Genomic DNA, 72,089 nt, shown 5'->3' on the forward strand with positions numbered 1-72,089 from the left:
GTGAAACTAGATTCTAGTTTAGTAGAAGGACTCTCAACAGATGTGGATTCAACGAATAATGAAGATTACCCGTCAAATGACAAAAAGGTCATTCCGTCGAAAGACAAAGAACCACATCCGTCGATTGATAGGAAGCCTGTTAGCAAAGCTAAGCTAGCTAAGTTAAATGAGAAATATGGATCAGTTTCAAAGAACTTTGTTACAGGAGAAACAAGTCAAATCTAGGGAAACAAGAGAGTAAATGTAGGACATATGTCAATCAAGCAATTGAATGATAGGTTGGAGAAAATGGAGGTTCAAGCAGAATCAAAAAGGAAGAATAATAGGAATGGGAAAGTAGGAATTAACAAGCATAACAACTACACACCTGACAATTATGCACCTAGAAAAATCTGTGTGAAATGTGGTAGTGTTAATCATTTGTCTGTTAATTGCAAACATGCTATGCTTGCACCCATGTCTGCACCTCCTTCATTTCCTAATATTCCTACAATGCCTGTGAATGTTATGTCTGCACCTAATCTGAATGCACAATTTTCTAATATGCCATTTGCACAAAATCCATATTATGATGCATTTAGTATGCCACAAATGCCATTTAGCATGCCATTATGGAATAAAATGTATACACCTTGTACGCCATATCATGTTAACCAATCTGTGCATGATAACACTGCAATGATGAATGGTTTCAAAGGTTCTACTCATATGACTAAGGATGAATCTCAGATACCTAAGTCAAATGAGGACAAGCCTAAGAAACCTAAGAAAAAGGCTAACAAGGAGGGACCCAAGGAAACTTTGGTATCAAAATCAACTTGATTTGATTTGGATGTGTGTAGGGAAACAAAAGGAATCTCTAGTATCTGGATAGTGGTTGCTCAAGGCACATGACTGGTGATTCCACCCTGCTCACTGAGTTCACGGAAAGAGCTGGCCCAAGTATTACTGTAATATCCGGGATAAATAATTATTATGTGATTATTATGTGATTTTTGGTGAATTATTTGACGATTGGTGTGGATATGTGGATGTTGATATGTGGTAAAGTCTAGGTATGTTAATTTTAATATGTCTAGAATCAAATATAGATAATTGTGGTATTTTTCTGGTAATTTTTGGATCGTTATATGATTTTATAATGATTTACAGATTTATTAATTATTTTCTGAATAATTACAAAATTATTTTATTATGCTGAGATTCGTCCAACTTCAACCGTTTTTACGTTTTTACAACCCGAAACTCTTCCGAAAACTCCTTCCTAACCTAATCTGGTAATTCCGGACATTTTCCGTGTTTTGACTTTTTCAATCCGGATTACGGTTTGACCCGTGCGCGGCCTGGTGCAAGATTTTCGATACGATACTCATTTCGATGAATCAACAAAACCCGTATTCCCAAAAGACGGGATAATATTACATTATTTTCGTATAAAGTGTTTTATAAGAAGTCCGGTTTGGATAATTATCCAATACGGGTACCAAATCAGATCGTTTTTGCAGTTACTTAGCGGCTAAGTAACTAATTTATCGTTCCAAAACGATCCAACACGTACCAATATTCCATAAATATATTGGTCACACAACACTATAGAGGGGGGTTGAATATAGTGTTTATACAATCAAATCGATTTTGAACACAAGTATGTAACAGTAATCAAGTTTATTCAATATAATAAACTTTGTTACAAAGTAGATTAAACTACTCTCTCAGTGATGAACAATATCAGTAAGAGCTGCTAGGTTACAATTAATAATGTTCTCGTGAATGATAACACTTATAGTGTAAACCCAAAGTTGTGTTTATATAGTACACAGTTACAAGATATCTTCTAGTTGATATGGAATATAATTATGTCTCCTAAAAATATATCAATCAGATATTATCTTCTATAAGTCTTCTAGTTGTCCAACTCTTCATGCATATCTTCTTTTGTTTTAGTTCATATCATCTCCTGTAAATCAGCTGCATTTCTTATCTGAAGTACCCGCATTTAAGTCCTGATATAAATCCTGACGGCCTTAAGTTCTGATATAAGTTCTGACTTCAGTAAGTCCTGATTTCCAATAAGTACTGATAAGTCCTGATATTAAGTTCTGAAACTAAAAACAAATCAGATTAGACATGACATCTCATATATATCTAACAATCTCCCCCAACTTGTAAATTATGAAAAATATACAAGTTATTAGATTTGATGATGTCAAAAACATTTAAGTATAAAGGCAATGAGAGTTTATTTAAACAATTAACTACAACTTATAGCCCTTGCAGCGTTTACCAATTTTACTGAGTCAATCTGAATCCAAAGTAATTCTTGACAAAGTTTGATATCAGCTTCTCTTCTGCATTTCTCAGGACTTGAGCTAATGTAGCCTTGACTTGCGTCATTTCTTTATCTTGACTTCCAATCTGGTAGATTGCAGTCCTAAGTGCTAAGATGAGATTTCTTTCTAATCCATCACCAAGTTTGATAACTCTTGGATGAGATGAGTCTTCATTATAGCACAGACATATCTCTTTCTGAATAACTTCAAGTTTAGCAGAATTATTCTTTATTGGAATTTCACTTCCATCTATCTTTGGAACAAATTCTGCAACCCTTGATCCAGAGATTCCGGCTTTATCCCTTATAGTCTTCAAGATGAAATTTGACCATCTTGTAGTAATCTCAGACTTTATCTCCAAAAGATAATGAAAGAATTGAAGTTCTTTCAGAGATTTGTTCAGCACATCTGATTCTGACATTCGGTATGTTCTTCCATCTTAAAGAAATAGAATCAACTTTTCTTTGATATTACTCTTATCATGAGCATCCAGTACCATTTGAACAGATATAACCTTGTTAAGGTGTTTCTGTGTAACTTCCTCAAGAGGTTTGTCAGTTACTAAGAATGGATCTCTGGTAATTACTTTAACTCCTGTTTTGATCTTGGCTTCTTCTGAACCTAATCCAGCTCTATGTCTTGCTTCTCTAGCTTTCAATCCAACAGTCATGAAATCAGATAGCAGTTGACTTTTCTTAGGATCTAATGGTTTAACATTTTTCCATAGGAGTTTCTTCTTATCATTAACTGTCATGTTGCCCAAATCAACTTGAGCTTTGTCAGAGGTTGATGTCTTGATGACTTATTCAGGATTTGCAGATTCTTCTGTAGCTTGTTATTCTTTACTCTGAACAACTTGAGCTATGTTAGAGGTTGTCTTAGATTCTTCTGTTATCTTCTTTCTTTTCATAGTTTGAGGAATCTTCATCTCATGTTTCTTTGTTGGTTCATCAATCTTTCCTTTACCTTATGCCTTGGGATCAATTTCAACTTGTGATCTTGTCTTGGGCTTTGAAGCCTCAGAAGTTGACCTTACCTTGATCACAATGCCTTTTGCCTTAGGCCTTGGAGGTTTCTTTGCATTAGAAGCTTTAGATTTAAGATTTGTCTTCTCAGCTGTAAATCTAGCTTCTTCCTCCTTTAGAGTCTCTAAATCCATTCCAGGATTATGCTTGAGAAATAATCTTCTAGCAATTTCTTCATCAAGTGTCTGAATCTTGGGATCTTTATAGTAGACAGTAGTTTCCCTTCCCTTAGCCCCTGTTGGGTTGGAAGAAAATAGAGGGGAGGGGAGGGGAGGGTTTCTACAATAAAAAATGTGTTTGGTTCATATTTTAAGAGGGGAGGGGAGGGAAATGAAGGGGTCCAAAATCCCTTATGAGTCTTATTTTGTTTCCTCCCAATTTGGGGTTTTTTGGAGGGGAGAAATTTTATTGACAAAAATGACCTTACACCTTCTTAACACTTACATATATTCTAAAGGACTTATGTGTAATTTTAATTATAAATCCCTCCCTTCCCCTCCTGTACCAAACATAAAAATGAATTAATTCCTCTCCTCTCCCTTCCTTCAACCAAATAGAATTAATATTATATCCCTCCCCTCCCCTCCCCTTCCCTCTATTAAAATTCCTCCCCTCCCCTCCCCTCCGTTGAACCAAACACAGCGTTAAGCTTCAGAGTTTGTAAAAACTTCTGAGAGTCTTGACTTCCAGACTGAATGTGAACATCATAACTTGATATTAGATTTTGATTATCAGAACATGCTATTAGAGTTTGAGCATTCACAGCTTCAGAACTTGTATTCCTCTGTGTAGAAGATTTGCTAGAATCATAAATTAGTTTTTGTGAAGAAACTTTGCTGCTTTGCCCTTGACCTTGACTTTGCCCTTGCTAGGGTTTCCCTGGTCATCTTCAGTATCATCCTTTTTCTTCAGAGTTTGGCTAGTTGAGCATTTGGACTTAACTACCTTCTCCCCCTTTTTGGCATCATCTGATAGGAGTAGAGAGAGAAGAAGTTCTACTGAAGATTGGATTTCATTCAGTTGAGTCTGTTGAGCAGCTTGATTTTGTAGGACCTCAGCCAGTTGGGCCTGCTGCTCTTCTTGAACTTTCTCAATAGCTTCAACTTTCTCTTGAATAGGTCTGATAAACCTCTTTTTGTCTAGCTTGATCTCCATATCCATCTTATCAGCTTTTTCCAGAAGTTTATCAACCTTTTCATGAGTAATGGAGTGTTGACCCTGAAGAGATTTAGTACTGAGAGTTGTGACTTTAAGTTGCGCTTTGAAGTCAGAATTTGTCAACAACTCATCAGCTTTTGCAATATGATATGTCAGAACATTTGAACTGGGAATGCAGTCACAATTATTCCACTTCTTGGTCCATTCAACTCCTCTGTGAGTGTCTTCCTATGGAACAGGAGCATCTTCTTCAACAAACTTTTTAAGCAGTGCCTCCTTTCCAAGAATTTGAGCTGGAGTGTTTACTGGAGCTGACTCTCCAGAACTTGCTAGAAGCTCATCATTTTCCGACAACACAAGAGTGTGTGTGGCTGTAGGAGATTATGGTACAGCTTCATCTGTTTCCATATCCAGAATTGGAGTAGTTGGTATTTCAGCATTTAATGGAGAAATAGGTGGAGTTGTCACTTGTCCTTGTGGTGCTTTCGGAAATAAGACAGATGGAATGTTCAGCCTGTGAATATCAATTTCAGGACTTAATCCTGAATCTTCAACTATAACAGTTTCATTGATTGGAGAGACGGGAGGTGTGATCACTGTATCTTAAACAGTGTCTTCAGCTTGAGGTTGAGGTGGCAAAGCTTCAATCACTATTGGTTCTGATGAAATCAGAGATTCCTGATCCCCTTAGCATCCTCAGATTGAGGTTGTGCCATATGCCTACCTGCTCTCATCTTCTTTGATCTTCTGGATGGTCGAGGAGTTGCTTGAGCAGCATCAGAACTTGAAGTTCTTTTCCTTTTTAAAATTCCAGAATCCTCAGTTTCAGTCTGTTTCTGAGGAGTTACCTCTTTCTGAAAATTTCTTTTTCAGCTTCTATTGTCACAGGTTCTGATGCATGAACCTGGACTTGCTCATCGTCATCTGATTCATCCCTCAGAATTATCTTTCTTCTTCTCCTTGGTGGAGATTGAGGAACAGATTTTGCTCTTGAAGATTTTACAACTGGCACCCTTTGGGAAGTACCAGAGGTTGGTTTGATAGTAGGTACTGATGGTTGTGGTTGAGAAGATTGTGCTGGTTGGAAATAGGTTCTGATGGTAGGCTGTGGTTGTGGTTGAGAGGATTGAGTTGGTTGAGCATTGGTAGGTTGTCTAGGTGGAGGTTGTGCTGGTGCTACATCAGGATATATGGTACTGTATGTGTGAGGATCAGAATTTACTAAGAACTGTTTTAAAGATTGAGGAATTTGGAGGGGTCTTAGTATATTCTTCTTATTATCAGCGGATAATAAGTGTGTGAAAGCCCTTTTAGCAAGTTTAGAAGGTTGAATTGACTCACTAAATTTTTGGGGCTTATCAGGACAACAAAAACTGTAAATAAGTTGACAAAATCTAGCAAAGTAAACAGTATTTGGGTCCTCATTCAGCCTATCCCCAATAAAACCCAAAATAGCAGTAGCATAATCAAAGTGAGTTTGATTTAGAAGTGCATACCCTATTTGCTGACTCAGAATGGGAATGGCATCAAAGTTGGAGCATTTGTTGGCAAAAGCTCTGGTGATGGAGTCAAAGAAAAAAACTCCACTCCCTTCTAATGTATGGCCTCTTCAGTTGTCGCAGCTTGGACAAACCTTTCTCATAGCCAAGATTGGCCATCATACTTTGTAGAAGTGGCTCCTCAATCTGAGCATTAAAAGTGCAATTTTCTGGCAGATTTAGAGCTTGTCGAACAGTAGACACAGTAACCAGATGCTCATCTTCCCCTATTATGAAAATAATACTTGGGGACCCAACTTCACCACCATCGTCGTAAACTCCAGTCCTCCGAAACTCCAGTATTTGTGTCCTGAGAGTGATTGTGGTTGGGTCAAAGCATACCCAATCTCACTGTTAGCCAGAAAATCTTGAATAAAATAAAGATCTGATGGAGCATCATTCTTGCTGAGAATAGCCATGTAATTATTGGGGAGGAACTTGGCTCCATTAAAGATGATGTCCTTGGGTGCCATTTCTGTAAGAAATTAAGTGAAAAGTTGTGTGTATAAAAGGTGTTTGATAAAATGCCTGTAAGAGATAGCTTTAGAGAATATTAGAGAGTGAGAGAGAATAAGAGAGATTAGAAAATAAGAATAATAGGTAAAATATTGTAAAATCTTTTAACTCTCTTATTTATACACTCCACGTGACAACGGCTATTTTTGTGAAGCAGAACAGACTTTTTACACCTGGAAGCATGGAAACAGTCAAAACAGTAATGAGTGGGCACGGTAAACGTGCAGTAATTATTGCTCACATGTTGTTACCAAAACAAACACGCAACCCATTAACCAAATGATTATCATTGTTTCTATCTCACTTAATTATTTTCTGACAAAATATAACCGTTACAGTAAATACTAAAAATAAGTCAAGTAATTAAATAATGCCACGCAAGCATCAGAGTTTCCATCAGAATTTGCATCAGAACTTGACTATTATCAGAATTTAACGGTCATCAGAACATGGATTCTGTACTAAAAAAGTGAATGACTATTTCTGTGATTCTTCACACATATACTGACTGGTTTCTTCAGAGTTTAATCATCAGAACTTGTCCTCAGAATTTATGCAAATAATACTTAATTGTTTATCTCAAACAACTTAATCACCACAGTAATTTTCATCATTCATATGGAGTGAAAGTGTGTGTATGTGCAAATGATGAGATAAAGATTAAAGTCTGATAAACTTCAGTATATCTAAGAAATAAGGCATAACTAAGAAAATTGCTTAAAATCTATCTTTAATTTTGAAGTCTACTGTAGAATAAATTAATGCAAGAGTCCACCTCAACTGTTTGTGCTCATTTTATGCATCTTTTGACATTCTTTTTACAGTGGCTTCTCAGTGTAAATGAGTCACAACTGCTATCAGAATTTATGTTGTTATCAGAGTATCTCTAGTAATCAGAGAATGTGAAAAGTCACCAAGAAAAATCAATTTGCTTTTCCAATGCATATAACTTAATACCAGCAATGCACTTGGATCTTCCCTTTCACATATTTAGTCTAGATCTCAAAGGAGTACCTGATTTCAATTTTTCTTTTCTTTTGCTTTCTTCAGATAAGTGAGACTTATCAAGCATGTAGTTCATCCTTAAGATTTACTGATATCAGAATTTGACAGATAAGAAACAATAATCTAGTTTGTGACTTAGTAATAAGATATAAGAAGTAAATTTGACTAAGATCAAAATCAGAGTTTGCTTGTGTTATGGATTTCCACATAAATAACTAATTAAAACATAGGATACATAGTTTGTTAAAGACTACTAAGTCAACATCTAGCAAAGTTATCCTCATTGTATTGAAGAGTCACATAACATTCAAAACACTATCATAGTATATAGAATCACATCAAATAATAATCAGTATTTAATATGATACATTTTAAGCACATATTACATTAAGATAAGACCATCTATAAACACTGATCAAAAAGTCTGATGCATGAGAACAAAAACTAAACAGATTTTGAGAAAGAACCTGAAACCATTCCAAGTTCATTTACCAGTCTTGTAAAAGTAGCTTCACATAGTGGTTTTGTGAATATATTTGCTAGTTGTTATTCTGTTGGGACAAAATGTAATTCCACTATACCTTCTATCACATGTTCCCTTATGAAATAGTACCTAATGCTGATATGCTTTGTCATTGGGTGTTGAACTGGATTACTTGTCATAGAAATAGCACTTTGATTATCATAATAAATGGGTATTTTAGAAAATTCTAACCCATAGTCCAGTAACTGATTCTTCATCCAAAGAATTTATGCACAACAGCTTCCTACAGCAATATATTCTGCTCCTGCAGTTGATGTGGAAATTGATTTTTGTTTCTTGCTAAACTAAGAAACCAATCTGCCTCCAAGAAATTGACAGCTTCCACTAGTGATTTTCCTGTCTATTTTGCATCCTGCAAAATCTGCATCCTGCAAAATCTGCATCTGAGTAACCTATTAGCTTAAAATCTGATTCCCTAGGATACCACAATCCTAGATCAGCTTTACCCTTGAGGTACTTGGAAATTCTTTTCACAGCTATTAGATGAGGTTCTCTTGGATCAGCCTGAAATCATGCACAAAGACATGTAGCATACATGATATAAGGTCTATTTGCAGTTAAATAGAGTAAAGATCCAATCATACCTCTATAGTTTGTAATATCTATTGATGCTCCAGTATCTTTATATAACTTGGTGGCAGTGGCCATGGAAGTGGATGTAGTTGAACTGTCTTGCATTCCAAATTTATTGAGTAAATTTCTGGTGTACTTGGATTGATTTATGAAAGTACCTTCTTCAGTTTGCTTGACTTGAAGTCCCAGAAAATAGCTAAGTTCTCCCATCATACTCATTTAATATCTTGACTGCATTAGCTTTGCAAACATTTCACAGAGTTTGGAATCATCCGACTTCAACCATTTTTGCGTTTTTACAACCCGAAACTCTTCCGAAAACTCCTTCCTAACCTAATCTGGTAATTCCGGACATTTTCCGTGTTTTGACGTTTTCGATCCGGATTACGGTTTGACCCGTGCGCGGCCCGGCGCAATATTTTTGATACGATAGTTATTTCGGTAATCAATAAAACCCGTATTATCGAGAGACGGGATATTTTTACGTTATTTTCGTATATAGTGTTTTATAAAAAGCCCGGTTTTGATAATTATCCAATTCTGGTATTGAATTGTATCGTTTTTATAGTTACTTAGCGGCTAAGCAACTAATTTAACGATCCAAAACGATCCAGAACGATCCAATATTCCATAAATATAAATAGCCTATTTCTTATTTCGTTTATTCCGTTTATTCATTTGCAACCAGTTAAAACACCGTAAATAAAGAGAAAACCCGAGAAACCGATACGTTCCCGAGAATCAAACACACGAACGAAGGCGTTATTGAACTCCGATTCGGGCGTGCAGCATATCCAAACGAAGCTCTCGAAATCCTCTTTCTGAATCAATCATCAGTTTCTTCCCAGAAATCATGGTAATTTTCTTATTTATTTATTTATATTCGAATTATTGTATAATTAAATTATGAAAATTTGTTCTTGATATTGTTTATGTGATTTGATGCTTCCATGTTGTAGAGCATGTTTTTCTGGTCGATTTGGTATATTATACTTCAAAAATAGGGTTCGGTATCATATAGAAATTGAGGTTTAATTTTCTGAAAATTTCTTGAATATGTGTTCTTGGTGTTCTTGAAAAATTCTGAAAATCAAAGTCAGTTTTGAAGGTGTTACTGAACACCAAATCACAAGTATGAATAACCAAAATGAATCACAGACCATTCCCTATAATTTTATATCATCAAATCGTACCAACAGTTGTTAAATTTTAAAATCGATTTTTGGGGTTAATATTCAAATTTTGGGGGTTTATGATTTAGTGGTTTTTGACTGTTTATGATGATTGAATGTTGTTCCTGAGGTCACGAGGATTATTTTGGTATGTAATTTGTTGATTTTGGTTGAGTATTTGCTGGGATCGTGTTTCGTCGGATTTTGTCACCGGTTTTAATGGTGAAAACGCCGGAACCGAGGCTATAATCCCCGTCGTCGCTGTTGTTACTGGGTTTGTTGATTCTGAGTCGAGTTTGTGCGATTATGTCAAAAGAAATGATCACAGTACTACTTGTTGTCTGAAATCGGGGCTTCGCCGGGAATTTCCCCTCGCCGGAATCTGCAGAATTCTTGGTGACCCGATTAACCCGGTTCTGACCCGTTTTCCAGAAATTCCCGACCCGGTTTTGATTCGAAATGCCCCTTCTCTGTTTTTCCAAACCTGTTTGTGCATTTTATGATTTATTAGTAATTCAAAATTCTATTTTAATTTCTGAAAAATTCATTTTTAATTCTAAAAATCATTATTTTAATTCTGAAAATTTATTTTAATTCAAAAATAAATCCAAATTATTTACTTAATTAATTTTAGTTGATAATTAATTATTTAATTGGTCAATTAATTTAAATATTAATTTATTAATTAATTTAATTAGTTATTAATTAATTTTAATTGATCTAATAATTAGATTTATTTATTTATTTTTGATTTAAAAATTCTGAAAAATAGTTTCGAGCTTTAAAATATTATTTTAAATTATTTTCCAGGCTCGATAATTCTTATAAAATTATTTTCGGGTGTTCGAGCCATATTATTTTATTATTAAATGATTCAGAGATTGTTTTTATTCCGAAAAATGTTCAAAAATTCATAATAAATCAATCGTTCGTTCGTTTAATACGAAACGAATGCGTATAGACTCGGAAAAATGTTCCGCTTTCAATAAAAATACTTTCGAGACCCAAATCCTTTTGTTTCGAAAGGTCGCTTGTTTTACGAATGATTCTGAGCGGTTTATTCATCGATAAATCATATTTTTGACCTAATTTCAGTTTTAAACGTATTGAGTTGAACCTTTTGGCGAACCAAGTCATATATGATATGAGTTATGCGATACGTGGCTTATATGATTATGTGTTTATATGTTATGTGAAATACGTGTGTATGTGGATCAAGAGTCCTGTGTTAGTCTGTTATATTTATGTGTGGGCTATCGTAAGGGTAGACGATATGCTTTTGACGCGCAGTTCGTCGAGTGATTATCGATTAGATAATTAAAGTTATATCTTTTAATTATAGATGCGGATCTCTCGAGTTGATCGGGACAAGACGTTGGATAAAGAATGAGATGGAATGGCATTTGGATATCTGGCTTCTAGAGATTGCAGGAGCAGCATATCAGTGAAGTGTTGAAAAGAAGGACGGTGATGTTTTGAGACAGAATATCAGAATAGATGTGTGTTTGCGAGTGTGGCTAACTGTTAAAACCCAAAGGCAAGTATCCCTGACTTCACTTATCGTTCAAGTGACGTTTATTTCAAATCATATTATGCAAGTATCCTTGACTTCACTTATCGTTCAAGTGACATTTATTTCAAATCATATTATGCAAGTATCCCTATCATCACTTATTGTTCAAGTGATATTTATATTAAATTTTTTGATGAAAGTATTGCTTTCCCTATTCTCAGTTTAGAATCGATAAATGTTTTACATATCGCTGAATTAAATAATTCTGTTATGCAAATACTCGTCTGTTGTTCTATGTTAAGAATAGTCAAGTGATTTTACTTATCCAATTATCGGATTTATAAATATTTTGGATTTTGAGAAAAGTGATTTGGTTACAAATATTCCTACCCAAGAATTGGGGGAATAAAATTATTTCGGGTGTCAATTATTATGACCCCATTTCAATAAAAGGTTTTAAGATTGGATCATAATTGCGTAAGTGACCGGGACGGACGGTCCAGCGGAGGACTATTTATAAGTGCCATATGAAATATTATGACACAAATTTTGCCACAGGCAGGTATATTGCCTTTTTGTTTAAGTACTCATGTTTTTGGGGTCACGTTTCTATGAATCATGACCTTGTGCTATCACACGGGCTTATCAGCATGTGATAGTACGGCCGTCAGAGGTGTTAGTGTATACTGAAAATATTTATTTGAAGTATGTACATTTATTTCTGGCCAATTTATTTGAGAATCATTTGAATGTTTACATGTTGTCTATTATTATATATTTTGAACAATCTAGTATCAAATGGGATACAGAATATTAGATTGTTAAATACGGTTATATAATATAATAAGGTTCACAGCACAGGTGGTGTTGGACAATCCACTGGTATGGCTGTAGTATTATTTAGATTAGTTTATATTGACTAATAAATAATGCTAGTATACTTTGTGTATATTGAACAGGATCAAATTTAGAATTGTTCCCTTAATACTGATTAAGAAGGAGAACTAAGATTCTATGTTATTATTAATGCTTAGGTTCTTAATCCAGAAATAGTAATTGACACGTGTATATTATTTACATGCTTTGATTTATATATGAAATAATTCTTTTGAATTATATCATTATATTTTGGGTGATGGAATTATATACATGGTGGATATTATTTATTGAAGGAATCCATGTCCTGATAATATTCGGGTTAATGATGTCCCCCTTGAAAGCTCAAAAAGATTTAATTATGTCAAACCCTGCAGGTGGAATTTATTCTGGCATAATTAAATAAAGGTTGAGTGGATGATCAAGGATAAAAGATATTAATTAAATAAATTATCAGTAATTTATTTAATTAATGGACATATGATATTTTAAACATGGGGAATTTAATAAGCAAATAATATTGGAACCGAATTAATTAAATTACGGTATTAGGAAAGGTAGTGCAAATATTAATTCTTTAGTGGATTGAATTAATATTTAATTACATTGGGCTAGGCTCAAGATGTAATTAGAAGGCCCAACCTAATTATCCATGGTCCCTATTGTAGCCTATATATATTCTTATTCTCTTCTTGTTTGGCAGTTGTGTGAAAACATATTGTAGCCACCAAGGAGCAAGAAGAGAGGATAACTTGAGAAGACGGAGGCCACACTTCGCTCAAGGGAATTTGGGAATACAATAGAAGAGCGTGGAATCAACCATTAACAAGGTAATCCTCTTTTCGTAATCTTTATCGTAAAACGTAGTAACACCCTAAGTCCGTGGTTCCCAACAATTGGTATCAGAGCCTGGTAATGGGTTCTACATTTTATGATATAATGTCCATGTCGTAATTATATATGCGTGTATATAGTGTTTTGCTTGTATTGGTTTTAATGCAGGTTGTTAATCCACTATTATGGCCATGTATATTTTAATTATGTGTTTGGATCCCACGTGGTTTAATCGTGGTTAATTTTTGTTTTGGTTTCCACGTGGTTTAATCGTGGTTGTAATTTACACGAGGGTTGATCGTGTTAGAATAGATTTTACAAAATTAGTTTTGTATTAGATCTATTTTTTTTGTAATTGTTCCGGATATTTTGTAATAGTTATGTGCGATCGGAAATCAATTCCGGTAGTTTTTTGTTCTGCTGTGCGATTAGAAGGGGCTGCCGCGGCAGTTGGGACTGCTGGGGCTGCTGCGGCAGCTGGGACTGTTGGGGCTACTGGGGCTGCCGGGGCTGCTGGGGCTGCTGCGGCTGCTGGGGCAGCTGGGGCTGCTGCGGCAGTCGGGGCTGCTGGAGCTGCTGGGGCTGCTTGGGGTAGATTTTTTTTGAGAGCTGGAATTTTTTTCAAGGGCCATAATTGTGAAAAATTTATTTTAATTTTTTCCATTAAATTTTAATTATTGCTTTAATTTATTGATTATGTGTGTTGTTAATTATGTGTGTAATTCTTTTAAAATTGCATGTTTAACTTAATTAGGACGACATGGACAAAAAATTTATTTATTGCTTTAATTAAATGTTATATGTTGCTAAAATTATGTGTGTATTTTGAATGCATGATTAGACATAATTATAACAACATAGGGCCCCATTTAATTTTAAAATTCCTCAATTTTAATAAAAAAAAATTCTAAGTGGGAGAGGGAATTAATATGAAATTAAATCTCATGGTCTCCATTATTGGTTGTAGGTAATTTAACATAAAGACGAATATAAATTATATATACGTCACCCATCGTGGCATGTAATTTGTGGTGTCTAGAATGTTATAGAAATTACTAGAACCAACTTATTAAATTATTAAATTTTGAAAGGAATAAATACGGATATTCTTTATTTCTGATTTGGGGCGATTTTGTCAAAAACGGGTTCATCGAACTTGTAAGGCTGTGGGTTTTAAGCGAGACCGATGTGACTCCTCCACTATCTGGAAATCAAACCATTGATGAATATTGAATTGAAGTATTCTATTCAAGGTAAAATTACGAATATTGGAAGGTATACACGCCACCCATCGTGGCGTACCAAGTTCCATAGATTTCAAATAATTTAAGATTTGATGATGGTATACACTTAGCTATGAAAAATAATATAGTCCACCCCAACATGGCATATTGTTTAGTAATAGGACCGAAGTAACATTTAAACAAAATTAGGTGGTATACATATCACACATCGTGGCGTACCAGAAACTTATGGTGTTTAGATGTTAGTGCATTTAATTTTAATAATTGTTAGAGGAATCAATAGCTTTTAATAATTAATGCACCCTTATGTGATGTTTTTATGCATGATTCTCAGGATAAAATGGGCTTTAATCCACTATTCACCATACTTAAGAATAACAAATTTACCGGACCTAACTATATTGAATGAAAACGAAATTTGGACATTGTGTTGACTGCTGAGGAGTACAAGTTTTGCACTTATGAACCCAAGCCTGAACAGCCTGCTGCTGATGCTCCTGAAGATGAGAAAGAGTATTATAAACGATGGATTAAGGCTGATGAGATGTCGCGATGTTATATTCTGGCAGCAATGTCGGGTGTTTTGCAGCATCAGTATCAGTCTATGGCCACTATTTCAGATATGCTCTTTAATCTCAAGGAACTTTTTGGAGATCAGAATAGGGCTGCTAGACAAGTAGCCATGAAGGCTTTAATGAACACTCAGATGGCTGAAGGCACATCTGTAAGGGATCATGTTCTCAAGATGATGTCGCATCTGAATGAGATAGAGATCCTTGGTGCTGAACTTGACGGGGAAACCCAGATTGACATTATCCTTATGAGCTTGTCCAAGAGTTTTGAGCAGTTCCGCTTGAATTACAACATGAACAAGAGGCAGTATAGTCTTGCAGAACTACTGACAGAACTTCAGGCAGCTGAAGGATTATTTCGGCAGAGTGTTCAAGTGAATGTGGCTGAGAAAGGTTCTTCCTCTAAGCCGAAAGGTATTAAGAAGAAGAAAAAGGCTCAGACACAGAAAGTTGTGAAGGCAGTGGGAGTTCAGGGTGGTGTGAAAAAGCCTAACGGAAAGTGCTTCAGATGCAAACAGTCAGGTCACTGGAAACAGGATTGTCCTCTTCCTAAGAAGACAAACAATACTGGTATGTCTCTTTCTCTAGTTACAGAAACATTTATAGCGGCTATATCTACGAGCACTTGGTGTGTAGATACAGGAGCCAGTGATCATGTTTGTAATTCTATGCAGGGGTTCCAACTATCCAGAATGCTTAGAGATGGTGAGATATACGTGTTCATGAGAGATGCTACGAAAGTAGCAGTAGTTGCAGTAGGAGTTATTCATTTATCTTTTGGTTCTGATAGGATTTTGGTTTTGAACAATTGTCTTTATGTACCTTCTTTTAGAAGGAATTTAATTTCGGTTTCTAAACTTGCTTTGGTTGGTTATAATGTTTGTTTGGATCGTAATATTTCTATTATGATGAATAAACGAATTATATGTTCTGGTACATTGCAAGACAATTTGTATATAATTAATCCTAGTCAACCTGCACTGCAACTGCAATTTAGGGAATTAAACAACACATCTTCTAACTCTACTAAAAGAAAGGAACCTTCTAGTTTGAACCAAACATATCTTTGGCACTTGAGATTAGGTCATATTAAGTTGAGGAGGATTCAAAGACTGGTAGTAGACGGGCCTTTAAGCTCATTGGCAGTGGAGTCATTTCCAGTTTGTGAATCCTGCTTGGAAGGTAAAATGACTAATATGCCTTTCAAGGCAAAAGGGAATAGAGCCAAACAACTGTTAGAATTGGTTCACTCTGATTTATGTGGACCCATGAATATCCAAGCAAGAGGTGGTTATGAATATTTCATCACTTTCATTGATGATTATTCTAGATATGGGTACGTTTATTTGTTGCACCGTAAGTCTGAGTGCTTTGATAAGTTCAAAGAGTACAAAGCTAAAACGGAGAAGCGACTTAATAAAAGTATCAAGTCACTACGATCAGATCGTGGTGGCGAATACTTGCTTGGAGAATTTAGGGAATATTTATCAGAAAATGGGATAGAATCCCAGTTAACTGCACCAGGCACACCCCAGCAGAACGGTGTAGCAGAAAGAAGGAACCGGACTCTTTTAGAGAGTGTTAGATCGATGATGAGTTATTCGGATTTACCCAAGTCATTTTGGGGACATGCCTTAGAGACAGCAGCTTATCTTCTGAACTTAGTACCTTCTAAGTCGGTTCCTAAAACCCCCTTAGAATTGTGGACCGGGGATAAACCGAGTCTAAGACATATTCGAATATGGGGTTGTCCAGCACATGTGCTGAACAAGAACGCGACTAAGTTAGAATCTCGTACAGAAGTAAGGTTGTTTGTAGGCTACCCCATGGGAACGAAAGGATATTTATTTTATAGTCCGAAGAATCAGGATGTCATTGTTAGCACCAATGCAAGATTTGTTACGACCGGCATTTTATGTAATATTATTTGTGAATTTGGTATAATAGTAAGTCAAATGAAAATATATTCAATGATTGTACGAGTGAAAATTTCTGCTTTATAAATTTGCTTTGGGTAGTATATGATTTTTCAAATCAAGAATTTATTTAATTTCTTTATTTTTGATTTATAAGGAATATTCTAAGCTTTGGAAAAATCTTCTTTTAAAAGGCATTTTGTTCACAAATTTTGAAAATGATTTTATAAAGTCTCTAAAAATCCAAGTTATTTTATGGTATAAATTTTATAATTTTTGAACTTGTATTTTATTATATAAAAATAAATCTTTGAAAATTAGTTGCTTAATAATTATCAAATTACATGATTACCCTTGCATGCAAACTCTCTTCTATTCAACCAAGGGGCAAGGAGGGCAATTCCAACCCCACTCACTTTCATTTTACTAGCCACATTACTATTTTGTCCTTGCATGCAAATCTACCTAACTATGATTGGAAGGTTAATATTGTAATTTCTCTCATCCACTCACTTATGGGCAAATAAAAACCAAGTAAACATGACAAACACACCACTTTCACTCCACCATTTCCACACTTCTCCTCCCTCCTCCCTCTCCTCTCGGCCCTCCCCCTCTCCTCTCGGGTTTTTAGCCGAAAACCTACCCCCTCCCCTTTTCTTCATTCCACATTCAAGTTTCCACCTTCCATACAAGTAAATATTACTTCCTATATCATGATCATTCATATTTCAAAGAGTTTTGAGTAGAAAGTTTAAGTTTAAGGGTTGCATGTAAAGGTTTTAGTGAAACTCAAAATACAATCTTGATTCTTATGGATTTAAGGTTGTTTTCGAGAGGACTACAATAAATGGATAAGTGCCAAGTCTTGAGAAGGAAACTCTTGATGATTTAATGGCCATTTCCATCCATTTCATTCGGCCATGACCATATGGGAGCCGAATGAATGGTCCTTGAAATCATTCTTGTTGTTTTGTTCAATTTTTGCATGTTTATGTGATAATGACTTGAATTTTGTGGTGAAAATTTGATAAAACTCCTTGCATGCTAAGTGATCATCTAGGTATACCTTATGCTAGACTTGCATGTCAATTTTAAGATGGAATATATGTAGAAAATATGTTGTTTTGGTTTGAAAAACCCGAAGGCATGCATGCATGTGGAATTCTCTTAGTTTGTTGTAAGATTTTGATCATTTGGAAAGATTTTGTTAGTGAGCCTTAATTTCAGTAGGAATAATGTGATAATATTGATTTATGCTTCTTGTTGCATGGTAATAATTTGTGGTTATCTTTTATAAAAATATATATCTTGTTGTTTCAAAAGCATGAAGATTTGCGATTTGTTAAGAGTAGTCTCTTTTGTTTTGCCATAGTTGCACCTTAGGTAAGGATGATCTCACCAAGGTTATTTTGAGAAAAAGGGAGTTAGTTCAGTAGAATACCAAGTATAGGCCTTGGTTTAAGTATTTAGTTGTTGTTAGTTGGGTTTGTCAAGTCAAAACCTTGGAAAATGAGAAGTTATAGTTTCTGCAGAAAAATCAGTTTAGTACCCTGAGGTTTAGAGTGAGTTTTGACCATGTCATTGATGTGCACTTTGAGGCCCAAGCCACCAGAAGTTAGTATGGGGAGTATATAATAGGTTTTAGGAGTTGGTTGGAGGTTTGCATGTCATTTGGTTAGGTGCACAAGTAGAATAACAAAATCTGTCCAGCAGGGGACAGTTTTGTTGCAACTTAGAAATAGGGAGATTTGGCCATGTCATGGGTAGGCCCTCATTAGGCCCAATTGAGCCTTAGTTAGAGGGTATGTCAGAGAAGTTTTTCCAACCATAGTTCATAGGATATGAGCTAGAACCATGTGTCACAAGTTAATTCAAGTCAGGGCATTTTCTGCCCAGAAAAACAAGGGAACCTTGGACTTTTAGCTTAGGCCCAAGAAGGCCCAAGCCAGGCCTATGAGCCACATCAAGCTTATGAGATGACCTTAGGTCAGGAGAGTCTTGTGTAAAAATTTTGAAGAAAAACTTGTAGTTTAAGAGTGTCTAATGCACTCAAGAAACCTTAGTTACCATTCTGAAATTTGCACCTGTGAGCACTTTCACTTATCACATAGTTTTAGAACACTTAGAAGTGAGTATTAGGTCGACCACCATAGTTGTAAGATAGTATAAGGTCAGTAGAGCAAAAGGCACAAGTGAGGGTCAATAGGTTTTGGATAATTTAGGAAAGGCACATTGAGTTAGGAAGCCCAAATTTGAAGACTTTGTTTAGTTAGCGACCAAGTAACTTAAGTGGTGAGTTGAGATCATCCAAGCCTAGTGTGGCATTATGGTGTATATGATGTTATTTGGTATTAATATACGATATGTGATTATGTGGCTACGTGTGTACATTTGAAAATATAAGGGTGGATATGAATTAAGTGCGTATAGGCCTAAGTGCCATCCATATTTAATTTCGGGTTGTAAATAGGTTAAGATGGTAAGAATATATTATAATGAGGATTATTATTATTTATGTAGGATCTCGAGACGAGGGAAAACTTGCCATAAAAGTCGAGTGAAGCTCCAGTTGTTGCTCCTACCAGTCAGACCAGACCAGTCTATCTCAAGGCAAGTGATTTAACTTGACCTTCGTATTTACTGTAAACAGTTCATATATATATCGATGCAATTATCCTGAGTCATTTTGATATATTTAAATCAAGCGTATCTTTTGTTTATCTTTGAGTTACATAGAGATGCCATGAACCCTCGAGTACGTATTGCAAGTAGTTCAAAAGTCTTTCATGATAGTTTAATGCCATGATAAAATAGAGATTTGTTATAATACCTTATTGATCCTTTTGATTATCATGCTATTGATCCCTGAGAAATCTTGATATTGCACCCTGATGCTTTGATTCAACTCTTGAAATAACCTCGATAGAAACTTTATCTTGATACCTAAAAGCCAATCATTTCTTAAATTCATTCATGATTGTTTGATAACCCTATCCTTACCCTAAAAGCTTGATACCCTGTTATATCTTGAGCTGATGATCACTTTCTTTATATTTTAACACCTCTATCCTATTGGAACCAGTGATGCTTATCTTCTTGATGTTCTAATACCTATACCTTGTCTACAACCATTGCTTTAAGCCTAGTTTGGCATTACTCTTTCATATTATCCAATAGCCTTGCTCAATTTCCTTGTCAAAGTTCTTGTTTTTGGAAACCTCTCAATTACCCTAATATAGTAAAGTCTAGTGGATCATGGCCCTGAGATTTAGTGTCATATTTCCAGTGTTTCAAGTTGATCTATAATCCCTTGATAAAAATGATTACAGTCGAAAGAGATTTTGTCATAAATCGGCATCAGTTTTTAAAATGATTAAAATGTGGATTTTTCAGTCCCAAAGGGGGATAAATGTTTTCTTTGAATGGTGGATCTGGACTGAGACGCGAGTCCTTTCCACACTTATATTAGGCTTAAAAGTTGCCTAGGGATTCCCAATAATGTTTTAGAACCCAGCGAGGTTCGGGATTACTTCGCGGCTGATCACCGGCTGTAATCCGTAGCGTCATAAAATGATTTTGATTAAGAATGATTTTTAAAATTTGTTTTGATGCAAGCAAAATGATGCCAACTCACATAAGTTTTATCTCTCGTTATCATTGATTATGTCTTTCCATTGTCAATCCTAAAGGTATATCTCGATTTATGTTTTGCGTTGTACTATTAGCACTTGTTGAGCTTTTGGCTCACTTCTTGCTTTACCCTGATATTACAGCTAGCAGCCATGGTTAGATTCAAGCAGACTGCCCGTAAGACCTGTGATGCTGATGCTTATGTTCGAGCTCAGGTAGAATAAGTAATAATAGTTGTGTGAGGACTCGGTATTTGTATTCAGATGTAATAGCTGGTAGTGTTGGGCTGTTCCAAACCCTAAACTGTAAGATCTTGGATTGGTTGTGTATCCTTCATTAAAAGATGTAATAACTATATTTATTTCACTATTTAAGTTGGGGGTGTGACAGGTTTTGGTATCAGAGCTCTGGTTTAGAGTCCCTGGACAGCCCAAATAGGTTATAGGACTTGTGTGTAGGTTATAGATATTATGCGAGAGAGTAGGTTAAGTAAATTATTATTAATACTCCTCTTATTGGTTGTCAGCAAAGGGCGCATTCCTCGTCATCCTCTGGGTCGGACGACACTATTGCTTTCTCTGTGTATGCTGAGTTGAGGCGCGAGTTCGACATGCTTCAGGGCAAGTACGACCGACTGATAGACCGACTGAAGAACGTGTATCCGGACAGCCGAAACTACGAAGGGAAGCCCAAGGAGCAGATGATTGCGAGACTTGAGACCTTGGTTGGGTACGTCAACACTAAGCTTGAGGAGATGCCAGCGCACCGGGACCGTACCAGCCAGTATGTCATTCAGATGGTGGCGGATGAGCTCCAGAGCATTGCGAAGACGCTTCGAGAGGAAAAGACTACCAAGCCCCGTTCAGATGGAGTGGAGCCTTAGTTCTTTTCATTTACCTTTCATGTTGTTGTACTATCAGACTCTATGAAATCCCCAGTTGTTTCCGTCTTTCCTTTAAATAAGCCTGTTATTCCTAGAATCAGACTATGTCCTAATCCTATGTACTGTGACCTTTAAAATTTCAATAATTATGTGCTATTGTTCCATTTGCTCTCAACTGTTATTTTATGTTTTTATCATCATATCTGCTTAATTTGGAAACTTGACCCCATATGTAAATGCGAATGCCATGCGATACCCTCGAATCATTTTATCATTCATATTTGTTATGACACAACTCTTATTTCAGGATCATGCCTCCCAAAAAGAAGAACCCAACAACCACCTTCACCACAGACCCAAACATTCTTCAACTACTGGAAACCTTGCAACAGCAAACCAATGCTATAGCTCAACAATAACTAACTCTTCAACAACGAATTGAAAACCAAGATGACCGTGAGCCACACCAACCACCTGAACCACCAGTACCACCTAGACAAATTGTCACTTTCAAAGCTTTTCAGAATGTGAATCCACCTGTATTTCATGATACCACTGATCCAGTGATAGCAAACACATGGATCAAGGAGATGGAAAGGGCTTTTGAGTTGGTACAGTTAGGAGACGATCAGAAGACGCTGTATGCCACTTACTTCTTGAAGGGAGAAGTCATTTATTGGTGGGAATCAGTAAAAGCCGTGGAAGTCACTCAGCAGGTTTCTTGGGAGAGATTTAAGAAGTTATTTCTGGACAAGTATTACCCTAAGTACATGCAGAATCAGATGGAGCTAAAATTTCTTGAGTTAAAGCAAGGGAACATGACTGTACTGGAATATGAGAAGAAGTTCACTGAGTTGTCAAGGTTTGTGACAAAGTATACCAGCACTGAGGAAGAAAAAGCAAAGAAATTTCAGCAAGGATTGGAGCCTTGGATCAGAGATAGGGTGGCTATGTTTGAGCTTGAAACTTATGCGGGAGTAGTACAGAAAGCTGCTCTGATTGAGAATAATGGGATGCAGTCAAGGAAAGAGAGGGATAACAAGAAGAGGAAGGTTCCATTTTATGGAGAAAAGTCTGAAGCTGGAAGTTCGCAAGAACGGAATGTAAAGAGGATTGGTTTCCAGAAGGGCGGAAATTTTCAAAGGAAGGGAAATTTGGGCAAAAGGCAAGAATCAAAAGGGAACAATCAGGCAAGCCAAGGGCAAGTTGGAGAAAACAGGTTCCAGAGGCCAGAATGCAAGCACTGTGGAAGAAGGCACCCCGGAGTATGCAATAAGCTGAGTATGACCTGTTATAGGTGCAATCAGAAGGGACATTTGGCAAACGAGTGCAAGATGCCGAAGCCAGGAGTTACGTGTTACAAGTGTGGGAAGACTGGACACATGGCTAGGGAGTGTAAGGCAACAGGACCAGTCAGAGCTCTGATGAACGTGGCAAGTACCAGTGCAAGCGTGCCAGCTGAGGTATTGGCATTACCTCCACCACCCGCACCAACCCCGCAAGCAACAGCAAGGACATTTGATCTAAAGATGAAAGATGCTGTTCAGAATTCTGAGGTGATAGCAGGTACACTTTTATTCAATAATGTCAAAGCTAGAGTATTGATTGATTCGGGAGCAACAGGATCTTTCATATCAGAATCTTTTGTTGATAAGCTCCAATGTGATAAAACGGTTATGAGTGAGGTAGTAAATGTGGTAATTGCGAACCAAGAGAAGATTCCTGTGAATCAATTTTGTCCAAAATGTGAGATTGATATTTCGGGATATAAGTTCTCAGCCGACTTGATACTCTTCAAGCTGGGAGAGTTTGATATAATTTTAGGAATGGATTGGTTAGGAGAGTATAGCGCTCAGATAAATTGTAAGACCAAGAGAGTGTATTTAAAGACGAAGAGTGGAGAGAAGGTAGTATTTAAGGGACAGAGGCAAGAGCGACTATTTCTTACAATTATTCAGGCTAAGAAGTTACTTAGAAAAGGTTGTGAGTCGTTCCTAGCATATGTAGTGGATTCAGAGAAAGGCAGCCCCAGCATGGAAGATATTCATGTAGTTAATGAGTTCCCCGATGTGTTTCCCGACGAACTACCAGGCTTACCACCAGATCGACAAATTGAGTTCGAGATCAACCTTGCTCCAGGCACGGAACCAGTTTCAAAGGCTCCGTATAGGATGGCACCAGCAGAAATGAAAGAGTTGGCGAGCCAGCTACAAGAATTATTGGATAAGGGAGTGATACGACCAAGTACGTCGCCATGGGGAGCACCTGTTCTCTTTGTGAAGAAGAAAGATGGGAGTATGTGTCTATGCATAGATTACCGGGAGTTGAATAAAGTAACGATCAAGAACCGCTACCCGCTACCAAGGATAGATGACCTTTTTGATCAGTTAAAGGGAGCAAAATGCTTTTCGAAGATTGATTTGAGATCGGGATACCATCAATTAAAGATCAAGGAAGAAGATATTCCCAAGACCGCATTTAGGACCAGATATGGGCATTATGAATTCCTAGTAATGCCGTTTGGATTGACCAACGCTCCGGCCGCATTTATGGATCTGATGAATCGAGTATTTAAGAAGTATTTGGATAAATTTGTCGTGGTATTTATCGATGACATCCTTATTTATTCTAAGTCGGAAGAAGAACATAAGCAGCACCTCTGGATAGCATTGGAGATACTCCGACAAGAGAAGTTGTATGCCAAGCTTACCAAATGTGAGTTTTGGTTAAAGGAAGTCCAATTTTTGGGGCATGTTATTGGAAATGAGGGAGTTAAAGTGGATCCGGCGAAGATTGAGGCAGTTATGAGTTGGGAGAGGCCAAAGACTCCTACGGAAGTGCGAAGTTTTCTAGGATTGGCCGGATACTATAGAAGATTCGTCAAGGATTTCTCGAAGATCGCCACACCATTGACCAAGTTAACCAGAAAGAATCAAAAGTTTGAATGGAGTGCAGAATGTGAAAGTAGCTTTCAAGAGTTAAAACAGAAGTTGGTAACAGCTCCGGTGTTAGTACTTCCAGATGATCAAGGGAATTTTGTAATATTCAGCGACGCTTCACATAAGGGTTTGGGTTGTGTGTTGATGCAACACAGTAAGGTAATAGCATATGCGTCAAGACAGTTGAAGCCGCACGAGTTAAAGTATCCGACGCATGACATGGAACTAGCCGCCATAGTGTTCGCACTCAAGATTTGGAGACACTATCTCTATGGAGAGAAGTGTGAAATCTACACGGATCACAAGAGCTTAAAGTACATTTTTACTCAGAAAGAGCTCAATATGAGGCAGAGGAGATGGCTAGAATTGATCAAGGACTATGACTGTTCGATAAATTACCATCCTGGAAAGGCGAACGTAGTGGCCGATGCGCTGAGTCGGAAGGAAAGATTGAATGTAATGATAACATCAAAAGAGTTATCTGAAGAAATCGGAAAATTTGAATTGGAACTTTGTGCTTATGGGAAAGTCAAAGAAGTTTGTCGTGCAATGACCTTTCAGCCAACACTAATGGAAAAGATAAAGAAGTGTCAAGAGGAAGTAATGGAAAAAGAGAAAAATCAGTTATCTGGAGAAGAGATTAATACTAAAAGGGATGAGCAAGGAATACTAAGGTTTTCATCCAGAATATGGATTCCTCATGTACCTGAATTAAAGAATAAGATCCTCCATGAAGCCCACCATTCGAAATTTTCAATCCACCCGGGAAGCACCAAGATGTATCAAGACTTAAATAAGAACTTTTGGTGGCCAAATATGAAGCGAGACGTGGTAGAATGGGTTGCGAAGTGCTATACTTGTCAGAAAGTAAAGGCAGAACATCAACGACCAAGCGGATTAATTCAGCCCCTGAAGATTCCAGAATGGAAATGGGAAAATATCGCTATGGACTTTATAGTAGGACTACCGCGAACAAAATCCGGACATGACGCAATATGGGTTATAATTGATCGTCTTACGAAGTCGGCGCATTTCCTTCCAATAAATGAGAAGTCGTCACTGGACAAGTTGGTTCATCTGTATGTGCACGAAATCGTATTAAGGCATGGGGTACCTGTATCAATAGTTTCAGACAGAGATCCCCGATTTAACTCAAGATTCTGGAAGCAATTCCAGGAATGTCTTGGCACGAAGTTGAATATGAGCACGGCGTATCACCCGCAGACTGATGGCCAGAGTGAAAGAACAATTCAAACAATTGAAGACATGTTGCGCAGTTGTGCAATCGATTTTGCTGGAAGTTGGGACGACCACCTGCCATTGATTGAATTCTCATATAACAACAGCTATCATTCCAGTATCGGCATGCCACCATATGAAGCTTTGTACGGCCGAAAATGTAGATCACCAACAAGTTGGGATGAAGTAGGAGAAGGAAGAATTCTCGGCTCAGAATTGGTACAACAGTTGCATAACTCAGTCAAGTTAATTCAGAAAAGGTTGCTTGCTGCTCAAGATAGACAGAGGAAGTATGCGGATCCAGCGCGTAAGGACGTTCAATTCCAAATTGGCGAAGCTGTGTTGCTAAAGGTGTCACCTAGGAAAGGGTTGATGAGATATGGCAAGAAAGGAAAGTTAGCACCTAGATACATAGGTCCTTTTGAGATTTTGAGTCAAGTAGGAAAGGTGGCCTACGAGTTGGCCTTACCACCTCAGTATCGGCATGTGCATAATGTGTTCCATGTGTCGTTACTTAAGAAATATAATCCTGACACTAGCCATGTGATAGAATATGAACCTGTAGAAATTCAGGCAGACCTGTCATTTGTGGAGCAACCGGTTAAAATACTCGACTGGCAAGTAAAGAGTCTTAGAAATAAATCAGTAAAGTTAGTAAAAGTACTTTGGAGGAACCCTAAGGTCGAAGAGTCGACTTGGGAGTTAGAGTCTGATATGCGTTCCCGGTATCCTCATCTGTTCTCTTAGATTCTGAGGACAGAATCCCTTAAGGGGGAGAGGATGTTACGACCGGCATTTTATGTAATATTATTTGTGAATTTGGTATAATAGTAAGTCAAATGAAAATATATTCAATGATTGTACGAGTGAAAATTTCTGCTTTATAAATTTGCTTTGGGTAGTATATGATTTTTCAAAGCAAGAATTTATTTAATTTCTTTATTTTTGATTTATAAGGAATATTCTAAGCTTTGGAAAAATCTTCTTTTAAAAGGCATTTTGTTCACAAATTTTGAAAATGATTTTATAAAGTCTCTAAAAATCCAAGTTATTTTATGGTATAAATTTTATAATTTTTGAACTTGTATTTTATTATATAAAAATAAATCTTTGAAAATTAGTTGCTTAATAATTATCAAATTACATGATTACCCTTGCATGCAAACTCTCTTCTATTCAACCAAGGGGCAAGGAGGGCAATTCCAACCCCACTCACTTTCATTTTACTAGCCACACTACTATTTTGTCCTTGCATGCAAATCTACCTAACTATGATTGGAAGGTTAATATTGTAATTTCTCTCATCCACTCACTTATGGGCAAATAAAAACCAAGTAAACATGACAAACACACCACTTTCACTCCACCATTTCCACACTTCTCCTCCCTCCTCCCTCTCCTCTCGGCCCTCCCCCTCTCCTCTCGGGTTTTTAGCCGAAAACCTACCCCCTCCCCTTTTCTTCATTCCACATTCAAGTTTCCACCTTCCATACAAGTAAATATTACTTCCTATATCATGATCATTCATATTTCAAAGAGTTTTGAGTAGAAAGTTTAAGTTTAAGGGTTGCATGTAAAGGTTTTAGTGAAACTCAAAATACAATCTTGATTCTTATGGATTTAAGGTTGTTTTCGAGAGGACTACAATAAATGGATAAGTGCCAAGTCTTGAGAAGGAAACTCTTGATGATTTAATGGCCATTTCATTCGGCCATGACCATATGGGAGCCGAATGAATGGTCCTTGAAATCATTCTTGTTGTTTTGTTCAATTTTTGCATGTTTATGTGATAATGACTTGAATTTTGTGGTGAAAATTTGATAAAACTCCTTGCATGCTAAGTGATCATCTAGGTATACCTTATGCTAGGCTTGCATGTCAATTTTAAGATGGAATATATGTAGAAAATATGTTGTTTTGGTTTGAAAAACCCGAAGGCATGCATGCATGTGGAATTCTCTTAGTTTGTTGTAAGATTTTGATCATTTTGAAAGATTTTGTTAGTGAGCCTTAATTTCAGTAGGAATAATGTGATAATATTGATTTATGCTTCTTGTTGCATGGTAATAATTTGTGGTTATCTTTTATAAAAATATATATCTTGTTGTTTCAAAAGCATGAAGATTTGCGATTTGTTAAGAGTAGTCTCTTTTGTTTTGTCATAGTTGCACCTTAGGTAAGGATGATCTCACCAAGGTTATTTTGAGAAAAAGGGAGTTAGTTCAGTAGAATACCAAGTATAGGCCTTGGTTTAAGTATTTAGTTGTTGTTAGTTGGGTTTGTCAAGTCAAAACCTTGGAAAATGAGAAGTTATAGTTTCTGCAGAAAAATCAGTTTAGTACCCTGAGGTTTAGAGTGAGTTTTGACCATGTCATTGATGTGCACTTTGAGGCCCAAGCCACCAGAAATTAGTATGGGGAGTATATAATAGGTTTTAGGAGTTGGTTGGAGGTTTGCATGTCATTTGGTTAGGTGCACAAGTAGAATAACAAAATCTGTCCAGCAGGGGACAGTTTTGTTGCAACTTAGAAATAGGGAGATTTGGCCATGTCATGGGTAGGCCCTCATTAGGCCCAATTGAGCCTTAGTTAGAGGGTATGTCAGAGAAGTTTTTCCAACCATAGTTCATAGGATATGAGCTAGAACCATGTGTCACAAGTTAATTCAAGTCAGGGCATTTTCTGCCCAGAAAAACAAGGGAACCTTGGACTTTTAGCTTAGGCCCAAGAAGGCCCAAGCCAGGCCTATGAGCCACATCAAGCTTATGAGATGCCCTTAGGTCAGGAGAGTCTTGTGTAAAAATTTTGAAGAAAAACTTGTAGTTTAAGAGTGTCTAATGCACTCAAGAAACCTTAGTTACCATTCTGAAATTTGCACCTGTGAGCACTTTCACTTATCACATAGTTTTAGAACACTTAGAAGTGAGTATTAGGTCGACCACCATAGTTGTAAGATAGTATAAGGTCAGTAGAGCAAAAGGCACAAGTGAGGGTCAATAGGTTTTGGATAATTTAGGAAAGGCACATTGAGTTAGGAAGCCCAAATTTGAAGACTTTGTTTAGTTAGCGACCAAGTAACTTAAGTGGTGAGTTGAGATCATCCAAGCCTAGTGTGGCATTATGGTGTATATGATGTTATTTGGTATTAATATACGATATGTGATTATGTGGCTATGTGTGTACATTTGAAAATATAAGGGTGGATATGAATTAAGTGCGTATAGGCCTAAGTGCCATCCATGTTTAATTTCGGGTTGTAAATAGGTTAAGATGGTAAGAATATATTATAATGAGGATTATTATTATTTATGTAGGATCTCGAGACGAGGGAAAACTTGCCATAAAAGTCGAGTGAAGCTCCAGTTGTTGCTCCTACCAGTCAGACCAGACCAGTCTATCTCAAGGCAAGTGATTTAACTTGACCTTCGTATTTACTGTAAACAGTTCATATATATATCGATGCAATTATCCTGAGTCATTTTGATATATTTAAATCAAGCGTATCTTTTGTTTATCTTTGAGTTACATAGAGATGCCATGAACCCTCGAGTACGTATTGCAAGTAGTTCAAAAGTCTTTCATGATAGTTTAATGCCATGATAAAATAGAGATTTGTTATAATACCTTATTGATCCTTTTGATTATCATGCTATTGATCCCTGAGAAATCTTGATATTGCACCCTGATGCTTTGATTCAACTCTTGAAATAACCTCGATAGAAACTTTATCTTGATACCTAAAAGCCAATCATTTCTTAAATTCATTCATGATTGTTTGATAACCCTATCCTTACCCTAAAAGCTTGATACCCTGTTATATCTTGAGCTGATGATCACTTTCTTTATATTTTAACACCTCTATCCTATTGGAACCAGTGATGCTTATCTTCTTGATGTTCTAATACCTATACCTTGTCTACAACCATTGCTTTAAGCCTAGTTTGGCATTACTCTTTCATATTATCCAATAGCCTTGCTCAATTTCCTTGTCAAAGTTCTTGTTTTTGGAAACCTCTCAATTACCCTAATATAGTAAAGTCTAGTGGATCATGGCCCTGAGATTTAGTGTCATATTTCCAGTGTTTCAAGTTGATCTATAATCCCTTGATAAAAATGATTACAGTCGAAAGAGATTTTGTCATAAATCGGCATCAGTTTTTAAAATGATTAAAATGTGGATTTTTCAGTCCCAAAGGGGGATAAATGTTTTCTTTGAATGGTGGATCTGGACTGAGACGCGAGTCCTTTCCACACTTATATTAGGCTTAAAAGTTGCCTAGGGATTCCCAATAATGTTTTAGAACCCAGCGAGGTTCGGGATTACTTCGCGGCTGATCACCGGCTGTAATCCGTAGCGTCATAAAATGATTTTGATTAAGAATGATTTTTAAAATTTGTTTTGATGCAAGCAAAATGATGCCAACTCACATAAGTTTTATCTCTCGTTATCATTGATTATGTCTTTCCATTGTCAATCCTAAAGGTATATCTCGATTTATGTTTTGCGTTGTACTATTAGCACTTGTTGAGCTTTTGGCTCACTTCTTGCTTTACCCTGATATTACAGCTAGCAGCCATGGTTAGATTCAAGCAGACTGCCCGTAAGACCTGTGATGCTGATGCTTATGTTCGAGCTCAGGTAGAATAAGTAATAATAGTTGTGTGAGGACTCGGTATTTGTATTCAGATGTAATAGCTGGTAGTGTTGGGCTGTTCCAAACCCTAAACTGTAAGATCTTGGATTGGTTGTGTATCCTTCATTAAAAGATGTAATAACTATATTTATTTCACTATTTAAGTTGGGGGTGTGACAAGATTCTTGGAGGAGGACTATATAATGAATCACAAACCCATGAGTAGTGTCATTTTAGAGGAACTAGTGGGAGGGACAAATAATACCCATGAAGCTGTAGTACAAGTAGAACAACCACAACATAATGTACAACCTGTCACTAATACCGCACCAGTGCCTCGTCGTAGTGGGAGGGTTGTTCAACAGCCTGATAGATTCATGTTTTTGGGAGAGTCTTCAGACTTGGTCACTGGTGAACATGATGATGATCCCCGTACATACGAAGAGGCAGTACAAGACAAAGATGCAGATCTTTGGCAAAAGGCGATGGAATATGAGATAGAATCAATGTATTCTAATCAGGTCTGGGAGCTCGTGGAACCACCCAAAGGTATAAAACCTATTGGATGTAAGTGGATCTACAAGAAAAAAAGGGGATTAGATAAAAAGGTGAAAGCCTGAAAAGCAAGACTTGTTGCGAAAGGGTATACTCAGAAAGAAGGTATCGATTATGAGGAAACCTTTTCACCGGTAGTGATGCTTAAGTCAATCCGTATTCTTTTATCTATAGCAGCTCATCTCGATTATGAGATTTGGTAAATGGATGTCAAGACAGCTTTTCTTAATGGAAGTCTTGAAAAAACCATCTATATGCAGCAACCAAAAGGATTCATTAAGGAAGGCCAAGAGCATCTGGTATGTAAGCTTAAGAGGTCTATTTATAGACTTAAACAAGCTTCTAGAGACTGGAATATTCGTTTTGATCAGGCAGTCCAGTCATATGGATTTGATCAAAGTCCAAGCGAATCGTGCGTGTATAAGAGAAGTGAAGGTAATGCAGTGGTTTTTCTAGTACTATATGTAGATGATATTTTACTCATTGGAAACAATGTTGAGATGTTGTCATCAGTAAAGGCATGGTTGTTCAAACAATTTGGCATGAAGGACTTAGGTGAAGCGGCATACATCCTTGGGATCAAAGTTATAAGGGATCGCAAGAAAAGGATGTTGGCTTTATCTCAAGAGCCCTACATTGATGAAGTATTAGCTCGTTTTAACATGCAGAACTCCAAGAAAGGTTTTTTTACCTTTTAAGCATGGAGTTGCTCTATCTAAGAAGCAGTGTCCTTCGACACCTAAGGATATAGAGAGCATGAAAGCAGTTCCTTATGCTTCAGCATGTGAAAGCTTAATGTATGCTATGTTATATACGAGGCCTGACATCTGTTTTACTGTAGGCATGGTTAGTAGATATCAGTCGAACCCAGGTCAGGAACATTGGAGTGCAGTAAAAACTATAATCAAGTACCTGAGAAGGACTAAGGAGTATATGTTAATTTACAAGGCCTCAGATCTATTTCCTTTGGGATATACTGATTCAGATTTCCAATCAGATAGGGATAAGAGGAAATCAACCTCGGGATATGTTTTTACTTTGGGAGGTGGAGCCGTTATATGGAGGAGTGTAAAGCAGAAATGCATTGCAGACTCCACGATGGAGGCCGAGTACGTGGCGGCCTCTGAGGCTGGCAAGGAGGCTGTATGGTTCAGGAACTTCCTTTTGGACTTAGATGTGGTACCTAATTTGCCTAGGAGCTTGACGGTGTATTGTGATAACACTGGTGCTGTGGCAAATTCAAAGGAACCGCGAGACCACAAAGCAGCTAAACATATTGAACGTAAGTATCATCTCATACGAGGAATCGTAAAGCGAGGGGATGTAGTTGTGGCTCACATATCATCAGAAGACAACCGAGCAGATCCTTTCACAAAGAGCTTGCCAACCAAGGTTTTTGACAAGCATGTGGAAGCGATAGGAGTCAGATGGATGGACACATAGATATTTATGTAATAGTGGATTAAATAAACACTAATGTACACATAGAATATTTTGAGTATAAGTGGGAGATTATTAGTGTATACTGAAAATATTTATTTGAAGTATGTACATTTATTTCTGGCCAGTTTATTTGAGAATCATTTAAATGTTTACATGTTGTCTAATATTATATATTTTGAACAATCTAGTATCAAATGGGATACAAAATATTAGATTGTTAAATACGGTTATATAATATAATAAGGTTCACAGCACAGGTGGTGTTGGACAATCCACTGGTATGGCTGTAGTATTATTTAGATTAGTTTATATTGACTAATAAATAATGCTAGTATACTTTGTGTATATTGAACAGGATCAAATTTAGAATTGTTCCCTTAATACTGATTAAGAAGGAGAACTAAGATTCTATGTTATTATTAATGCTTAGGTTCTTAATCCGGAAATAGTAATTGACACGTGTATATTATTTACATGCTTTGATTTATATATGAAATAATTCTTTTGAATTATATCATTATATTTTGGGTGATGGAATTATATACATGGTGGATATTATTTATTGAAGGAATCCATGTCCTGATAATATTCGGGTTAATGATGTCCCCTTGAAAGCTCAAAAAGATTTAATTATGTGAAACCCTGCAGGTGGAATTTATTCTGGCTTAATTAAATAAAGGTTGAGTGGATGATCAAGGATAAAAGATATTAATTAAATAAATTATCAGTAATTTATTTAATTAATGAACATATGATATTTTAAACATGGGGAATTTAATAAGCAAATAATATTGGAACCGAATTAATTAAATTACGGTATTAGGAAAGGTAGTGCAAATATTAATTCTTTAGTGGATTGAATTAATATTTAATTACATTGGGCTAGGCTCAAGATGTAATTAGAAGGCCCAACCTAATTATCCATGGTACCTATTGTAGCCTATATATATTCTTATTCTCTTCTTGCTTGGCAATTGTGTGAAAACATATTGTAGCCACCAAGGAGCAAGAAGAGAGGATAACTTGAGAAGACGGAGGCCACACTTCGCTCAAGGGAATTTGGGAATACAATAGAAGAGCTTGGAATCAACCATTAACAAGGTAATCCTCTTTTCGTAATCTTTATCGTAAAACGTAGTAACACCCTAAGTCTGTGGTTCCCAACAGGAGGATGATCCTAATCTAAATTATCATATCGTTTTTAATATTCATAGAATAAATGATTTATCAACTGTTTCTGTTTTCGAATAATGGTAAAATGCAGTTTTGATTCAAATTCTGATTTATGCTTATACTTACGTTGTTGTTAAATATCAAAGGTGGTATTAGTATAGATGATTGATGTTGACTTCAGTATGGGTGTTGTGAGCATCAAAGTTCGTATTGATATATAGTTTGATATGACAGCAAAGTAAGTATTAACTTGAAGAGTTCGGTTTTGAATGAGTTTATGATCCACTCTATAATCATTGTTTCATGTTATTGTTGTTTACGATATTTCCGTAAACACTGTTTTACGAGTTTGATTCTCGTCAAGATTCAAAGTATTGCTGAAGCATTTCGTTCAAAAATATCAAAATGGTTTTGAATACAATCAAGGAATCAATTCTAGGATTCCTCAACTAAAATTTTATGATTCAGCAATTATGATTTTATATGTTCTGCGCTGACGCAGATGTCGGTTTTATACCAAAACGACCCTATATATGTCATAATGATCTTACTGAGCATTTCTTTCGCTCATATTTGCCTGTTTTCAAATTTAACCTCCAGTGAGGATTAGCTTGTTGTTTAGCTTTGTAATTCGAGGAAGCAAAGAAGAAGCTTTTGGAAGGTGGTTGGTCCAGGGTTTACGAACTAGTGTAAGTTCTTTTATGTAAAGTTGTTTATATTATATCATATTATAATTGTATATTTTATTTGGGCCTAGTATACTTCATTTCGAAGTTATACTAGTGGGTTTAGTTTTGAGTTGGTATTTGTTGAAAAGAGTTTTAAAAGTAAAAGAAAGAGAAAAATTATTTGTGGAATTTGGATTTCTTGTTTCTAGAACTGTAACCTTAAAAGACCTTGGATTAGTTGGGGTCATTTATGCTAAATATCTTCCGCTGGCATTTGTTTATTGATTAAACAGGTTGATTTGGATTGAGGTTTTATAGTGACGACCAAATCCTCTGACCCCGGATTTGGGGGCGTTACAGGTTGGTATTAGAGCTGAGGTTATAGTAAACTAGAAACGAGAGTGTGTAGGAGTGTGTATAGCTATGTGAGGACGCTTGAGCTCATATCGAGTTCCTGTTGGACTATTGGATATAGTACCAATGAGTAAGTTAAGATAGGCGCATTCGTTTGAGATGGTTGTGCTGAGCTGGATGGAACTCCTGGCAGTTGCAAAACTTCTATTATGGAACCTTTCGAGGCTACTACGTTTTGACGACGATGAAGATTATCGATATCCTTGGAACATGAAGAAGTGTCTAGAATCAGATGGCGAGTCAACTGGAGAATTCAAATAGAAGATAAGTATTAAGACTTTGGCAATACCTTCTCTTTCTATAATTTCTTTTGACCTCTCTCAAAAGAGGTATCTGTTAGAGGATATATTCCCTAACACTTGTTTAATCATTTTGTTACAGAATCTTGTTTTCTGGATTTCATTTTTTTCTCCAGAAATATCAGCTTTGAAATCTTTTCAGTTTTATTCATTTGAGTTTGAAATCCTTTAATATTCTTTATTCTGACTGAGATGAACAACCCTAACTATAGGGGATACAAGATATACCTGTCTGTGTGATAGGAGTTGGATGGGACACCATCACTTGTGTGTATTGTGAATACATGAAGGTTAACAACCTTTAGTAGTGTCTTAATTTGGACACGCAATACCAAGTTCATTTGATCATATTGATCTCTCAGTTATTCTCCTATTTCAACAATACTTTTTCTCAAATTCAGATCTTGGTCCCGTTATGGTATCAAATTCATTTCTTTTTGAAATTCCATGATTTTGTCATCCCAAACATTCGAAGGTATGCCAAGCAAGTAAGCTGAGTTATCCTAGTCAAGTCAAAGTAAGGCGATATGATGAAATTACCAAGGACGACAGTGGACTGCAATGCGATTAAAATATCAGTGGCATATAGCGAAGTCAATCTGTACTTTTATTTCTCTCTCTATCTTTCTTTCTTTTCTTCTCTCTATCTTTCTCTCTATTCTTCTTTCTCGCGATCAGTAAAAGTGATTCTATTGAGGAATTGGTCAAAGGATGTAGATGGAACAGTGGTGCACAGCAAAGCTCCTGTAAAAGTTTTATTATACAAGGAATACAAGAGTTGTTTGAGATTATGGAAAATTGAGATTATTTGGAAACGGAAAGTTGGTTAGAAAACCCTTAGTGCTTTCTTCTGCTGATTCCGAGGACGGAATCCTTATAAGGAGGGTAGATTGTAATATCCCATATTTTCAAATATTATTATAATTATTTGAAATTATTTATGTGATTTTATGTGAATTTTGGTGAATTATCTGATAAGTGGAATTGATGTTTGGGTGTTTATATGCGATATTATTTGAGGATTTTAATTTTTATGTGCTCAAAATAAAATATAGATAATTGTGATATTTTTCTGGTAATTTTTGGACTGTTAGATGATTTTATATTGATTTATGAATTATTAATTATTTTCTGAATAATTACCAAAATTATTTTATAAAGCCGGGAATCACCCGACTTCAACCGTTTTTGCGTTTTTAAAACCCAAAACTCTTCTGAAAACTCCTTCCTAACCTAATCTGGTAATTCCGGACATTTTCCGTGTTTTGACTTTTTCGATCCGGATTACGGTTTGACCCGTGCGCGGCCCGGCGCAATATTTTTGATACGATAGTTATTTCAGTAATCAATAAAACCCGTATTCTCGAGAGACGGGATATTTTTACGTTATTTTCGTATATAGTGTTTTATAAAAAGCCCGGTTTTGATAATTATCCAATTCTGGTATTGAATTGTATCGTTTTCATAGTTACTTAGCGGCTAAACAACTAATTTAACGATCCAAAACAATCCAGAACGATCCAATATTCCATAAATATAAATAGCCTATTTCTTATTTCGTTTATTCCGTTTATTCATTTGCAACCAGTTAAAACACCGTAAATAAAAAGAAAACCCGAGAAACCGATACGTTCCCGAGAATCAAACAGACGAACGAAGGCGTTATCGAACTCCGATTCGGGCGTGCAGCATATCAAAACGAAGCTCTCGAAATCCTCTTTCTGAATCAAACATCAGTTTCTTCCCAGAAATCATGGTAATTTTCTTATTTATTTATTTATATTCGAATTATTTGATAATTAAATTATGAAAATTTGTTCTTGATATTGTTTATGTGATTTGATGCTTCCATGTTGTAGAGCATGTTTTTATGGTTGATTTGGTATATTATACTTCAAAAATAGGGTTCAGTATCATATAAAAATTGAGGTTTAATTTTCTGAAAATTTCTTGAATATGTGTTCTTGGTGTTCTTGAAAAATTCTGAAAATCAAAGTCAGTTTTGAAGGTGTTACTGAACACCAAATCACAAGTATGAATAACCAAAATGAATCACAGACCATTCTCTATCATTTTATATCATCAAATCGTACCAACAGTTGTTAAATTTTAAAATCGATTTTTGGGGTTAATATTCGAATTTTGGGGGTTTATGATTTAGTGGTTTTTGACTGTTTATGATGATTGAATGTTGTTCCTGAGGTCACGAGGATTATATTGGTATGTAATTTGTTGATTTTGGTTGAGTATTTGCTGGGATCGTGTTTCGCCGGATTTTGTCACCGGTTTTAATGATGAAAACGCCAGAACCGAAGCTATAATCCCCGTCGTCGTTGTTGTTACTGGGTTTGTTGATTCTGAGTCTAGTTTGTGCGATTATGTCAAAAGAAATGATCACAGTACTGCTTGTTGTCTGAAATCGGGGCTTCGCCGGGAATTTCCCCTCGCCGGAATCTGCAGAATTATCCGGCGGGTCGGGGTCATTCTTGGTGAACCGATTAACCCGGTTCTGACCCGTTTTCCAGAAATTCCCGACCCGGTTTTGATTCAAAATGCCCCTTCTCTGTTTTTCCAAACCTGTTTGTGCATTTTACGATTTATTAGTAATTCAAAATTCTATTTTATTTTCTGAAAAGTTCATTTTTAATTCTAAAAATCATTATTTTAATTCTGAAAATTTATTTTAATTCAAAAATAAATCCAAATTATTTACTTAATTAATTTTAGTTGATAATTAATTATTTAATTGGTCAATTAATTTAAATATTAATTGATTAATTAATTTAATTAGTTATTAATTAATTTTAATTGATCTAATAATTAGATTTAATTATTTATTTTTGATTTAAAAATTATGAAAAATAGTTTCGAGCTTTAAAATATTATTTTAAATTATTTTCCAGGCTCGATAATTCTTATAAAATTATTTTCGGGTGTTCGAGCCATATTATTTTATTATTAAATGATTCGGAGATTGTTTTTATTCTGAAAAATGTTCAAAAATTCATAATAAATCAATCGTTCGTTCGTTTAATACGAAACGAACGCGTATAGACTCAGAAAAATATTCTGCTTTCAATAAAAATACTTTCGAGACCCAAATCCTTTTGTTTCGAAAGGTCGCTTGTTTTACGAATGGTTCTGAGCCGTTTATTCATCGATAAATCATATTTTTGACCTAATTTCACTTTTAAACGTATTGAGTCAAACCTTTTGGCGAACCGAGTCATATGTGATATGAGTTATGCGATACGTGGCTTATATGATTATGTGTTTATATGTTATGTGAAATACGTGTGTATGTGGATCAAGAGTCCTGTGTTAGTCTGTTATATTTATGTGTGGGCTATCGTATGGGTAGACGATAGGCTTTTGACGCGCAGTTCGTCGAGTGATTATCGATTAGACAATTAAAGTTATATCTTTTAATTATAGATGCGGATCTCTCGAGTTGATCGGGACAAGACGTTGGATAAAGAATGAGATGGAATGACATTTGGATATCTGGCTTCTAGCGATTGCAGGAGCAGCATATCGGTGAAGTGTTGAAAAGAAGGACGGTGATGTTTTGAGACAGAATGTCAGAATAGATGCGTGTTTGCGAGTGTGACTAACTGCTAAAACCCAAAGGCAAGTATGCCTGACTTCACTTATCGTTCAAGTGACGTTTATTTCAAATCATATTATGCAAGTATCCCTGACTTCACTTATCGTTCAAGTGACGTTTATTTCAAATCATATTATGCAAGTATCCCTATCATTACTTATTGTTCAAGTGATATTTATTTTAAATCTTTTGATGAAAGTATTGCTTTCCCTATTCTCAGTTTAGAATCGATAAATGTTTTACATATCGCTGAATTAAATAATTCTGTTATGCAAATACTCGTCTGCTGTTCTATGTTAAGAATAGTCAAGTGATTTTACTTATCCAATTATCGGATTTATAAATATTTTGGATTTTGAGAAAAGTGATTTGGTTGCAAATATTCCTACCCAAGAATTGGGGGAATAAAATTATTTCGGGTGTCAATTATTATGACCCCATTTCAATAAAAGGTTTTAAGATTAGATCATAATTGCGTAAGTGACCGGGACGGACGGTCCTGCGGAGGGCTATTTATAAGTGCCATATGAAATATTATGACACAACTTTTGCCACAGGCAGGTATATTGCCTTTTTATTTGAGTACTCATGTTTTTGGGGTCACGTTTCTATGAATCATGACCTTGTACTATCACACGGACTGATCAGCATGTGTTAGTACGGCCGTCGGAGGATGATCCTAATCTAAATTATCATATCGTTTTTGATATTCATAGAATAAATGATTTATCAACTGTTTCTGTTTCGGAATAAGGGTAAAATGCAGTTTTGATTCAGATTCTGATTTATGCTTATACTTACGTTGTTGTTAAATATCAAAGGTGGTATTAGTATAGATGATTGATGTTGACTTCAGTATGGGTGTTGTGAGCATCAAAATTCGTATTGATATCTAGTTTGATATGGTAGCAAAGTAAGTATTAACTTGAAGAGTTCGGTTTTGAATGAGTTTATGATCCACTCTATAATCATTGTTTCATGTTATTGTTGTTTACAATATTTCCGTAAACACTGTTTTACGAGTTTGATTCTCGTCAAGATTCAAAGTATTGCTGAAGCATTTCACTCAAAAATATCAAAATGGTTTTGAATACAATCAAGGAATCAATTCTAGGATTCCTCAACTAAAATTTTATGATTCAGCAATTATGATTTTAAATGTTCTGCGCTGACGCAGATGTCGGTTTTATACCAAAACGACCCTATATATGTCATAATGATCTTGCTGAGCATTTTTTTCGCTCATACTTGCCTGTTTTCAAATTTAACCTCCAGTGAGGATTAGCTTGCTGTTTAGCTGCGTAATTCGAGGAAGCAAAGAAGAAGCTTTTGGAAGGTGGTTGGTCCAGGGTTTACGAACTAGTGTAAGTTCTTTTGTGTAAAGTTGTTTATATTATATCATATTATAATTGTATATTTTATTTGGGCCTAGTATACTTCATTTCGAAGTTATACTAGTGGGTTTAGTTTTGAGTTGGTATTTATTGAAAGGAGTTTTAAAAGTAAAAGAAAGAGAAAAATTATTTGTGGAATTTGGATTTCTTGTTTCTAGAACTGTAACCTTAAAAGATCTTGGATTAGTTGGGGTCATTTATGCTAAATATCTTCCGCTGGCATTTGTTGATTGATTAAACAGGTTGATTTGGATTGAGGTTTTATAGTGACGACCAAATCCTCTGACCCCGGATTTGGGGGCGTTACAACTTCCTTGCAGATGGAAGTTGATTTCTAGAACTGGATCGTCCCCCATGATCTATGTTGTCTCCATCAGCATTTTCTGATGCTCCCCCTGAAGTTCTGCTCTCTGAAATTTCAGAATTTGAGTTGGATCCTTCAGGAATTGAAGAATCAGAGTTTCCAGAATTATCAGAATTGGCTCATCAGAACTTGATCAATCAGAACTTGAAGAGCTAGTGACAGGTTCCGATGCTTCTTGAGAGTCTTGAGATGTGGTATGATCATCAGCTTGCTCCCCCTGAAGATGTGCATTTCCCTTTGGAGCAGTTACCACAATTTCAATGACATCAGATTTTATCCCGTCAGAACTTACAGGATCAGGATTTAGGTCATCAGAATTTACATAATCAAAATTTATATCTTCATTTTCGAATCTCAGCTGATCATGATCATTGAAATCTTCAAGTCCAGTAATCTTTTTATCATCAAAAGATACATTGATAGATTCCATGACAACCCTTGTTCTTAAATTGTAGACTCTGAAGGCTTTTGTAGAAAGTGGATATCTGACAAAAATTCCTTCATCAGCTTTTAGATCAAATTTTGACAGCTGTTCAGGATGAGTCTTCAGAAAAAAACACTTGCATCCAAATACATGAAAGTATTTCAGATTTGGCTTCTTTTTCTTCACCATCTCATATGGTGTTTTTCCATGCTTTTTTATGAGTGTAGCATTCTGTGTAAAACAAGCAGTCAGCACAGCTTCAGCCTAAAAATAGGTTGGTAGCTTTGCTTCATCAAGCATAGTTCGTGCAACTTCAATAAGAGTCCTTTTCTTTCTTTCTACAACTCCATTCTGCTGTGGAGTTCCAGGTGCAGAAAATTCCTGCTTTATTCCATGCTCTTTGCAGAACTCTTACATGATTGAATTCTTGAACTCAGTGCCATTATCACTTCTTATTATTTTAACGGAATCTTTGAACAACTTATCCAGTAGTCTGACATGATCAGTTAGAGTAGATGCAGTTTCATTCTTCTTGTGCAAGAAATACACCCAAGTGTATCTTGTGAACTCATCTACTATAACCATTGCATATTTCTTCTTTGCAATGGACATGACATTGACTGGACCAAATAGATCAACATGCAGTAAGTGATAAGGCTCAAGTATTGAGGATTCAGCTTTTCTCTTGAATGAAGATTTTCTTTGTTTTGCCTTTTAACATGAGTCACAAAGACCATCAGGAGCAAATACTGATTTTGGCAGTCCTCTCACAAGATCTTTCTTTACTAGCTTATTTATGTTGTTGAAATTTAAATGAGAGAGTCTCTTGTGCCAATTCCGGCTTTCTTCAATTGATGCTCTGCTTAACAGACAGATTGCCAAACCATCAGAGTTTGTTGAAATTCTGGCTTCATATATGTTACCATGTATGTAACCTTTCAGAACCACTTTTCCTGTAGAATTACTTACAACTTCACAGTGTTCTTAAAAGAAATCCACATGATAACCTCTGTCACAGATTTGACTCACACTTAGCAGATTGTGTTTAAGTCCTGAGACAAGAGCTACTGATTCAATTATGACATTCCCAAGATTGATATTGCCATATCCCAGAGTTTTTCCCATGTTGCCATCTCCATAAGAAACTCCTCGGCCAGCTTTCTCCACAAAGTCTGATAGTAAGGCTTTATTTCCAGTCATATGTCCTGAACATCCACTATCCAGAACTAGGATGTTTTTCATGTTGCCCTGCAATCACAAAGACCACTTTTGGTTAGTTTTAAGGACCCAGACTTGCTTGGATCCTTTGGCCTTTTTAAGTTTGTTAGCATTTGCAGCGGATTTAGTTTCAGAGTTTATGCTAACATGCTTTTTATCAGACTTTATATCAGACTTTATATCAGAACTTATACTAGAAGGAATTACACTAACTATCTTTAAAGAAGGTTTTATTTGATAATAATCATAGTACAAACTATGATATTCCTTACAAGTATAAATAGAATGCCATAAACTACCACAATGAAAACAAGGATTTTGTGGTTTAAACCTAACAGACTGACTCTTAACTCCTGATCTAGGAGGTAAAAAGTTTATATCTTTATTTTTCCAGCAAAAAGAAGCAAGATGGTTAGAGTTTCCACAATTATAGCATTTCTTTCGAGGAGCATTAGGAACAGGCATATAATTATTACTTTTATTCACACCTTCCTTTCCATTCCTATTTTTCCAAGCTTCCTTTACCTTGTTCACATTTTTAATCTCTTTCAGCTTATGCTTAAGCTGCTGCTTTGTCATTAAGCCAACATTTATCACAGTTGGTTTATCCTGTTTTGATTTGTCAGAAGTTGACTTTTCTTTGACTTCTGTTTTAGAATCATTCATCTTTTCATATTTTGACAGGATTTACCTTTGGCTTTTCAGCTTTCTTGGTAAAGTTTGGATTAGATGACACAGTTTCCTTTTCTTATTTATCATCTAGATAACCTAGTCCTTCTTTCCAATTTCCATTTTCTAAGATTTTCTGAGTTGTTCTTCCAGAGTTAGTCCAAGTTTTGATTATCTCCTTTTCCTTTTCCAGTTCAGATTTAAGAGATTTATTCAATTTTAGCACTTCATCTCCAACATACAAAGCCTCATCTCTTTCTTTCTGAGTTTGATGAAATATAAATAACTCTTTTTAAGTAGTCATTTCTGTTTCTAAGAGCAAGACTTTGAGATGTTAATCTTTCATTTGTTAAAGTCCGGTCTCTAAAACTAATGAACATGGTTTTAAGATATAATCTTAGCTCAGAAATATCATCAATATTCAGCAGCATCAGAACTGCTATCAGCATTTGCCATTAAGGCATAGTTCACCTCATCTTCAGAATCTGAAGTGTCTGCCCAATTTTTCTTCTTTGTGATAAGTGCCTGGCCTTTATCACCTTTTCATTTCTTGAAGTCAGGAGATATGTGGCCTCCTTCACCATAATTGTAGCATTTGACATTTGAGTTGTCTCCTCTGTCAGACTTTCCTCCTTTGCCTTTAGACTTTATGAACCATTTCTTTTCAGAACTTCCACCTTTCCTGGAAAACTTCTTTCCCTTTCAGAATTTCTTGTAGGCTATCTTTGTGATACCCTTCACCATAAGAGCACACAGCTGCATCATCTCTGCATCAACATCCACTTTAGATAAATTTTCAAATTCTGAATCATCATCATCAGAATATGATGACTCTGAATCAGACTGTATGATGAGAGCCTTTCCTTTGCCCCTCTTTGAGACAACCACTTTAGGAGATTCCTCCTCAGCTTTAAGGGCAACTGTCTTTGACTTTCTTCCATGCCTTTTGCTCCTTTGATCCATCTCAAGTTCATGAGTTTTGAGCATACCATAAATTTCATCAAGAGTAGTTTCAGCAAGGTCATAGTTGTCTCTTATGGTAGTAGACTTCAAATCCCAATTTTCAGGAAGAGCTAAAAGGAATTTTTGATTTGAATCTTCAAGATCATATTCCTTGTCCACCAGTGACAGATCATTCAAGAGTTTAGCAAACCTGTCATATAAATCAGTTAATGATTCATCAGCTTTTGAATCAAAGTGCCCATACTCTTGAGTGAGTATAGTCTTCCTGTTCTTTTTGATGGCTTCAGTTCCCTGGCATCTTGTCTCCAAAGCATCCCATATCTCCTTTGCAGTCTTGCATCCAATTACCCTGTTTGACATGACATTGTCAATTGCACTATGCAGAAGATGCCATACCCTTGCATCCTTGGCAATAGATGAGATGTCTTCAGTTGTGTAATCATCTTTCTCCTTTGGTATCATCTTTGCTGGTTGATCAGCAACTGCAACAGAAAGCTTGGTAGGCTTATATGGTCCATCATTAATTCTATCAAAATATTCTGGATATGTGGCTTCCACAAACATAGCCATCTTTACCTTCCATATAGGATACTAAGATGCTCTCAGTATGGGAACCCTAAAACTCTCATATCAAATGTGAGTTTGATTGTTTTGAGTATCTTGAGTTTTGGTGGGCTTAGTTGGAGTTTGTATTTCTTCAGACATGATTGTAAATTGGATCTCACTGTTTGTATATCAACAAAGATGCTCTGATACCACTTGTTAGGTCACACAACACTATAGAAGGGGGTTTAATATAGTGTCTGTACAATCAAATCAATTTTGAACACAAGTATGTAACAGTAATCAAGTTTATTCAATATAATAAGCTCTGTTACAAAGTAGGTTAAACTACTCTCTCAGTGATGAACAATATCACTAAGAGCTGCTAGGTTACAATTAATAATGTTCTCGTGAATGATAACCCTTATAGTGTAAACCCTAAGCTGTGTTTATATAATACACATTTACAAGATATCTTCTAATTGATATGGAATATAATTCTGTCTCCTAAAATATATCAATCAAAGATTATCTTCTACAAGTCTTCTAGCTGTCCAACTCTTCAGCATATCTTCTTTTGTTTTAGTCCAGATCCTTTCCTGTAAATTAGCTGCATTCCTTATCTGAAGTACCCGCACTTAAGTCCTGATATAAATCCTGACGGCCTTAAGTTCTAATATAAGTTCTGACTTCAGTAAGTCCTGATTTCCAGTAAGTACTGATAAGTCCTGATATTAAGTTCTGAAACTAAACACAAATCAGATTAGACATGACATCTCAAATATATCTGACATATATATAGCCCTTTTATTATTTCATTTTATTCGTATAATTATATCAGTCAGAATATCCCGTAATATACAGAGAAAATGTCGAATTCCTGTCGCGTTCTTGATAAACAAACCTGAAAACGAAGGCGTTACCGAACTCGGAATCCAGCGTGCTATATACCGAATCAAAGATCTCGAAAAACTCTATCCATCTCCACCATCTATTCAAGTGCAGAAATCAAGGTTTTCTTCTTTTTATTTATTTTTAATTTGAATTAATTAAGAATTAAAATAATAATTTTTATTCGTGATGTTGTTTGTGTGATTTAATGGCATAATCATGTAGATCTTTTTTCCTGGTCATTTTGGTATGTTATATGACTGATTTGGAGTTCAATAACATGTTCAAATTGATGTTTGATTCTCAAATTGAAGAACTAGGGTTTATAGCTAAGAATATTTTCAATTGAAAATCAGGCGTTCCTTTGTTAGGGGTTATTGGAAGAAATTGATTACACAGACTTGTAGATCGTCCAAAGACGATTCGATTGATGTATAGATTGTGAACAAACAATTCCGGGAAAGGGATGATCGGAAAACTCGAACCCAACCGGCGGCGAGTTTTTCCAGCCATTTTTCCGGCCGATTCATTGAACTTCAGGTGATTTTGTTTGTATGATTATGTTTGTATCATCGAGTTCTTCTAATCTGCTTATTCTTGTCGAGTTCTGGGCATGCATGCAATTTACCGGCGAGCTCGGGCTGGCGTTAATGGCTGTCGCCGCCGCCGGAGTGGTGGGTTAGGGAAGGTGAAGTGGCAAATTGCCATTTAGCCCTTGAACTTTTCCCTAATTTACAAAATCAGTATTCCTATTTTAAAACTTTGCAAAAACATGATTTCAGTTTTAATTATTTTCAAAAATGATATTCTGTTTATATTTATTTTCAGAAAATGATTTTAATTATTTTAAAAATTTAAAAATTCATTATTTATTTTCTGAAATTATTTTTAATTCAAAAAAATAAAAAATAAATATTAATTATTTAGTTAATTAATTTTAGTTTATAATTAATTATTTAATTAGTCAATTAATTTAAATATTAATTGATTAATTAATTTAATAAGTTATTAATTAATTTTAATTGATTATTTAATTAGATTTAATTATTTAATTGGATTTAAAAATTCTGAAAATTAGTTTCGAGCTTTAAAATATTATTTTAAATTATTTTCAAGGCTCGATAATTATTATAAAATTATTTTAAAGTCAGATTAGGGTGTTCGAACCCTATTATTTAATTATAAAATGATTCGGAGTCCCGTTTTAATTCCGAAAAATGTTCAAAAATTTGTATTAAATATCTCGAAGATCATTTTAACCCCGAATCTTCTTTGAAAAATTATTTTGATCGAATATCTTGCATGCTATGTGCTACGTGCTATCTGATTGATGTGTTATATGCCTATGGGTTACTGTTTGACGGTTTTTGCTGTAACTTTCAATCTGTAAACCGGATTTAGGTAAAACGAAGGGTAGATAAAAGCTTATGACGTCTATGTGATGATTAGAATGATATGAGATTGAGTATTGATAGATACTTGTGATGCCTAGAAGAGTAAACGAGGCCTAGAAAAGAAAGTCAGTGACCAATAAATGGAACTAAAGTGTAGAAAAAGAAAGCAAGTGATCGATGAATAGAAGCAAAGCATAGAAAAAGAAGGAAAGTGATGGAAAAGTAAAATTGTTAGGTGGGTACAAGTAAAATTGAAATTTATCGATGATAAGGCAAGTACTTCTGAGCCTTCTTTAAGATATATTGCGAATATTTTTCGAACTTTCTCATAACATATCGCTAGTATTCAAAATAAATCATGTTTTATATTGCAAGCGCTTTAAACTATTCAACCTTGAACCCTGATTCTTATTTATCTTGAGCCATAAGCCTTATTCTTCATAAACCATTGATTGTTGAATTCTCAGATACGAGCCAAACACATATGATACTACTCCACAAATACATATCTACCACATACTGATTTCTAATATTGAATTACTTGACATACCAACCCTTATTCCTTGTTTAATAGAAGACCAATCCTTGTAACCTTTGAACCCTTGGTCTTCTACTTTCTGATTCTTTCCTTGATTGAAAGCCAATCTTTTTGAATTCCTTGTTATACCCTCATGGTATTGAGAATCACCCTATGCTTCAAGATAAATGTTGTTTATGATTCAGCTTATTGAATTACATTGGTTATCATATTGAATTATTTTAGAATTGGATGGTTTTATAAATGTGGACTAGATTCGTGGTCGGACCAGATTCGTGGTTATAATAGGAAAATGTGTTCCTTGGATCCAGTATACAGAGCAAAGCAGGGAGCCTTGCTCGGGGTTATTGCGTGACTAATCAGAAGCCTAACCTTGGTTTTTAAAATGAAAAGTGTAACACCCCCAAATCCGGGGTCGGGGATCCGGGTTGTCACGAGTTCCATTTCCCTTAATAATACTTAATCTTAATAATCAACCAAGTACTGCGTACTGTGACCCCACAATATACACACACACCACAAGTTATAGTCTCAGAGATGAATACCAAACAATAACACTAGTCATTTTATTCCACAATTATAAGTCATTACACCTCAAAAGGGTTTCTGAATAAATTTACATATTCTTTGCCATTATTACAATTCATAAATATACATAAGTCTGGTACATCAAAAATTGAAAGCCTAGCCTATTGGTAGACCCTACCTCAGCTACAACGGCATCAACGCCTACAGGAAACTGCGGAACGTTTCCTATCCGCTCGCGAATTGGGAGCTTGATCCTGTTCATCTTGTCTATCTGTTGTTGTGTGATGAAAGAAGAAAGCAAGGGTGAGCAACAAGCCCACCGAAATAATATGTATTATAATTAATAATATATGAGCATTCTCATAGTACTTATGAAAGTCTTGGTCAAGAACAAATGAACCAAGTTTGTTATTTTAATGCGTCGAAGTCGCAAAATATTCAGTATACATATATACTTCTCAAATCTTTGAAATCCTCTGACATGTATAATATACACAGAGTTCCCGTTTATAACTGTATAAAATATCGTTGCAAGGTGATCTCATATATCTAACCTTGTCTCAACGTTTTTCTGAAAATCTTTGTCATGCATAAGATAATCATTTACTAGATATAAGTTGAAAAGATGAAGTTACAAGATACTCCCATATACTTATATCTTTTTCGAATACTACTTGAACTACCACCGTTCAAGTTATAATTAGTTTCAAAAGTTCATCACACAGATGAGACTACACGATAAGACTTGAATAGATTCAATCTTTGAAATATTATTGAATGAAATGAAGTTACGAGATACTTCATTAAGTCCCGATATAGATATATCCATATATATCTCTCACACATTTCCTGAAAACCTCTGTCATGTAAAGTATGAGCAGAGTTGCAATATCCAATGAATTTGGAAAGAAAAGAATTTTGGCATAAACACGATATCTTGCTGATCAGGCAAAGATACCAATAAGTAACCTTTTCTACTGTAGATGGATGAATTCCTCGCCGGTCATCACCCAGGCCGCATTAGGACCTCGCGCTAGACCGTTACCCGGCCACTCACGCGTGGATGGAGTCACCCAGCCTCTTACACCTTCATAGACCGTACCCTGGCATGTCGCTTATGCCGACTCAATTAGATGGACTTAGTTCCCGAACATTGGGCAAGTAATCAAATTGTTTTCTCAAAACAACAACCTCGTTGCGAATATAAAATACACCACAGAGCCGGATCCCTAAGATTTTTGAGCGAATATTCAAGTCTCCTTCGAAAGGGAAGATCTTAAATCTGGAAACGAGTTTTTGGGATCCGCTCTAACTTTTAAAATCATTTTAAAGACTCGAAAATGTTTTTAAGAATGTTTGGAGTAATGCTGATTTAATGAAATAAATCAGTCCCGATATATTAGAAAATATCTGAATATTATTATTTAAATAATATTCCCATAAGGATAATCCTTATAAAAATAATTGAAGTAAAAGTTTTAAAACTCATACTTGAAATGAATAATAAATAACCAAAGATATACTTATACGAAAGTACGATCTTTATTTGAATAATCGAAAATGAGTTTGATTATCGAAACATTATTCTTTAATAAAATAAAGAATATTATTTAACAAATAAGCGGAGTCATAAGTCCTCGAATGAATATTCAAAATAATATTTATTAAATAAAATTAACGGAGTCATAAGTCCTCGAATGAATATTCAAAATAATATTCATTAAATAAAATAAACAGAGTCATAGGTCCTCGAATGAATATTCAAACTAATATTCATTATTAAAATAAAGTTATCGAATAAACCTTATTCGATTAATAGTTTTGCATAATATATCTATATATATATATAAATAGATATATATATATATATTATACTCGGGAACATCGACTCTCGGTTTAGCAATATGTTCACCTTTGGGTCCCCTATACTAAGGGTATACGCAACTACTGCTTATCTCTAGCATAGGTATTATGCAACTTATAAGCATTTGAATCAACAATTAGATATCAAGATTAAGAAACAGGCATGCATATATACCATATCAGCATGCTCCAATATATCGCAAGATTTGCTAATAACAATTATGCACTTATCACAAGATAATGCATATACATATATTTATATCACAACAACAGTATAACAGGTAGAAAACTTGCCTGAGTGTTCCGGGGTAGACTTAAGCTTAGAGTGGGTCCGGTAACCTATGAACAACAATATAAGCCGGAATTAAACCACGGTCGCTTAAGAAACTAGACTTTAATCATTTAGAGCCCTAACGTTCGCTTTCGCGCTTAACGATTCACTTAAGTCGCTCGAGTACCCTCGGCTCCACCATTTTTAATAAATTAACCATTAAGAGTTTTAAGGCGATTCTTTAGCGAGTATCTTACCAACTGCCTAATCCACTTAACATAATTGTTTCATACCCCAATTAGTCATTTAAAGTCCTTAACCAAGGTTTCAAAGTAAGGCGAGGGGTAATGGTTCGGTCGCGAAGCGCCGTTACTTAAAACGGTCGTTTCTTCTAAACCGTACATCGGATTCAAACGAACCACATATCAAAATGAAGCTTGTAAAGTAAATCCGGCATTACGACGGCTATGTTTACGCGATTACTAAATTTTATCCTACTCCAAATCAATCCACAATCAACCACAATTCAACCATACAACCAAACTCCATCCATACATTACTAAAATAGCCCCAACACCTCAAGTTCTCCAATTTATATTATTCTCAAACATGAACTAAAACTATTCTTAAGTTCATTAACTAATAACCAAGATTTACAACTCCAAAAACATCACAAAACCAACTAATCTCTACATATTCAATCACCATGCTTCTCATGAACTATCCTACTCATAATAAGCTCTTAATATTCAATAACAATGCTAGGTTAAGAGATTATACCTTCCTTGGTGAGTAAGAGTAACTAAGGAGCTTGGAATCACCCTTGAAAGTCCTTACCAAAGCTTAATCTAACCAAAAACACAAGATCAAACAATTTAAATTTCTTGAAAACACTATTCACTCTCTTCTTAAATGATTTATTGAAAGAGATTGTGAAGGAATTTGGAGCTTAAACTCCTAGGATAGCCATAACTAATCATAAGGAACCTTGGATAATTACCTTGAAATTTAACAATGGTTGGATCTTGGATTTTGAAATTTTCCTCTTTGAAAAACAAGAAAAGCTGAGAGCTTCTCTTCAATAATGAGAGTCAACTTTGTTTTCGTGTTTTTTGATTTGTTTGGCTTGGTTGATCCACTTTTGTTTTGATTTATTACCTTTTAACCATGGTGAATTTTGTGTGGTTTATAATCAACCAACCTTCCTTCCTTTTTGGTCATGCTTAGGTCATCATTCTTATGTCATCTTCCCATGCTTGTCCTCTTCTTATTGGTTTGATGACATCATCCTCACTAACCTCTTTGATTAGCTCCTAATTACTTGGCTAATGACCGCTGATCTGTTATACGGTTCACTTAACTTTCGTTTTCGTTTATCGTTTGAGGGATCATACCCGAGATCTTATTACTTGGGTTCCCTTAACCTTTCTCAATACATTATATTCCTTTTATGATCCTTTCTTATAATCTTTGAATTTAAATCCTTTTTATCCTGTTCCCTTATACGCAATTCTTTCGGTATCTGGTGGATTTTCGGGAAAAATCAAAGTGTTCAAATTTGGATTCTGACGATCTTTACATACACTTATATCCAATATAAAGTACTAATAAGATCTCAGAATAACAATAGAAGAACCCCTACATAGTGTGGCATGGAAAGTTTTCTTATTCAGCATAATCAGCAAAACACTATTCATAAGGGTTACTAAAAGTTCAAAAATTTTGGGGTTATTACAGTCTCCCCTCCTTAAAAGGATTCCATCCCGGAATCAGGAAAAAATGAATAGGGATACTTTCTTAGCATTGCACTTTCTAACTCTCAAGTCAATCTTCCCACATTGTGGTTCTACCATCAAACTCTGACTAGTTTGATAGCCCTTCTCCTAAGCGCTTGTTCCTTTTCAATCTATAACCCTTCCTGGTTGCTCCATATAGGTTACGTCGGGTTGCATGTCTATGCGCTCATATGCCCATATTTGTCTGGCATCCAAATTATACTTCCTTAATATTGATACGTGGAACACGTTATGAACTTGCTACATGTTCGGGGGTAGGGCTAGCTCATATGCTAACTTCCCAATACGTCTTAATACCTCAAAGGGTCCAACAATTCGCGGGCTTAGCTTTCCTTTCTTTCCGAACCTCATCCATCCTTTCCAAGGGATACCTTTAACATAACTAGGTCCCCTATTTCCTATTCCTCATCCTTTCGTGTCAAATCAACATACTTTTTATGTCCACCTTGGGCTACTACCAGTCGTCCTCTGATTAGATCTATTATATCCTTGGTCCTTTGGACCACTACTGGTCTGAGCATCTTGCGCTCTGTAACATCATCCTATCATAAGGGAGATCGACATTGTCTTCCCTCAAGGATCTCATAAGGCGATATCTCAATACTGACATATGATCTATTGTCGTAAGAAAACTCAATCCGTGTTAAGTGACCATTTCAAATTCTTTCAAGTCTATTGCACAGACTCTCATCATAGCTTCTAGCATTATAGCTTTTGCTTCTCAATACCCATTCTTTTCCAGTTCGTAGTCATTACTATCTTCCGTACATAATACTATACCGGTTACACTTTTGCTCGTTAGCATTCTATAACCTTTTAATAATTGCGTCAACCTTAGTATCACGAACGCGTTAGATTCGGAATACCACCGCACTGATACTACTCCTTTCTAGCTGCTTCTATCTTGAAAGCTTGATCCATCGTATAGAAGTAAAAGAATTTATTGAGAGATCACTATGATCATGAACACTTGTTATATTGCATAGTTAGTACAGAAGGTGGTCGGCCTTTAGTACTTGACAAGCAATTAAACAACATGTGGTATCCTACTAGGCTTCTATCACACAGATATATAGTCATTCGGCAATACCTCCCCTTCTGGAAGGGTTGTTCTTCTCAGCTTACATGAAATGAAAAGAAGAGAAAAGAGCGAACTGAAGAAAATTGTATATACGTAAAAACTTTATTGCCATAAATATATTGCTTGGAATCTACCTCTGAACTATAGAGGTTTGTCATAGGAGAACAAAACATATACGTATATATATCAACATCAAGTATTATAGCATCGTATTTCACATGCCTAAATATTTTTGCTATTCCGTCCATCATTCTATGGACCCATGCTCTTCCTCGAGCTTATACACGATCACCTTTGAAACTCCCTCGACATCGAAAATCGAATCTGGGATCTCATTCTAGACATCATCGTTACTAGAATTCTATGCTTGCACTGCAACCTTCCTCGTATAGTAATACGACTCTCTATTGATAAGAAGGAATAAGTATTCAATTGGTAGATAATTGACTTAATTAGTCTATCAATGATAACTTACACATCACCACAACCCGATTAGTGGTACTTAATCTCAACATCCATTCCAATACAACTCTCACGGTTGTAATTAATCGGCTCATTACCCGCAGAATCATTCCTGCACTACTAGGGTCCACCGTTGACCTAATGTATTCATTCATTTTCCATGAATTCTTAATAGCTAACCATACGGAGTCCATACATCTCGTATCGAATTCTTCTAAAGAGGTAACATGATCACCGTTCATGATTCATGAAGAACACTCCTGAACTTGATGTACATATGACATGAAGCAAATAAAATTGCAGAAGAGTTTCAATGAAGGCAACGATAGCAGGTTAATACCATTCTTAATCATATGCCTTTATTGGGAGACATGCATCTCAAAGGTTCATTTAGTCATTCCGTAACATGGTCCTGGCTTATCTCAAGATAGTACCTTCTAAGATAGATAGCCCGCTCATGGCGATTATACGAATTAAACCTTTACCAAACTACTATTACGGTTGGGTATTGCACAGTCATCAGAAGGAATTTCAATCTTCCAAACCATAATATAACCTTCACGGCTTTAACCATTATTACTGTATTCCTCTGGCAAGAGCGCCGATGATTGTCCTCTTACACTTAAAGTGTTGGCCACCTCTTTGGCCTTTCCTCATAGTAAAATTTCCTTACAATCAATGTCTTTTAAATGACCTTCAACTAAATTTTCTACCTCATTTCCAATCACTGCTTATGTGAAAATGCTCTTCATTACGCCTTGGTAAAAAAAATATATCATCACTTTTCCATAAGTTATTGCCTCGGTCTTTTAGAGGTTAACATTGTCACGATTGACTCTTGATCATACTTAGGACGTCTCTTATTTTGGGTCCTTGATTTCACCAATCTCGACCCTTATTGGGTCAATCTATACTTTCTTATGGTTCAACATGTGCCCCACCCGGCATTATTATAATTACGTCACATTTCCTTTATCAAAATTTTTATTCTTGAGAACTTTGAATATTACCTTTCTCCTTGTAAAACCTCTAAGGTTATCCTTAAATCCTTCATCAGGTACACCCTAGGCACAAGTTATAGCAAGATACCATTCACTAATACCAGAATCATTGTCTATATACTTCTGAAAAATTTCTCCACTGATCCTTAAAGGTTGTTGTTACCTTAATCCTTTCCAATTTATACTGTCAAAACTCATACTATCCCTATTAAGGGTTAAATGCCAACCTTTATGCATTCCCCTAGGATTCATTCTAAGTTACAGATGTTCTATCCTTAATTCCACCTTTAAAAAGGTACATGCATCCTTCCATGGATAAATCAATTCATATATCCCTGGTAAGGGTGTCTTATTCAATCATTCCCCCCCAGATAGTCTATACCAATTTCATAATAGCATCCTTATTCAAACTGAGGTCAACACATATGGCCTTCAAAAGATAACAATGGTTACCCGCTTTTCTTTCCTAATTTGGTAATGACAACAGGGATGTCCTAGAAGATATTGGTCGTGTTCAACGTGAACTTCTTCTTAATAATTCCTCATTTACTCTTGTTGTTTATCTCAACAGTCATCTCAATGATGGGATGTCTTTCATACCTGGCGTCTCCCTTTCTGGGTATCATGCCACCGGTCTTACACTTCACATTCTTGAAGGTCACTTCCTTCATCCAATTTTCCTAATTTCCTACTTTCTTGTCTCCTCAGTCTATCCGCGTCTCATTATTTATCCTTCGAACTATCTCAAGGTTTCCTCGAATTCTCCCAACTTAAAGGGGGTACAATATGTACATCTCTTATGCCTTCAACCATCAACTTTTAACTCATAGTGAATCATCATCATCCTGACGATCACATTCTTTTCAATTTCTATTACTATGATTCTTTAGGGTTTCCTCATACCCAACTCCCTCATCATTCCTCAAACTCTATTGCCTTTATATTCCTTTCCACTTCAGTTTCTTTTTTTTTCTTTTTTCTTTTTTTTTTCCTTTCTCTTACAATCATTTCATGAACCAACACAACATAACCACTGATTTCAAACATCCCGTCATTCTGGATTCGTGTCCTCAGAACGAATCTTGACAACTTTTACAACTTAGATTCATAATTCATCATACTCGTCTACCTTTGTTCTGGCTCTAAAGCTTTTACACTATCTCTCTATCTTCCTTAGCCTTCCATCAGCGGGTGGTCTCTCTCTTAGGAGGGTAAGTGACAAAAATAGTCTTTTGTGATTCGTCAATCATTTAGAATCTCAAATGATTCCTCTATTTCCTTTAGCCAGGCTCTTGCCTCGGCTAGCTCAGCTTGTCCCTTGGAACTCTGAGAGCTTAGCGACTTAAAGGTCCTGAAAGAATTTCCCACCGCATTACTTCCTCAGGGTGGTGGTTAGGGATAAAAGTATAAGTTTTGTTTAGGCAGGTCCATGAATTGCCGTATAGGAGTACCGTATCGGGTCTCCTTTCCTTACTCGACTTTCTGTTTTCTTATATCTTAATTGCGACCTCCATGATTATCACATTCAAGGTTTGCCCCAAATCTTATTCCTCGTGGGGGCATAATGCTTGGAAAAATTTTGAAAATCTCTGGATATTTGTCTTACTTACTTTGCTTAAATCCTTCCCTCGTTCAGTCCTTGCATGATTGCAAATTATGAATTCTCAAGTTCTATAAACTTAATGACACTTTCTTAAGTGTTCACAGCACAATTAACAATATGAACTTATCACAAACAAACTGATCTGAACTGATATTAATGAATATATACTTAACCATTTGTACGAGGGTACAACAACTAAACACATTAAAGAGAATTACATTATTTGAGTTGATCGCTTTTATCCCAAAAGTACTACCATAGATAATCATCTAGTCATGAAAACTAATCATTCATAACTTAGGCTAATCCTCCAAAAGCGGTGCTGCATGAAATCATTGTCAGATTGCTCAGACTCTGAACACTAATATGGATCAAGAAATGCGGGCACGCACGACATCCCTAACCTGCTCCATTAAAGCGGTGATGAGGTCTAAGATAGTTGCAAGTAGAGCTGGATCAATCTGACCCTCAAGATGGCCTCTAGCTGTCAATACTACGCTAGTTAGTCCGACTATGAACTTGGCAAGAGTTCTTATTATCTTAGTGAACTTATTATCTTAACGCCACATCATCTCTCAGGGTTTATAATGCTTGGCTCTGATACCATTTCTGTAACACCCCCAAATCCGGGGTCGGGGATCCGGGTTGTCACGAGTTCCATTTCCCTTAATAATACTTAATCTTAATAATCAACCAACTACTGCGTACTGTGACCCCACAATATACACACACACCACAAGTTATAGTCTCAGAGATGAATACCAAACAATAACACTAGTCATTTTATTCCACAATTATAAGTCATTACACCTCAAAAGGGTTTCTGAATAAATTTACATATTCTTTGCCATTATTACAATTCATAAATATACATAAGTCTGGTACATCAAAAGTTGAAAGCCTAGCCTATTGGTAGACCCTACCTCAGCTACAACGGCATCAATGCCTACAGGAAGCTGCGGAACGTTTCCTATCCGCTCACGAATTGGGAGCTTGACCATGTTCATCTTGTCTATCTGTTGTTGTGTGATGAAAGAAGAAAGCAAGGGTGAGCAACAAGCCCACCGAAATAATATGTATTATAATTAACAATATATGAGCATTCTCATAGTACTTATGAAAGTCTTGGTCAAGAAGAAATGAACCAAGTTTGTTATTTTAATGCGACCAAGTCGCAAAATATTCAGTATACATATATAATTCTCAAATCTTTGAAATCCTCTGACATGTATAATATACACAGAGTTCCCGTTTATAACTGTATAAAATATCGTTGCAAGGTATTCTCATATATCTAACCTTGTCTCAACGTTTTTCTGAAAATCTTTGTCATGCATAAGATAATCATTTACTAGATATAAGTTGAAAAGATGAAGTTACAAGATACTCCCATATACTTATATATTTTCTGAATACTACTTGAACTACCACCGTTCAAGTTATAATTAGTTTCAAAAGTTCATCACACAGATGAGACTACAAGATAAGACTTGAATAGATTCAATCTTTGAAATATTATTGAATGAAATGAAGTTACGAGATACTTCATTAAGTCCCGATATAGATATATCCATATATATCTCTCACACATTTGCTGAAAACCTCTGTCATGTAAAGTATGAACAAAGTTGCAATATCCAATGAATTTGGAAAGAAAAGAATTTTGGCATAAGCCTGATATCTTGTTGATCAGACATAGATACCAATAAGTAACCTTTTCTACTGTAGATGGATGAATTCCTCGCCGGTCATCACCCAGGCCATATTAGGACCTCGCGCTTGACCGTTACCCGGCCACTCACGCGTGGATGGACTGTCACCCAGCCTCTTACACCTTCATAGACCGTACCCTGGCCTGTCGCTTATGCCGACTCAATTAGATGGACTTACTTCCCGAACATTGGGCAAGTAATCAAATTGTTTTCTCAAAACAGCAACCTCGTTGCGAATATAAAATACACCACAGAGCCGGATCCCTAAGATTTTTGAGCGAATATTCAAGTCTCCTTCGAAAGGGAAGATCTTAAATCTGGAAACGAGTTTTTGGGATCTGCTGTAACTTTTAAAATCATTTCGAAGACTCGAAAACATTTTTAAGAATGTTTGGAGTAATGCTGATTTAATGAAATAAATCAGTCCCGATATATTAGAAAATATCTGAATATTATTGTTTAAATAATATTCTCATAAGGATAATCCTTATAAAAATAATTGAAGTAAAAGTTTTAAAACTCATACTTGAAATGAATAATAAATAACCAAAGATATACTTATACGAAAGTACGATCTTTATTTGAATAATCGAAAATGAGTTTGATTATCGAAATATTATTATTTAATAAAATAAAGAATATTATTTAATAAATAAGCGGAGTCATAAGTCCTTGAATGAATATTAAAAATAATATTTATTAAATAAAATAAACGGAGTCATAAGTCCTCGAATGAATATTCAAAATAATATTCATTAAATAAAATAAACGCAGTCATAGGTCCTCGAATGAATATTCAAACTAATATTCATTAATTAAAATAAAGTTATCGAATAAACCTTATTCGATTAATAGTTTTGAAAAATATATCTATATATATATATATATATAAATATATATATATTATACTCGGGAACATCGACTCCCGGTTTAGCAATATGTTCACCTTTGGGTCCCCTATACTAAGGGTATACGCAACTACTGCTTATCTCTTGCATAGGTATTATGCAACTTATAAGCATTTGAATCAACAATTAGATATCAAGATTAAGAAACAAGCATGCATATATACCATATCAGCATGCTCCAATATATCGCAATATTTGCTAATAACAATCATGCACTTATCACAAGATAATGCATATACATATATTTATATCACAACAACAGTATAACGGGTATAAAACTTGCCTGAGTGTTCCTGTGGCGCCCTCCAAACCCGGGTCAGAAGTTTGGGATCCACAATACAAGCACAATATAATAACCTGTATAGGAAATATTATTTATAATGACCCTGCTTCACAAAATAACGGATCGCAACAGGTTAAAGTATGAAAACAAGCCACAGCCTTAAATTTTATTATAGCGTACCAAATCCCAACTAATTTAACTTACAATTGATAATAAAATCATTCTTACAATCTGACTATCTCTATACCACATGAAGTTTCTGCTAGCTTGATTCAACTCCCTGGACCCTTAGCCCGCACTTTGGACTGAGGAACTTCACTATCATCCACATTCTTTTCAACTGTAAAATATATAAAAGATTCGCAAGGGTTAGCTAACTAGCTCAGCAAGTCATAATAGTGATAACTGAGGTTAAACAATGATCAATTGAAATGATTCAAAGGAATCAAGTTGCTTTTTAACTCATAATTAGAATTGGATATTCATTTTTAAGTTTTAAAAACCAAGGTTAGGCTGCCGATCAGTCACGCACTAACCCCGAGCAAGCACACAGCACTGCTCTAATTACTGGATCCAAGGCACACATTGGCCTAACTTGACCATTGTTATGGTCTGACCACAAATCTGGTCCACATAAATAAAAACTATCCAATCCTAAAGCAGTTCCATATGATAACAATATAATTCAATAAAACAAGATTATAAACAATGATGGTTAAACATTTGCATAAAAACGTAAGGAAACTCATGGATATCTCAAGGATATATCAGGGTATGTATAAGAAACGGTTTTCAATTTGTACCAGCATCCAGTATTAGGTCAGAAATGATTTTTCAAGGTATAGTTCTTTGATGTTATAAAGAATGGTTGAAGTATAAAAGTTTCTGTGTTTTCAAACAATTTTGTTTCAGTGTTTTGTATTTGGTAGTGATACATTTGAAAAGTAGTATCATATTTGTGTGGTTTGTATATGAGGATCAGCAAAGGATGGTTTTACAAAGAATAAGGCTTATGGCTCAAGATCAAGAAAATCAGGGATTCAAGGGTAAATAGTTAATGCACTTGCAATGTAAACAAGAGTTATTTTGAATAATAGCGACATGTTATGAAACAGTTCGAAAACATTTGTAATATATATCTTGAAGCAAAGTTCAGAAATACTTGCCTTACAAGGCTTTATAACTATTACTGATCAATTCTGGACCAACTCTGCCGCTTAGGCTTTTACGTCCAACCACTATGTCACTCTGGATTCGACCTTGACACTCAGGTCTTCCTATTGAAACTCTATTGAACTTGTCAATTGACCACTAGGTTATCTTTAGTCCATCGTCCACTTTCAGGTTCTCGATCATAACCTACAGGGTCGAAATGCCCTACGTTAGACGTCTAGGTATGTTTGACATATCCTCGATACTAATTCTTACCCAACGATATTCAAACCCAACTCGTAATTATTCATATTAGAATAACACAGAACACAATTAGGGTTCATATTCTCGAAATCGATCCAGTGTTCATTTTCAGAAAATACGTATACTCGTCATTTTACGAAATTAGGGTTACTGTGTTTTGGACAGAACATTTATCACAACATACAATCACGCTCGTATAAAGTATAGGTATATATATTCATTCGACGTCCCGATAATTATCGGATATGCTCCCGCATTTCCATACTTGATTTCCCGGAAATCGGGCAGCGTCTCCTTTGATTATCGGACTACCCGTCAAAACATCAATCGACGTCAATAACACAAATCACAATCCAATTCGAACCACGACAACCAGTTATAACTTACAAATTCCAATCACCGATACAATTTAGTTATTAATTATTATTACTCGCATGTTTATATTTTTATTTGTAGGACTCAGAAATGATTCATCATTGTCCACCGTCGGCTCGTCGAGGCTCATCGCCGACGGTGGCAAAATTTTCGGGGCACCCAATTATTCGGGTTCCAACACAAAAATTCCACCAATTAATTCAGTTAAAACCAATCGCACAAAATTATTTATATCATGAATCATAGTCATAATTCCCAGCAATTAAAATAATTACACGGATTAATTCAAATTACTGAAGCGGAATACAACCAACAGAACAAGGTAACAGAACAGGGTTACACGCGCATAACGCGCCACAACACGAACATCGCAAAGCTACCAAGAACACAGGGACGGCCAGAAAGTTCAAAGCCACGCACCCAAACTTCAACCACATAGACACACACATACACGAACTGTATACACACATCAATACACATACATACAATCACGTATGTATACATATACATATAACAGCATAGACGAATCGATTAGCTATCGAAACAAAAAGGCTGGAAGTAGTTACCGAAACACAGGCGGCATAAGGAGTAATAAGAAGGAACGACAACAAGAAAAGAAAGGAAAGACCGAGAGAGATTGATAATAGAGAGAGCGGAGAGAGAGTAGAGTGAGAGAGAGGACGAGAGATGAGACATTGAGAGACTACAGATTGATGTTTACCATCTTCAATGACTCACTCCTCTGTTTCATTTAATTACAGGGCACGTGTCCTGTTTAATGGACATGTGTCGTGTCCTGGCTGATTACGAACCAATTCGTATCGTTTTAATCGATTTTAACGGTAAAATCTGCGAATAATTATTACCCAAACCGTACCCAAAATAATCCTAAAATTTTCTAAAAAATCCCGAAACTAATGAAATAGAATTTTTATAATTTTTAAAACATTTTTGAAATGTAACTCGTATCCCCATTTCGAAATTAACGAATCGAGCTGTATTTTAAATAAATTCAGAAATTTACGGAAACAGTCTTAAGATGTTACAAATATCCCAAAGTAAATAAAAAACGTAAATTTTGAAATTTTAAAACAATTTCTGAAGCGCGATTTATACCCGCTTTTTAACAATTAACGAAACAACGCGCAGGTAAAATTAATCCCGAAAATTTCCAAAATAATTTTAAAATTCTCAGAATATTCCAAACTTAAATAAATATGAGTTTCATAATTTTTGAAGAATTTTAGAATTAAATATGGATTTTACCATTAAACATACTCAGAAAATCATTTAAGGATAAATAATTAATGAAATATTGATTTCTCAATTTTATAAAATCCTAAAAATAATTATTGTAATTATAAAATCATAAAAATAATTTTTGAAACATTCCCAATATTTATGCAAATAAATTTGCACCAAATCCACTTTGGAAAATAAAACAATCCAATACGACTCCATAATTAATCACACGAACAACCCGGTATATTATAAATTACACCTATACAATAATCAACCAACACAGAGCGGTCAAAACCAATACACATATTTTGATTTTAATAATTTCCGTAATAATCACATATTTAAAATATTCAAAAATACACGAGTCGTTATATCCTTCCCCCCTTAAAAGGATTCTGTCCTCAGAATCTGGTCTAATTAATTAAGTGAGGATATTTGTCAAGCATATCTGACTCAAATTTCTAAGTAGACCCTTCTACTCGAAGTTTCAAACGTACTCATAATAGGTATGCACTCATTTCCAAGGACTTGCCTTTAACGATCAAGAATTTGGATAATCACTATATACAAAACAACTTAGACAAGAGCCCCATTGGCTTCTTGATCAATTACTTAGTTTAAACTCAATACTTATCACTTTAATATTGACAAGTAAAATACATTAGGTATGCACACTGGAGTGACGGTCATATCATTTTATGAACAACTTTACTTATATGCATCTATACCTCCAATGGTTTACTAATTTTAGGACTTAGCTTGTCCCTTCTACTCAAACTTATCCAATCTCTTTCAAGACGACATTTTTACTAACACTACTGGTCCTATTTCTATCCTCATACTTTCTCTCAATACAATTTCATTTTCTTTCTTTGTCTACTCTGAGCTGCTTCGACTAATAGCACTACGCTCTTGGCGTGCCGATTTAACTTAGGATTTAACAACTTAGGATTTAACAACTTTCTTTCTCCCACTTTATTCTAATAGAAATGGGAACCTACACCTGCGTTCACACGAAGCTTGATACAGGGGCATTCCAAAACTGACATTGCTGACAAATGATCATTCCAGTGTTTCCTTAAAACTTCACCTCTCAACATATCTTACATTTCCTAAATCATTTCCGTACTTTGACTCTCCACATAAGGATGTTAGACGGTGCTCGTTTTTAACTTGGTTTCTAAACGTTTAAGCATCTCTTATTCTTTTTCATCAATTAAGGATGAAAAGTAGTCTCATATATTCACGTATTATCACCTTTAAGTATTTAAACTCTAGATTCCACTCTTTCCAATTCGTCTATTAGCTCCTCGGTGGTCTTAATTACATCCAATCTTCTCTGCCGGCATAATGCATCTGTTACCATACAGTTTTACTTAGGTAGTTGTTAATGGATTAATTCAGAATCTCTTGTTAACCCTAGTCAAAATTTCATTCTTGAAGACTCAACGCATAGTTACTTTCCTTCTGATCCTTGGAGAGAAATTCTTGGGCATTCCACCCAGACTTTCTTATTCTTTGAGTAGCTGAGGATGTTATCAATAAATATAGTTTGCTTATCCAAGCACTCCTTATACACCACGTTCCTTAATTCCTTATAATCACCTGATGCACTCGTCATTTCACATAATATCACCCGAGCTCGCAATGCTCTTAACTCACCTTAATCGTAATCTCTGAAATTTTCTTAGGTTGGATCTTAAGTTATTCCTCGAGATATAATAGATTGCTTGAATTAGGTCTCGTAGGAAATTAATTCTTTATAGGGGTCACTTATTCTTATTCGTTGTTTTGTTAAACTCCCACTTCACAATTCGCCTCTTGTAAAGTCACTTCCTGGATCTGCTTTATCCACTAGGCATTCCAATATTTCGTTTTTAACTCTTTGACCTGTCCAACACCTCCTGATTTATCTTGAAATTTCCTTTTTATACTTGGTTATCACTATTTTTCTTTAAATTTCCATATATCTTAACATCTCTTCAATAACTTAAATACTTAATATAATGAATTCCCTGTGGGATCTCATTTCTTAATTCTTCTACTTGTAGCATCCAAGTGCTGGAAGAAAATCTGGAGATATCGTGATCGTTCTCCTGGGCGTATAAATTTCCGTTTTCTAACTACTAACATCGTGATCCATTATTTTCTCTTGACATCTTATTTTTCCCTTCACAACTTCAACTGAAAGGTTACATTATCCATCTTCTTCCTTTTGGATTATGAACTTTAGCTTCCAATTCCAACTTTCAGAATTCTATAGTTAATTCCTCTAGTATAGTTTCTATGTCCGTTATTACTTTCCTCTATCTTTGCTTTTCCTCGTGAACACATACTTCAACCTCTTATGGCCCGTATATATCTTACACCTTTCTCCATACATATCATGTTTCCCAAATCCTTCAAAATGAATATTATTACTGTTAATCCCAAATTATGGGTAGGATACTTCTGCTCATAAGGTTTCGGTTGTCTGGATGCATATACAATAACTCTATTATGTTGTATCAACACACATCCTATTTCCTAATGAGAAGCATTACTATACACTACCAAACCTCCTTGATACTTTTAAAATGATAAAACAGGTGCTATAACCATTCTTTCACTGAACTCTATAAAACTTTCATTACCCTTCTTTACTTCATATAAACTTCTTACTTTTGTGAGTGTTTCTGGTCTCTTTTCATTCATAGTAACTTTAACTTCTTCTGAATCTCTTTTGATCTTTTCTACATTGACTATTTATGCTAAGAACTATATTTCATACAACTTCTTTCTTTCACCAACTTCCCAGTTATCATTAATTGCTTCACATGGTCCTCCGTTGACTTTAAGTATCACAACTATAGCTTACTCGGATATTCCTTAAAGGTGCTGTCCATCTAGTTCAAATATTACTGGTATATTGGTTAATATAGATGATAATATGAGAACAGTACTTAGTTATGAAAATTATCCTTGATACATCCATAGGTTTAATCTTAAATTAGTGAAATATCAAGTCTTAAATCAATCTCATAAAAGTACTTTGCTTCTTTCATTTGATCAAACAAATCATTGGGTCGAGGTAACATGTACTTGCTTTTGATAGTAAATTTGTTGAACTGGCTTTAGTTGACGCATAATCTCATACTTCCATTTTCTTATTAACAAATAGTACTGGTACACTTCATGGAATACACTGGGTTTAATTGCTTCTTCTCCTAGCATTTCTTGCATCCGCTTTGCTAACTTCCTCGTTCTAAATGGTGCCATTTTAGATAAGGCCGTAGTCATTAGTTTCATCTCAAGCGCTAAGTAAATCGCGAGCTTTTTTTATCGGGAAAATTTTTTTTGGTAATTCATCTGGAAATATATCTTAAAACTATAAAATCTTCAAATTCTGTTTACTCCTGACTTTTATTTATCTCATATTCACCGTAATGCTCACATCTTGATTACCATAATCATCATCAACAAATTCTTTACCTTCTTTCATCTTCTGAACCTCATCAACTTCTCATTTGACATCCTCAGAATTTATCTTTTCATCAAGACGGTCTGCCTGGACATCACGCTTTAATAGTTAATTCATTCCTTAGAATAATATCAAAACCTCTTATCTTCCATGATATCAATTCTTCACAACTTATTGCCAGGAATCTCAATTTCACCATTAGTACTCCCTTATTCAACACTTTCACATTCTTAACTTATTAATCCTTTGATCATAATATTATCAATAAAAGCTTGAGAGATAAACAATTAAGTTTCTCTCATATCTTTTAATATTTTAACGCATAAGGTATTCACCCTAATCATCCATGTCATCACGTACATATTCTGAATAACATATTTCACAAGAAAATCGCAATTTCTCGTTCTCGGAAATGTATTCCTCATTGGAGTAGATTTCCTTGACTCTTAGTGGATTCTTCACTGGGGCTAGTAATTTGTAATCCTCGTCATGTGCCCGTGTTTCCTTTCCATGCATAAGAGGTAGATGGAACTTCATCCGCTTGATTAAGGATACGTTGATTTCTGCTTGAAAACCTCTTACAAAGAACAACAGTACAACGAAGCAACTAGAAGGATTCACAATTCAACAAAATTGAAAGTTGAAAAGAAAGAAGAAACAAGGATTTGAATATGAATGAGACAACCACATTGGTACTTAAGATGGCCAGTCTTTCATACCGTATGGCATACAACACATGATTAGGTGGCGTCCCACCCGACTCTTCGTCATTCTGACAAAGTGTCTCACCATAACACTGTTTGTCCCAATCAGAAAGCAAAACTTGAGGGAAGCAAATAAATTTGAAAGGAATGGAATATCCTTCTTTTCGATATCTTAGAAAAGAATTTATCTGAGAAAAGAAGTTCATACATTTTTAGGAATTAAGAAGGAATATACGCTGTAATATTGAAGACAAGAACGATACCGTTGGTTACCATCCACATTTCACTTGTATTCATCTTTCGAGCTTGTTCGATCATATCTCCATTATGTCATATAATAACTTTAGAAAGTACGTTGAAATGCCTTCATAAATTAAGCATTATGGTAGATTCTTACTTGTCAAGTCTCGCGTCTGTAACGTCGCACCTACACGTATAATACTTTAACAATTCGATCATAATGGCGTTCTTATCTGATAACTTCAGGCTTCCTTTTTTAATTTAGAATAACCGCGAACCATATGATATAATGATCCTTTTGTTAACAATATTCTTCTTTTAGAGAGGTTTGGAAATCTTTTCAATCTTTTCGATCACGCTCCAGCTTCTATTGAATCAATGAATTCTTCGAACTCTGATAGTCCTAGTAATTGAATGTATAGTTACTCCGTACGCTGATTATGCTGTAAATTTTATCAAACAATACTTGCACCTTACTGTTAGGAATAATCAACTTCTTCATAATCGCAGGTTACTTCGTTCTTGGAATTAGCAATACTAGGTCTGAAACAGCATCTTTCCAGGTAATCCAGGCTTTCTAACAAACAAGAAACTCAAGTAGTAACTCGACAACCAATGTTTAAAAATCATTTTATTCAAAAAGGCTTTTAGAAATTTGTAAAGGAAAATCTTTTTTTTTGAAAATTTGTCTAAAAAGTTTGAAAAATCACAAACCTGGTTGTCCTCACTATATGAGTTGGTTGTTGTCCTTCCGACCTATAACGAGGTACCATATTAAAGAAACAATCACATAAAAGTTCGTTCACTCCAATCTACCTTTTCTCCTTCATCGCGTCCACTTACCTTCCTTAATCGGCGAAACTTTAATTGTTGTCGCACATTATCTTATTCGTAGTTTCACATCAAAGCTCCCATACTGGTGATACTCCCGACATTATCGTTACAGTAGTTAAATAGAACAGACTATCCAATAGTCCACAAGTCTATTTCATAGAACAAAGTTTACCCGTATCACATCACATCACTACTTTACATATCGCAATTATCATATCATCATCATTTAATTTCACAAAAATCCCAGGTTTATACTTTTCTCTCTTACTCCTTCAAAATTCATCTAGTTCATCCCATACTTATTCACGGGTGACTTAGTCAATAAGGGATTCTTTTAACCTGATAACAGCTATCCTCTGAAACACTTAAATCTCCTTTCTAAACTTCATCTCACCTCTATTTATAACTCAAGCGCTCACCATTTACTTAGCTCTCGAATCCATCCTTGTAGGTACAATTGCTTCATAGGACAAGTTCTAAGCTGGGGGTATAGAACATGATGTAGTGTAGATTACAGAGATACGCTCACAGCCGAATGTCCCGTGAAACAAGAATAAATAGATGGAGGTTCTTGAATAGGTAGTCTCATATCAAGAGGTAGAAAAGTAATGTAGAATAGCTTGAAGAAGTGCAATCATTATAACAGAAGGTAGTACCATTAATGCTGTTGAAGGAACAAGGTGCAAATCCAATCTGGGAGAAGGTGACGATCCTTGAATGGAAAGCTCCAAATGATCCAATGACACCAGGGAATCAAGATCTGCCATTGCCGTTGTCTGGAAATCACGTCACAAGCTGACAATCCCGAATCGCAATACGAACTATGGCAGAGACTTACTATACCATCGCACTCAATCTCACAACGTCTTATCTTTCTACTTCCCATTCCTAATCCTAATCCCTCTACCCAATACCGACAATCTAGGCTTGTTTCAGTGACTTATAACCTGTAGCTCTGATACCAACCTGTGGCGCCCTCCAAACCCGGGTCAGAAGTTTGGGGTCCACAACACAAACACAATATAACAACCTGTATAGGAAATATTATTTATAATGACCCTGCTTCACAAAACCATGTATCACAACAGGTTAAAGTATGAAAACAAGCCACAACCTTAAATTTTATTATAACGTACCAAATCCCAACTAATTTAACTTACAATTGATAATAAAATCATTCTTACAATCTGACTATCTCTATACCGCATGAAGCTTCTACTAGCTTGATTCAACTCCCTGGAACCTTAGCCCGCACTTTGGACTGAGGAACTTCACTATCATCCACATTCTTTTCAACTGTAAAATATATAAAAGATTCGCAAGGGTGAGCTAACTAGCTCAGCAAGTCATAATAGTGATAACTGAGGTTAAACAATGATCAATTGAAATGATTCAAATGAATCAAGTTGCTTTTTAACTCATCATTAGAATTGGATATTCATTTTTAAGTTTTAAAAACCAAGGTTAGGCTGCTGATCAGTCACGCACTAACCCCGAGCAAGCACACAGCACTGCTCTAATTATTGGATCCAAGGCACACAATGGCCTAACTTGACCATTGGTATGGTCTGACCACGAATCTGGTCCACATAAATAAAAACTATCCAATCCTAAAGCAGTTCCATATGATAACAATATAATTCAATAAAACAAGATTATAAACAATGATGGTTAAACATTTGCATAAAAACGTAAGGAAACTCATGGATATCTCAAGGATATATCAGGGTATGTATAAGAAACGTTTTTCAATTTGTACCAGCATCCGGTATTAGGTCAGAAATGATTTTTTAAGGTATAGTTCTTTGATGTTATAAAGAATGGTTGAAGTATAAAAGTTTCTGTGTTTTCAAACAATTTTGTTTCAGTGTTTTGTATTTGGTAGTGATACATTTGAAAAGTAGTATCATATTTGTGTGGTTTATATATGAGGATCAGCAAAGGATGGTTTTACAAAGAATAAGGCTTATGGCTCAAGATCAAGAAAATCAGGGATTCAAGGGTAAATAGTTAATGCACTTGCAATGTAAACAAGAGTTATTTTAAATAATAGCGACATGTTATGAAACAGTTCGAAAACATTGGTAATATATATCTTGAAGCAAAGTTCAGAAATACTTGCCTTACAAGGCTTTATAACTATTACTGATCAATTCTGGACCAACTCTGCCGCTTAGGCTTTTACGTCCAACCACTTTGTCACTCTGGATTCGACCTTGACACTCAGGTCTTCCTGTTGAAACTCTACTGAACTCGTCAATTGACCACTAGGTTATCTTTAGTCCATCATCCACTTTCAGGTTCTCGATCATAACCTACAGGGTCAAAATGCCCTACGTTAGACGTCTAGGTATGCTTGACATATCCTCGATACTAATTCTTACCCAACGATATTCAAACCTAACTCGTAATTATTCAAATTAGAATAACACAAAACACAATTAGGGTTCATATTCTCGAAATCGATCCAGTGTTCATTTTCAGAAAATACGTATACTCGTCATTTTATGAAATTAGGGTTACGGTGTTTTGGACAGAACATTTATCACAACATACAATCACGCTCGTATAAAGTATAGGTATATATATTCATTCGACATCCCGATAATTATCGGATACGCTCCCGCATTTCCATAGTTGATTTCCCGGAAATCGGGCAGCGTCTCCTTTGATTATCGGACTACCCGTCAAAACATCAATCAACGTCAATAACACAAATCACAATCCAATTCGAACCACGACAACCAGTTATAACTTACAAATTCCAATCACCGATACAATTTAGTTATTAATTATTATTACTCGCATGTTTATATTTTTATTTGTAGGACTCAGAAATGATTCATCATTGTCCACCGTCGGCTCGTCGAGGCTCATCGCCGACGGCGGAAAAATTTTCGGGGCGCCCAATTATTCGGGTTCCAACACAAAAATTCCACCAATTAATTCAGTTAAAACCAATCGCACAAAATTATTTATATCATGAATCGTAGTCATAATTCCCTGCAATTAAAATAAGTACACGGATTAATTCAAATTACTGAACTGGAATACAACCAACAGAACAAGGTAACAGAACAGGGTTACACGCGCACAACGCACCACAACACGAACATCGCAAAGCTACCAAGAACACAGGGACGACCGGAAAGTTCAAAGCCACGCACCCAAACTTCACCCACATAGACACACACATACACGAACTGTATACACACATCAATACACATACATACAATCATGTATGTATACATATACATATACCAGCATAGACGAATCGATTAGCAATCGAAACAAAAAGGCTGGAAGTAGTTACCGAAACACAGGCGGTATAAGGAGTAATTAGAAGGAACGACAACAAGAAAAGAAAGGAAAGACCGAGAGAGATTGATAATAGAGAGAGCGGAGAGAGAGTAGAGTGAGAGAGGACGAGAGATGAGAGATTGAGAGACTACAGATTGATGTTTACCATCTCCAACGACTCATTCCTCTATTTCGTTTAATTACACGGCACGTGTCCCGTTTAATGGACACGTGTCGTGTCCTGGCTGATTACGAACCGATTCGTATCGTTTTAATCGATTTTAACGGTAAAATCTGCGAATAATTATTACCCAAACCGTACCCAAAATAATCCTAAAATTTTCTAAAAAAATCCCGAAACTAATGAAATAGAATTTTTATAATTTTTAAAACATTTTTGAAATGTAACTCGTATCCCCATTTCGAAATTAACGAATCGAGCTGTGTTTTAAATAAATTCAGAAATTTACGAAAACAGTCTTAAGATGTTACAAATATCCCAAAGTAAATAAAAATGTTAATTTTGAAATTTTAAAACAATTTCTGAAGCGCGATTTATACCCGATTTTTAACAATTAACGAAACAACGCGCAGGTAAAATTAATCCCGAAAATTTCCAAAATAATTTTAAAATTCTCAGAATATTCCAAACTTAAATAAATATGAGTTTCATAATTTTTGAAGAATTTTAGAATTAAATATGGATTTTACCATTAAACATACTCAGAAAATCATTTAAAGATAAATAATTAATGAAATATTGATTTCTCAATTTTATAAAATCCTAAAAATAATTATTGTAATTATAAAATTATTAAAATAATTTTTAAAACATTCCCAATATTTATGCAAATAAATTTGCACCAAATCCAGTTTGGAAAATAAAAACAATCCAATACGACTCTATAATTAATCACACGAACAACCCGGTATATTATAAATTACACCTATACAATAATCAACCAACACAGAGTGGTCAAAACCAATACACATATTTTATTTTAATAATTTCCGTAATAATCACATATTTAAATAATTGAAAAACACACGAGTCGTTATAGTTCCGGGGTAGACTTAAGCTTAGAGTGGGTCCGGTAACCTATGAACAACAACATAAGCCGGAATTAAACCACAGTCGCTTAAGAAACTAGACTTTAACCATTTAGAGCCCTAACGTTCACTTTCGTGCTTAACGATTCACTTAAGTCGCTCGAGTACCCTCAGCTCCACCATTTTTAATAAATTAACCATTAAGAGTTTTAAGGCGATTCTTTCGCGAGTATCTTACCAACTGCCTAATCCACTTAACATAATTGTTTCATACCCCAATTAGTCATTTAAAGTCCTTAACCAAGGTTTCAAAGTAAGGCGAGGGGTAATGGTTCGGTCGCGAAGCGCCGTTACTTAAAACGGTCGTTTCTCCTAAACCGTACATCGGATTCAAACGAACCACATATCAAAACGAAGCTCGTAACATAAACTATCTAATCATGGTAATTGTCAGAACGTAACAGTCAATTCATGGGTCCTGATGTTAAGAACAAAAACAGTCTAAAGTAAATTCGGCATTACGACGACTATGTTTACGCGATTACAAAATTTTATCATACTTCAAATCAATCCACAATCAACCACAATTCAACCATACAACCAAACTCCATCCATAAATTACTAAAACAGCCCCAACACCTCAAGTTCTCCAATTTATATTATTCTCAAACATGAGCTAAAACTATTCTTAAGTTCATTAACTAATAACCAAGATTTACAACTCCAAAAACATCACAAAACCAACTAATCTCTACATATTCAATCACCATGCTTCTCATGAACTATCCTACTCATAATAAGCTCTTATTATTCAATAACAATGCTAGGTTAAGAGATTATACCTTCCTTGGTGAGTAAGAGTAACTAAGGAGCTTGGAATCACCCTTGAAAGTCCTTACCAAAGCTTAATATAACCAAAAACACAAGATCAAACAATTTAAATTTTTTGAAAACACTATTCACTCTCTTCTTAAATGATTTATTGAAAGAAATTGTGAAGGAATTTGGAGCTTAAACTCCTAGGATAGCCATAACTAATCATAAGGAACCTTGGATAATTACCTTGCAATTTAACAATGGTTGGATCTTGGATTTTGAAATTTTCCTCTTTGAAAAACAAGAAAAGCCGAGAGCTTCTCTTGAATAATGAGAGTCAACTTTGTTTTTGTGTTTTTTGATTTGTTTGGCTTGGTTGATCCACTTTTGTTTTGATTTATTACCTTTTAACCATGGTGAATTTTGTGTGGTTTATAATCAACC

The sequence above is a fragment of the Apium graveolens genome, chromosome 6, assembly GCF_009905375.1.
Source record: "Apium graveolens cultivar Ventura chromosome 6, ASM990537v1, whole genome shotgun sequence".
NCBI classification, from domain to species: domain Eukaryota; kingdom Viridiplantae; phylum Streptophyta; class Magnoliopsida; order Apiales; family Apiaceae; genus Apium; species Apium graveolens.